Here is a 57,500-nt window from a genome sequence, read left to right on the forward strand (position 1 = left end):
TGTTCTGTTACTGTAACTAACGGTCATGTAATAAAGACATTAGCTTGTTCTGTTACTGTAACTAACTGGTCATGTAATAAAGACATTAGGTTGTTCTGTTACTGTAACTAACTGGTCATGTAATAAAGACATTAGCTTGTTCTGTACTGTAACTAACTGGTCATGTAATAAAGACATTAGCTTGTTCTGTTACTGTAACTAACTGGTCATGTAATAAAGACATTAGGTTGTTCTGTTACTGTAACTAACTGGTCAGTAATAAAGACATTAGGTTGTTCTGTTACTGTAACTAACTGGTCATGTAATAAAGACATTAGCTTGTTTCTGTTACTGTAACTTTCATGTATAGAACATTGCTTGTCTGTTCTTATACTGGTCATGTAATAAAGACATAGGTTGTTCTGTTACTGTAACTAACTGGTCATGTGAATAAAGACATGAGGTTGTTACGGTTACTGTAACTAACTGGTCGATGTAATATAAGGACGATTAGGTTATTCTGTTACTGTAACTAACTGGTCATGTAATAAAGACATTTAGCTTGTTCTGTTACTAGTAACTAACTGGTCATGTATAAAGACATTAGCTTGTTCTGTACTGTTAACTACACTGGTCATGTACTAAAGACATTTAGGTGTTCTGTTCCTTGTACTAACTGGTCATGTAATAAGACATGTGAGCTTGTTCTGTACTGTGACTACTGGTCATGTAATAAAGACATTAGGTTGTTCTGTTACTTGTAACTAACTGGTCATGTAATGAAAGTACATGAGGTTGTTCTGTTACTGTAAACTAACTGGTCATGTAATAAAGACATCAGGTTGTTCTGTTACTGTAACTAACTGGTGCATGGTAATAAAGACATTAGGTTGTTCTGTTACCTTGTAACTAAGCTGGTTCAGGTGTAAATAAAGACCTGAGCTTGTTCTTGTTACTGTCACTAACTGGTCATGTAATATAAGACATTAGCTTGTTCTGTTACTGTAACTAACTGGTCATGTAATAAAGGACATTAGCTTGTTCTGTTACTGTAACTAACTGGTCATGTAATAAAGACATGAGCTTGTTCTGTTACTGTAACTAACTGGTCATGTAATAAAGACATTAGGTTGTTCTGTTACTGTAACTAACTGGTCATGTAATAAAGACATTAGGTTGTTCTGTTACTGTAACTAACTGGTCATGTAATAAAGACATTAGCTTGTTCTGTTTACTGTAACTAACTGGTCATGTAATAAAGACATTAGCTTGTTCTGTTACTGTAACTAACTGGTCATGTAATAAAGACATGAGCTTGTTCTGTTACTGTAACTAACTGGTCATGTAATAAAGACATGAGCTTGTTCTGTTACTGTAACTAACTGGTCATGTAATAAAGACATTAGGTTGTTCTGTTACTGTAACTAACTGGTCATGTAATAAAGACATGAGCTTGTTCTGTTACTGTAACTAACTGGTCATGTAATAAAGACATTAGGTTGTTCTGTACTGTAACTAACTTGGTCATGTAATAAAGACATTAGCTGTTCTGTTACTGTAACTAACTGGTCATGTAATAAAGACATTAGCTTGTTCTGTTACTGTAACTAACTGGTCATGTAATAAAGACATTAGCTTGTTCTGTTACTGTAACTAACTGGTCATGTAATAAAGACATTAGCTTGTTCTGTTACTGTAACTAACTGGTCATGTAATAAAGACATTAGGTTGTTCTGTTACTGTAACTAACTGGTCATGTAATAAAGACATTAGGTTGTTCTGTTACTGTAACTAACTGGTCATGTAATAAAGACATTAGGCTTGTTCTGTTACTGTAACTAACTGGTCATGTAATAAAGACATTAGGTTGTTCTGTTACTGTAACTAACTGGTCATGTAATAAAGACATTAGCTTGTTCTGTTACTGTAACTAACTGGTCATGTAATAAAGACATTAGCTTGTTCTGTTACTGTAACTAACTGGTCATGTAATAAAGACATTAGCTTGTTCTGTTACTGTAACTAACTGGTCATGTAATAAAGACATTAGCTTGTTCTGTTACTGTAACTAACTGGTCATGTAATAAAGACATTAGCTTGTTCTGTTACTGTAACTAACTGGTCATGTAATAAAGACATTAGCTTGTTCTGTTACTGTAACTAACTGGTCATGTAATAAAGACATTAGGCTTGTTCTGTTACTGTAACTAACTGGTCATGTAATAAAGACATTAGGTTGTTCTGTTACTGTAACTAACTGGTCATGTAATAAAGACATTAGGTTGTTCTGTTACTGTAACTAACTGGTCATGTAATAAAGACATTAGGTTGTTCTGTTACTGTAACTAACTGGTCATGTAATAAAGACATTAGCTTGTTCTGTTACTGTAACTAACTGGTCATGTAATAAAGACATTAGCTTGTTCTGTTACTGTAACTAACTGGTCATGTAATAAAGACATTAGCTTGTTCTGTTACTGTAACTAACTGGTCATGTAATAAAGACATTAGGTTGTTCTGTTACTGTAACTAACTGGTCATGTAATAAAGACATTAGGTTGTTCTGTTACTGTAACTAACTGGTCATGTAATAAAGACATCAGGTTGTTCTGTTACTGTAACTAACTGGTCATGTAATAAAGACATTAGGTTGTTCTGTTACTGTAACTAACTGGTCATGTAATAAAGACATTAGCTTGTTCTGTTACTGTAACTAACTGGTCATGTAATAAAGACATTAGCTTGTTCTGTTACTGTAACTAACTGGTCATGTAATAAAGACATTAGCTTGTTCTGTTACTGTAACTAACTGGTCATGTAATAAAGACATTAGGTTGTTCTGTTACTGTAACTAACTGGTCATGTAATAAAGACATTAGGTTGTTCTGTTACTGTAACTAACTGGTCATGTAATAAAGACATTAGGTTGTTCTGTTACTGTAACTAACTGGTCATGTAATAAAGACATCAGGTTGTTCTGTTACTGTAACTAACTGGTCATGTAATAAAGACATTAGCTTGTTCTGTTACTGTAACTAACTGGTCATGTAATAAAGACATGAGCTTGTTCTGTTACTGTAACTAACTGGTCATGTAATAAAGACATTAGGTTGTACTGTAACTAACTGGTCATGTAAATAAAGACATTAGTTACTGTAACTAACTGGTCATGTAATAAAGACATTAGCTTGTTCTGTTACTGTAACTAACTGGTCATGTAATAAAGACATTAGCTTGTTCTGTTACTGTAACTAACTGGTCATGTAATAAAGACATTAGCTTGTTCTGTTACTGTAACTAACTGGTCATGTAATAAAGACATTAGCTTGTTCTGTTACTGTAACTAACTGGTCATGTAATAAAGACATTAGGTTGTTCTGTTACTGTAACTAACTGGTCATGTAATAAAGACATTAGGTTGTTCTGTTACTGTAACTAACTGGTCATGTAATAAAGACATTAGGTTGTTCTGTTACTGTAACTAACTGGTCATGTAATAAAGATATTAGCTTGTTCTGTTACTGTAACTAACTGGTCATGTAATAAAGACATTAGGTTGTTCTGTTACTGTAACTAACTGGTCATGTAATAAAGACATTAGCTTGTTCTGTTACTGTAACTAACTGGTCATGTAATAAAGACATTAGCTTGTTCTGTTACTGTAACTAACTGGTCATGTAATAAAGACATTAGCTTGTTCTGTTACTGTAACTAACTGGTCATGTAATAAAGACATTAGCTTGTTCTGTTACTGTAACTAACTGGTCATGTAATAAAGACATTAGCTTGTTCTGTTACTGTAACTAACTGGTCATGTAATAAAGACATTAGGTTGTTCTGTTACTGTAACTAACTGGTCATGTAATAAAGACATTAGCTTGTTCTGTTACTGTAACTAACTGGTCATGTAATAAAGACATGAGCTTGTTCTGTTACTGTAACTAACTGGTCATGTAATAAAGACATGAGCTTGTTCTGTTACTGTAACTAACTGGTCATGTAATAAAGACATTAGCTTGTTCTGTTACTGTAACTAACTGGTCATGTAATAAAGACATTAGCTTGTTCTGTTACTGTAACTAACTGGTCATGTAATAAAGACATTAGCTTGTTCTGTTACTGTAACTAACTGGTCATGTAATAAAGACATTAGCTTGTTCTGTTACTGTAACTAACTGGTCATGTAATAAAGACATTAGCTTGTTCTGTTACTGTAACTAACTGGTCATGTAATAAAGACATTAGGTTGTTCTGTTACTGTAACTAACTGGTCATGTAATAAAGACATTAGGTTGTTCTGTTACTGTAACTAACTGGTCATGTAATAAAGACATTAGGTTGTTCTGTTACTGTAACTAACTGGTCATGTAATAAAGACATTAGCTTGTTCTGTTACTGTAACTAACTGGTCATGTAATAAAGACATTAGGTTGTTCTGTTACTGTAACTAACTGGTCATGTAATAAAGACATTAGGTTGTTCTGTTACTGTAACTAACTGGTCATGTAATAAAGACATTAGCTTGTTCTGTTACTGTAACTAACTGGTCATGTAATAAAGACATTAGCTTGTTCTGTTACTGTAACTAACTGGTCATGTAATAAAGACATTAGGTTGTTCTGTTACTGTAACTAACTGGTCATGTAATAAAGACATTAGCTTGTTCTGTTACTGTAACTAACTGGTCATGTAATAAAGACATTAGCTTGTTCTGTTACTGTAACTAACTGGTCATGTAATAAAGACATTAGCTTGTTCTGTTACTGTAACTAACTGGTCATGTAATAAAGACATTAGCTTGTTCTGTTACTGTAACTAACTGGTCATGTAATAAAGACATTAGCTTGTTCTGTTACTGTAACTAACTGGTCATGTAATAAAGACATTAGCTTGTTCTGTTACTGTAACTAACTGGTCATGTAATAAAGACATTAGCTTGTTCTGTTACTGTAACTAACTGGTCATGTAATAAAGACATTAGCTTGTTCTGTTACTGTAACTAACTGGTCATGTAATAAAGACATTAGCTTGTTCTGTTACTGTAACTAACTGGTCATGTAATAAAGACATTAGCTTGTTCTGTTACTGTAACTAACTGGTCATGTAATAAAGACATTAGGTTGTTCTGTTACTGTAACTAACTGGTCATGTAATAAAGACATTAGCTGTACTAACTGGTCATGTAATAAGACATTAGCTGTTCTGTTACTGTAACTAACTGGTCATGTAATAAAGACATTAGGCTTGTTCTGTTACTGTAACTAACTGGTCATGTAATAAAGACATTAGCTTGTTCTGTTACTGTAACTAACTGGTCATGTAATAAAGACATTAGCTTGTTCTGTTACTGTAACTAACTGGTCATGTAATAAAGACATTAGCTTGTTCTGTTACTGTAACTAACTGGTCATGTAATAAAGACATTAGCTTGTTCTGTTACTGTAACTAACTGGTCATGTAATAAAGACATTAGCTTGTTCTGTTACTGTAACTAACTGGTCATGTAATAAAGACATGAGCTTGTTCTGTTACTGTAACTAACTGGTCATGTAATAAAGACATTAGCTTGTTCTGTTACTGTAACTAACTGGTCATGTAATAAAGACATGAGCTTGTTCTGTTACTGTAACTAACTGGTCATGTAATAAAGACATTAGCTTGTTCTGTTACTGTAACTAACTGGTCATGTAATAAAGACATGAGCTTGTTCTGTTACTGTAACTAACTGGTCATGTAATAAAGACATGAGCTTGTTCTGTTACTGTAACTAACTGGTCATGTAATAAAGACATGAGCTTGTTCTGTTACTGTAACTAACTGGTCATGTAATAAAGACATTAGCTTGTTCTGTTACTGTAACTAACTGGTCATGTAATAAAGACATTAGGTTGTTCTGTTACTGTAACTAACTGGTCATGTAATAAAGACATTAGCTTGTTCTGTTACTGTAACTAACTGGTCATGTAATAAAGACATTAGCTTGTTCTGTTACTGTAACTAACTGGTCATGTAATAAAGACATTAGCTTGTTCTGTTACTGTAACTAACTGGTCATGTAATAAAGACATTAGCTTGTTCTGTTACTGTAACTAACTGGTCATGTAATAAAGACATTAGGTTGTTCTGTTACTGTAACTAACTGGTCATGTAATAAAGACATTAGCTTGTTCTGTTACTGTAACTAACTGGTCATGTAATAAAGACATTAGCTTGTTCTGTTACTGTAACTAACTGGTCATGTAATAAAGACATTAGCTTGTTCTGTTACTGTAACTAACTGGTCATGTAATAAAGACATTAGCTTGTTCTGTTACTGTAACTAACTGGTCATGTAATAAAGACATTAGCTTGTTCTGTTACTGTAACTAACTGGTCATGTAATAAAGACATGAGCTTGTTCTGTTACTGTAACTAACTGGTCATGTAATAAAGACATTAGCTTGTTCTGTTACTGTAACTAACTGGTCATGTAATAAAGACATTAGGTTGTTCTGTTACTGTAACTAACTGGTCATGTAATAAAGACATTAGCTTGTTCTCAGAATGGTTAGAGGTTTGTAAAGGGTTGTAAAATACCGGTTACTTTCCCCAAATTCCCAGGTTTTCCAGAAATCCCGGTTGGATGTGTCCCTGAATCATAAGGGTATACGCAGGAAATCCCGGTTGGATGAGTCCCTGAATCATAAGGGTATACGCAGGAAATCCCGGTTGGATGTGTCCCTGAATCATAAGGGTATACGCAGGAAATCCCGGTTGGATGAGTCCCTGAATCATAAGGGTATACGCAGGAAATCCCGGTTGGATGTGTCCCTGAATCATAAGGGTATACGCAGGAAATCCCGGTTGGATGTGTCCCTGAATCATAAGGGTATACGCAGGAAATCCCGGTTGGATGTGTCCCTGAATCATAAGGGTATACGCAGGAAATCCCGGTTGGATGAGTCCCTGAATCATAAGGGTATACGCAGGAAATCCCGGTTGGATGTGTCCCTGAATCATAAGGGTATACGCAGGAAATCCCGGTTGGATGAGTCCCTGAATCATAAGGGAATACGCAGGAAATCCCGGTTGGATGAGTCCCTGAATCATAAGGGTATACGCAGGAAATCCCGGTTGGATGAGTCCCTGAATCATAAGGGTATACGCAGGAAATCCGGAATCCTCCAACCAGGATTTCTGGAAAACCTTGGAATTTCAGATAAGTTAATGGAGTTTTGCAAACCCTGTAAAGGGTTCAACCCCAGTTCCAGACACCAGTCAGTATTCCTCAATCCATTCCTAGGGGATCCTCAGGGGGTGCATGTTTTTGTTCTACCCCAACACTAGCACATTCAGGTGCTGAGCCAGAACAACACCCAAGTGACGCAGCAGGCGCTAACAAACCTGATTAGAATGAGGTTTATTAGTGTTGGGCTAGAACAAAAACCAGTACCTCCAGGAATGGCTTGAGCAACACTGTCACACACATCTAACCTTTAAGATTAATATGTGTCTCATCATCAAAACCACATGAGACATTTTCTAAAACAACAGGATGTATTCCTAGATATAGTGTATATAAAATACCGTTCAAAAGTTTGGGGTCACTTAGAAATGTCCTTGTTTTTGAAAGAAAAGCAAATTTTTTTGTCCATTAAAATAACATCAAATCGATCAGAAATGCAGTGTAGACATTGTTAATGTTGTAAATGACTATTGTGGCTGGAAACGGAAGATTTAAAAGATAAATGTAATATCTACATAGGGCAAAAGAACACAGACACTGGACAGAGGAACTCTGCCTAGAAGGCCAGGATCCCGATGTCGCCTCTTCACTGTTGATGTTGAGACTGGTGTTTTGCGGGTACTATTTAATGAAGCTGCCAATTGAGGACTTATGAGGCGTCTTTCTCAAACTAGACACTCTAATGTACTTGTCCTCTTGTTCAGTTGTGCACCGGGGCCTCCCACTCCTTTTTCTATTCTGGTTAGGGCCAGTTTGCACTGTTCTGTGAAGGGAGTAGTACACAGCGTTGTACGAGATCTTCAGTTTCTTGGCAATCTCTCGCATGGAATAGCCTTCATTTCTCAGAACAAGAATAGACTGACGAGTTTCAGAAGAAAGTTATTTGTTTCTGGCCATTTTGAGCCTGTAATCGAACCCACAAATGCTGATGCTCCAGATTCTCAACTAGTCTAAAGAAGGACAGTTTTATTGCTTCTTTAATCAGCACAACAGTTTTCAGCTGTGCTAACATAACTGCAAAAGGGTTTTCTAATGATCAATTAGCCTTTAAAAATGATAAACTTGGGTTAGCTAACACAACATGCCATTGGAACACAGGAGTGATAGTTGCTGGTAATGGGCCTCTAGACGCCTATGTAAAATATTCCATAAAAAATCTGCCGTTTTCAGCTACAATAGTCATTTACAACATTAACAATGTCTACACTGTATTTCTGATCATTTTGATGTTATTTTAATGGACAAAAAATATGCTTTTCTTTCAAAAACAAGGACATTTCTAAGTGACCCCAAACTTTTGAACGGTAGTGTACATTTGAACGGTAGTGTACACCTTCCACCAAGAACAGGTGGAAGGTGATTCAATACACAAAAGTGAAAAGATAAGTCATTCTGGAGTGTCATATTTTCAAATCGAGACAGAACAGGTTTTCAGTGATTACAGTGTGATACTAAGGCAGAAGCCATGATTTCATACAGCAACAATGGTGGATGCCTAACAAGGCCAGCCCAGTACAGCTTGGTCTGGATTGGCTCTGTTCGGCCCAGTAGTGTGAAAAGCCCTTTAGAGCCGCATAAATGAATGACAGGTGTAAGACAGACCCCCCCCACACCAGAAATAAGCTGCACCCCATTTTTTCTATTGAATATTGATAAAAATCCATCTTGTAAATATATACTTGAATAGGCAAGTTTGAGGTGAAACACAGCTGTCCTCAGTTTCAATGGGTATGACACCCCTCCCCTAATGCCCCCCCCCCGCACACTACACATACACACAGACAACTCTCCCTTAACAGGCACAATGTCACATCATCATACCACGTGTGGAATGTGTGTTAGTCACGAGCACGACTGTTCACAAAACTTGAGATTAGTTGGTTCAAAACTTTTTTCTGTGAAAACAGATACTGACATTAAACATTTAGTCTTATTTATCGTAAAAAATAGATGACATATTTTTCAGATACAGGAAGGGAACAGCTATACAGGAAGTTAATCTGTGTGTTCCTGTAATGGTGGTTTTCTTCTGTGTGATGAAGTTGTTGACAAATCAAAACTAGTGCTCCACTTCACGATGGCATGTCCCAAATGGCACTCTATTCCCTATATAGTGCACTACATTTGACCAGGGCCCATAACCCTATGACAGACACAGCAGTAGTTTAGTATTCTCTCTTCTCTCTTCTCTGTATCTAAACCCTTATTTAAGGACGATTGCACCCCAAAGTTAAATAGCTAAATATCTTTATCAAATTGCACTAGTGTCATCTTAATGCAGACACACTTGTCATTTGTCCCAATATGGCCACCATCCCTTACCACCCAATGAAAATACCCCCCTACCATCACCCCTACCTACACATCAATAGTCCTTCCCAACCTCACAACACAGTAGCTATAACCAGGGACAGGAGCTTTCCCTAACCATGTGACCGGATCAGTAAGAACTTAGGGCATAGACAACATTAATTAAAACCTGGAGTTTTTGTCCTGGGCAGATCACATGATCAGGGAAAATCTTCTGTCCTGCTTGCTACCAGGGGAATACTCCAGTCCGTAGCGAGGCATCTATTGAGAACCACTGATCTGGAATCAGCTCCAGGTCCTGCTCCAGTCTCTTGGCACAGTATGGTTGGTTGGCATTAAGATAATGGCGTTTCAGTCAGCTGACCCCAGAACAGATTGAGCCATGTTATGTGGCACAGAGTATGAATTATTCTAATGCTGGCCTCTAATACTGAGTCTCTGGCCTCTAATACTGAGGCTCTGGTCTCTAATACTGAGACTCTGGTCTCTAATACTGAGTCTGGCCTCTAATACTGAGTCTCTGGCCTCTAATACTGAATCTCTGGCCTCTAATACTGAGTCTCTTGCCTCTAATACTGAGACTCTGAGCTCTAATACTGAGTCTCTGGCCTCTAATGCTTTTCCACAGGGACACCGGTGTAAAGTCTGAGTCTTTAGGCCAAGCACCGGTGTAAAACCCTGTGGTGGAAATGTGACAGATCCAAATATGGTCTCTGCCTGCTTGGACAGTAGTTTCAACTCCTGAGTAGTTGCGGTTGGTGTCGGTTAGAGCTGATCTGGGAACATATTTAGCAGTAGGTAGGTAGCACCGTATGTTGAATGAATGGTTAGGAACGAGGAGGAGGTGTGGGTTCTGGCTCAGCAGATCCTGGATCAGATTCAGTAGCTCGTTGGTTGACTGTGATGTAGAGGGTAAAGTCTACTGACATGTAGCGCACCAAGCAAGCACAACCAGAGGGGAAAACACATGATAGAGGTAGAGATGAATAGAAAGACATGGATAGAGAAAGATGTGGATACAAAGAGGGGTGAGAAACACACAGATCAAGATAGACAAAGAAAAGAGAGAGAAACAAAAGAAGGGAATATACACTGAGTGTACATAGGGCTGTGGCGGTCATCACATTTTGTCAGCTGGTGATTGTCATGCAAATAACTGCCGATCTCACGGTAATTGACCGCTAATTAGCATAAACATGTTCAGCATCTCCGGCTTCAATGCATAGCCTACAAGCCACTTCAATGCATAGCCTACAAGCCACTTCAATGCATAGCCTACAAGCCACTTCAATGCATAGCCTACAAGCCACTTCAATGCATAGCCTACAAGCCACTTCAATGCATAGCCTACAAGCCACTTCAATGCATAGCCTACAAGCCACTTCAATGCATAACCTACAAGCCACTTCAATGCATAGCCTACAAGCCACTTCAATGCATAGCCTACAAGCCACTTCAATGCATAGCCTACAAGCCACTTCAATGCATAGCCTACAAGCCACTTCAATGCATAGCCTACAAGCCACTTCAATGCATAGCCTACAAGCCACTTCAATGCATAGCCTACAAGCCACTGATGCGGACCTTTTGGAACATCTACATTTTAACAAGTCTAATAAATCCATCACTATAAATCTATTATTCATTTTAGGCAGGTCTAAAGAAACATTTTGATATGAAGAAAATGTAGCCTAGTTCAGAAGAACAGAATAACTGAATAATTCTCTGAGTTGTCCTTATGATAAGGCCCTGATCTGGCTATGCCATATGGCTGTGGGCTACATTAGTTCATTTAGCAGACTGGATTAGCTTTTAATTCCCGTGGCATTATTTTATATTATTTTACATGAAGAACAATACAATTGAACACAGCTAAATAAAATAGAAAGGATATTTTTTCCAAATGATTTCTGAGGGAGTGCGCACATACGGCTATTCTGTGTTGAGCGGTTAACAAAGGAACATATATGCTTAATTTATTTATTTATGCAACTTTAGTTATTTATGCAACTTTAGTTGTGATACAAACGTTGGGCTATATGTTTAGATTTTTAATACATTCTAAGGCCGTATGATGCGACTAATGATGATTTGAAAAAAGTTGAATGAAAGACTTGCGCAGGCTGCACACACTTCATCAGTCTCTCATTCACAATTTGACAAGCGCTTGATAATATTCTCACCCATTAGACTATTCTCAATTTAATCTGGCCTTTACATATAACCTATTAATATATGTGTTAATAAACATAAAAAACATGTCATCCGTAGCCTTCACTCGAAAAGTGAATAGAGGTTTCGTGAGGTTATGTTTTTAAAATGCCAAGTAGGGTACACCATTTAAAAGCGGATTAATTAACTTAATTTTAAGAATTAAGCAATAAATATAGCAGTAAGAGAAAGCTGGGATCTTCTTTTAAATAGTGTCCAGTCAAAACTGTTTTCACACGCGATTGCACAATGATGGCTTATAAGAATAGGTTTCACTAGGCTCTGTAGGCTATGGGCACTACAACCATGTTCCAGGGGTCTTGGGCTTAGAGGCTACGTTTGGAGTTATTTGGCCACTTTAGTTGTGATTACAAACCTTATCAAAACATATAGGCCTATGGGCTAGACCACACGATGCATGCGACTATGATCTAATAAAAGTCCCCCAAAAAATGCATGTGCTGTTTCTTGCCTTAGATTGCACACACTGGGCATCATTCATAAGGGATAATATTGTCACCCATCAGACTATTCTCAATTTAATCTTGTCTTTACATATGCTAAATAATATTTGTGTGAGATTAGTTTTGGTTTAGAATGGGCCATTATCATGTACATGTCAGCCATATGCACTTGAATAGCGAACGGAAGGCACTTTTCCCGCGGTTCATTTTCATGCCAGCCAGGTAGGCTACTCCGATTGTAAAGCGAAGCAATATGCTTAATATTAGGAGAGTTGAGAAATAAATATAGTTAGCCTACAGATAGCTGATGGGATCCTCCTCTTTTTAATAGAGACAATCAAAAGTCTGAGTCTGCCAGGCGCACCGGTTTGCGTGTGTCAAGAACTGCATCGCTTCTGGGTTTTTCACGCTCAACAGTTTCCTGTGTGTATCAAGAATGGTCCACCACCCGAAGGACATCCAGTCAACTTGACACAACTATGGGAAGCATTTGGAGTCAACATGGGCCAGCATCCCTGTGGAACGCTTTCGACACCTTGTAGAATCCAGGTCCCCGACGAATTGAGGCTGTTCTGAGAGCAAAGGTGTTCTTAATGTTTTGTACACTGTGTACAGAGGAGTATAACCGTAAAGACAGAGAACAGAATGAGATGAATGAAGAAAAAGAAGGGTGTGAGTATGATAGTGAAGTGCTCCCTGAGTAGCGCACCCTAGCTGCAGGTCACATGGAGAGCGCCCGTGCCTTGGCGGCTGCCCCCTGTGCCCGCTGCACCGTGCCCTGGCACCCCTCTCTGCCCACCAGCTGGCCTCTCTCAAACAGACCCTCGTGGCTTGTCCCTCCTCTTCCTCCTCCTCTTCCTCCTCCCCCTCTTTCCGGACCTCCGTCAGCGAACGTCAGCATACCTGCAAAGGTCATGTTTAAGTTCAAGTTCAGGTTTATGTAATTACATATAATTATCCTCTTAAGGATCCGCCCCTTTTTTCCAATTTTTGCCTAAAATGACATACCCAAATCTAACTGCCGGTAGCTCAGGACCTGAAGCAAGGATATGAATATTCTTGATACCATTTGAATGGAAAAACTTGGAAGTTTGTGTAAATGTGAAATCAATGTAAGAGAATATAACACATTAGATCCAGTAAAAGATAATACAAAGAAAAAAACATGTGTTTTTTTGTATTTGTTTTGTACAATCATATTTGAAATGCAAGAGAAAGGCCATATTGTATTATTCCAGCCCAGGCGCAATTTAGATTATGGCCACTAGATGGCAGCAGTGTATTTTCAAAGTTTTAGACTGAATCAATGAACCATTGCATTTCTGTTCAAAATGTTGTAGATTAACAAGAATTTAAGCTTTCTGCCAATATCAGATATGTCTATGTCCTGGGAAATGTTCTTGTTACTTACAACCTCATGCTAATCGCATTAGCCTACGTTAGCTCCACCGATCCCGTAGAGGTTTTAAACCGGAACCTAACCTTACTGCTACACATTAAACCCCCCCTCTAAATATACAGAATCATTTAAAAAGACCCTGCTACAGATTCCTTTTACAAAGTGAGTTGTGTCATTTAACAGTGAGAGAGAGAGAATTAACTTGTTTAGTTCAAAGTTATAAGAGAAGTATAAAGAGAGTGTTGCTGAGATTCTACTGTTTACCGTATCCCTGCACACATCCACTCTTGAACTCTCCTTCGAACTTCATCCCGTCAAAACGACTGAAGACGCCTGCGCCTTGGAACTTCCCCTGAATGAACTCTCCTTCGTACCTGCAAGAGACACCCAGATGCACAAACAGTGGGGTGTGTTCATTAGGCACCAAACGGAAGAACACAGACGGAAACAGGGAGGAACTAACTGGGTTTGTCCAATAAGAAATGCTCAGGTCTGTGGACAATGCTGTCAACATTTACATTTTAGTCATTTAGCAGACCCTCTTATCGAGAGCGACTTAGGAGCAAGTCCCTTGCTCAAGGCCACATCGACAGATTTTTCACCTAGTCGGCTCAGGGAACCAGAGACCTTTTGGTTACTGGCCAAGCGATGTTAACCGCTAGGCTACCTCACAAAACATGGGTCTACGCTACATCATCAAACACCTGGATAACCCAAAGACATATGCAGTGATATTGTTTGTGGACTTTAGTTCAGCATTCAATAGCATCATCCCAGAACTGTTACAAGACATTCCCAGCTGAACATGTCCAGCTCCATCTGTGTGGGACACTGACTTCCTGTCCAACAACACGTGAAGCTGGGAAAACACCTTTCAGACTCTTTATCCCTCAGCCCTGGAGCGCCACAAGGATGTGTTCTCTCGCCTCTACTCACTCTAGACCAATGACTGCACCTCCAACAGCGCATCTGTCAAACTTCTCAAATTTGCAGATGACACAGCTCTGGTCGGTCTCATCATCGAAGGCGATGAGTCCATGTACCATGGAGAGGTCGACCGGCTAATGGCACGGTGCAGTCGTAATATCCTGGAACTCAACACAGACAAAACCGTGAAAATGGTGGTTGACTTTAGAAAACGCCCCCCACAATCTCTCCGCCTCTAGACTGATGGCTCAGCTGTTAGCACAGTTGAATCACTTAAATTCCTGGGCACCATCATCTCCCACAACCTCAAATGGGAGGACAGCATCACAGAGGTCGCCAAGAAGGCACAGCAGCAGATGTATGACTTGCGGCAGGTGAAAGAACTCCCAGTCAATCCTGAGCCGGTTTTATGCATTAATCGTCGAGTCCATCCTCACCTCTATCACCGTCTGGTTTGGGCCTGAATCTGCCCGCTGCAAGGGCAAACTGCAATGCATTGTCCGTTCTGCAGAGAGGGTCATCGGCTGCCACCTTCCCTCCATCGAGGTCCTGCTCGACTCCAGTGCAAGGAAGTGTGCAGGAAAGATCATTGCCGACTCCTCCCACCCGGTCACCCCCTCCTCCAAAACTGCCCCTCTGGCAGGCGGTTCAGGTCACTCATGACCAAAACTGCCCCTCTGGCAGGCGGTTCAGGTCACTCATGACCAAAACTGCCCCTCTGGCAGGCGGTTCAGGTCACTCATGACCAAAACTGCCCCTCTGGCAGGCGGTTCAGGTCACTCATGACCAAAAATGCCCCTCTGGCAGGCGGTTCAGGTCACTCATGACCAAAAATGCCCCTCTGGCAGGCGGTTCAGGTCACTCATGACCAAAACTGCCACCTGAAAAGTTTATTCCCCCGGGCTGTGGCCCTCAGCAACCAGCTACCTGGCCTATGGAGACTAAAGGACTATGGACTCGATGCTGCACACTGCATCAAGCCATCACTGAACTGTACTCTAAATAACTGCACTATACTGCATTGCACTCTGTTCATCTCTCTGAATATAGACATATTTATACTGATACTATACATTTGTACAACCACTGTGTATCAAACGTATACACACTGTGTATCAACCGTACATCCACTGTGTATCAATCGTTTACCCACTGTGTATTAACCGTTTACCCACTGTGTATTAACCGTTTACCCACTGTGTATCAACTGTAACCTTTGTTTTAACTCGGTTGTCTGTATTCTGTCTCTAAATGTTGTCTTTCACTAACAGCACCATATCACCAGGTAACATTCTGGCTATGTTGTCTTTCACTAGCAGCACCATATCACCAGGTAACATTCTGGCTATGTTGTCTTTCACTAGCAGCACCATATCACCAGGTAACATTCTGACTATATTGTCTTTCACTAGCAGCACCATATCACCAGGTAACATTCTGACTATGTTGTCTTTCACTAGCAGCACCATATCACCAGGTAACATTCTGACTATATTGTCTTTCACTAGCAGCACCATATCACCAAGTAACATTCTGACTATGTTGTCTTTCACTAGCAGCACCATATCACCAGGTAACATTCTGACTATATTGTCTTTCACTAGCAGCACCATATCACCAAGTAACATTCTGACTATGTTGTCTTTCACTAGCAGCACCATATCACCAGGTAACATTCTGACTATGTTGTCTTTCACTAGCAGCACCATATCACCGAGTAACATTCTGACTATATTGTCTTTCACTAGCAGCACCATATCACCAGGTAACATTCTGACTATGTTCACTTTCACTAGCAGCACCATATCACCAGGTAACATTCTGACTATGTTATCTTTCACTAGCAGCACCATATCACCAGGTAACATTCTGACTATGTTGTCTTTCACTAGCAGCACCATATCACCAGGTAACATTCTGACTATGTTGTCTTTCACTAGCAGCACCATATCACCAGGTAACATTCTGACTATGTTGTCTTTCACTAGCAGCACCATATCACCAGGTAACATTCTGACTATGTTCACTTTCACTAGCAGCACCATATCACCAGGTAACATTCTGACTATGTTGTCTTTCACTAACAGCATCATATCACCAGGTAACATTCTGACTATGTTGTCTTTCACTAGCAGCACCATATCACCAGGTAACATTCTGACTATGTTGTCTTTCACTAGCAGCACCATATCACCAGGTAACATTCTGACTATGTTGTCTTTCACTAGCAGCACCATATCACCAGGTAACATTCTAACTATGTTCACTTTCACTAGCAGCACCATATCACCAGGTAACATTCTGACTATGTTCACTTTCACTAGCAGCACCATATCACCAGGTAACATTCTGACTATGTTCACTTTCACTAGCAGCACCATATCACCAGGTAACATTCTGATATTAGTTTTCTGTAGCAAAGCATTTAAAAGTGTTTTTCATTGCGTACCATAATGAATAGGACCCCAATGTCAAGGAGTTTGTTTCTGCACACTGATTGTGTTAAGTTTGTTTTGAGTGGATTCTCAAAAATGTATTTGTTAGGCAGTATGTCTGGTGCATAACTGTTTAGTGAGCTATGCTGTCATATAATAGATATCATTCAGCTGAGAAATGTCACCAAGAGGTCTGGAACAAGAACAGAATGCTGTCAGAACACAGACAAATATAAGCAGAGAACCTTGACCTGAGGTGGGTGGGTGGAATCTTCACTGATGGACTGATCCATTCTCCTGTTCTCACAACCCAGGTCTGCTACGTGCTCTGTGACACGGAATACAATACATAGCAAAAAAAAGTCCATTTGTGCAGCGATTCGTTTAACTTCAGCCGCGCAGTGTGTGACGTTGCCGAGATCCTCGTTAAAGCTACTGACACTTCATTATCTCAGTCAAGCTTTGCTCTCAAGGTGAAGGAGGTTCGTTATAATCACGTTGCAAGCAACATAAATTGCGTCCCAGATGACTTTGTGTGACATCAGAGTAGAGTTGGATCTAGAGAAAAGCGTCGCCTGTTGCTTCTAAAATCACAACACTAAGAGAACATCTGTTTGCAAAATCACATGGACGTGGTCAGGAATTCAAGCCTTTTCCAGTTAGAAGTAACAGAAATGAAGAAAATGATCAGGGGAGATATCTAATGCAACACTTTGCCTTCGCCCTACAATTCAGGGCCTCGGTCAAAAGAAAGGTGCTATAAGGGGGAACAGGGTGTCATTTTAGACACAGCCAGCGTTTTAGACGTCAGACAGTTGTAATGTCATTAGCAGGGTCAAAGGTGAAATAGGAATGGTGAGACATTGTTACCTGGATCCATCAGGGAAGACCAGCATCCCACAGCCGTTGAAGAGTCCGTTCTCGAACTGACCCGTGTAACACGTCCCATCACTTAACGTCAGCTGGCCTAGACCATGTCTCAGACCTGGGGGACAGACAAACCAGTTAGTTACTGGCCTAGACCATGTCTCAGACCTGGGGGACAGACAACCCAGTTAGTTACTGGCCTAGACCATGTCTCAGACCTGGGGGACAGACAAACCAGTTAGTTACTGGCCTAGACCATGTCTCAGACCTGGGGGACAGACAAACCAGTTAGTTACTGGCCTAGACCATGTCTCAGACCTGGGGGACAGACAAACCAGTTAGTGACTGGCCTAGACCATATCTCAGACCTGGGGGACAGACAAACTAGTTAGTTACTGGCCTAGACCATGTCTCAGACCTGGGGGACAGACAAACCAGTTAGTTACTGGCCTAGACCATGTCTCAGACCTGGGGGACAGACAACCCAGTTAGTTACTGGCCTAGACCATGTCTCAGACCTGGGGGACAGACAAACCAGTTAGTTACTGGCCTAGACCATGTCTCAAACCTGGGGGACAGACAAACCAGTTAGTTACTGGCCTAGACCATGTCTCAGACCTGGGGGACAGACAAACCAGTTAGTTACTGGCCTAGACCATGTCTCAGACCTGGGGGACAGACAAACCAGTTAGTTACTGGCCTAGACCATGTCTCAGACCTGGGGGACAGACAACCCAGTTAGTTACTGGCCTAGACCATGTCTCAGACCTGGGGGACAGACAACCCAGTTAGTTACTGGCCTAGACCATGTCTCAGACCTGGGGGAGAGACAAACCAGTTAGTTACTGGCCTAGACCATGTCTCAGACCTGGGGGACAGACAAACCAGTTAGTTACTGGCCTAGACCATGTCTCAGACCTGGGGGACAGACAAACCCAGTTAGTTACTGGCCTAGACCATGTCTCAGACCTGGGGGACAGACAAACCAGTTAGTTACTGGCCTAGACCATGTCTCAGACCTGGGGGACAGACAAACTAGTTAGTTACTGGCCTAGAACATGTCTCAGACCTGGTGGACAGACAAACCAGTTAGTTACTGGCCTAGACCATGTCTCAGACCTGGGGGACAGACAAACCAGTTAGTTACTGGCCTAGACCATGTCTCAGACCTGGGGGACAGACAAACCAGTTAGTTACTGGCCTAGACCATGTCTCAGACCTGGGGGACAGACAACCCAGTTAGTTACTGGCCTAGACCATGTCTCAGACCTGGGGGAGAGACAAACCAGTTAGTTACTGGCCTAGACCATGTCTCAGACCTGGGGGAGAGACAACCCAGTTAGTTACTGGCCTAGACCATGTCTCAGACCTGGGGGACAGACAAACCAGTTAGTTACTGGCCTAGACCATGTCTCAGACCTGGGGGACAGACAAACCAGTTAGTTACTGGCCTAGACCATGTCTCAGACCTGGGGGACAGACAACCCAGTTAGTTACTGGCCTAGACCATGTCTCAGACCTGGGGGACAGACAAACCAGTTAGTTACTGGCCTAGACCATGTCTCAGACCTGGGGGACAGACAAACCAGTTAGTTACTGGCCTAGACCATGTCTCAGACCTGGGGGAGAGACAACCCAGTTAGTTACTGGCCTAGACCATGTCTCAGACCTGGGGGACAGACAAACCAGTTAGTTACTGGCCTAGACCATGTCTCAGACCTGGGGGACAGACAAACCAGTTAGTTACTGGCCTAGACCATGTCTCAGACCTGGGGGAGAGATAACCCAGTTAGTTACTGGCCTAGACCATGTCTCAGACCTGGGGGACAGACAAACCAGTTAGTTACTGGCCTAGACCATGTCTCAGACCTGGGGGACAGACAAACCAGTTAGTTACTGGCCTAGACCATGTCTCAGACCTGGGATAGAGACAAACCAGTTAGTTACTGGCCTAGACCATGTCTCAGACCTGGGGGACAGACAAACCAGTTAGTTACTGGCCTAGACCATGTCTCAGACCTGGGGGACAGACAAACCCAGTTAGTTACTGGCCTAGACCATGTCTCAGACCTGGGGGACAGACAAACCAGTTAGTTACTGGCTTAGACCATGTCTCAGACCTGGGGGACAGACAACCCAGTTAGTTACTGGCCTAGACCATGTCTCAGACCTGGGGGAGAGACAAACCAGTTAGTTACTGACCTAGACCATGTCTCAGACCTGGGGGAGAGACAACCCAGTTAGTTACTGGCCTAGACCATGTCTCAGACCTGGGGGACAGACAAACCAGTTAGTTACTGGCCTAGACCATGTCTCAGACCTGGGGGACAGACAACCCAGTTAGTTACTGGCCTAGACCATGTCTCAGACCTGGGGGACAGACAAACCAGTTAGTTACTGGCCTAGACCATGTCTCAGACCTGGGGGACAGACAAACCAGTTAGTTACTGGCCTAGACCATGTCTCAGACCTGGGGGACAGACAAACCAGTTAGTTACTGGCCTAGACCATGTCTCAGACCTGGGGGACAGACAAACCAGTTAGTTACTGGCCTAGACCATGTCTCAGACCTGGGGGAGAGACAACCCAGTTAGTTACTGGCCTAGACCATGTCTCAGACCTGGGGGACAGACAAACCAGTTAGTTACTGGCCTAGATCATGTCTCAGACCTGGGGGACAGACAAACCAGTTAGTTACTGGCCTAGACCATGTCTCAGACCTGGGGGACAGACAACCCAGTTAGTTACTGGCCTAGACCATGTCTCAGACCTGGGGGACAGACAAACCAGTTAGTTACTGGCCTAGACCATGTCTCAGACCTGGGGGACAGACAAACCAGTTAGTTACTGGCCTAGACCATGTCTCAGACCTGGGGGACAGACAAACCAGTTAGTTACTGGCCTAGACCATGTCTCAGACCTGGGATAGAGACAAACCAGTTAGTTACTGGCCTAGACCATGTCTCAGACCTGGGGGACAGACAACCCAGTTAGTTACTGGCCTAGACCATGTCTCAGACCTGGGGGACAGACAACCCAGTTAGTTACTGGCCTAGACCATGTCTCAGACCTGGGGGACAGACAACCCAGTTAGTTACTGGCCTAGACCATGTCTCAGACCTGGGGGACAGACAAACCAGTTAGTTACTGGCCTAGACCATGTCTCAGACCTGGGGGACAGACAAACCAGTTAGTTACTGGCCTAGACCATGTCTCAGACCTGGGGGACAGACAAACCAGTTAGTTACTGGCCTAGACCATGTCTCAGACCTGGGGGACAGACAAACCAGTTAGTTACTGGCCTAGACCATGTCTCAGACCTGGGGGAGAGACAACCCAGTTAGTTACTGGCCTAGACCATGTCTCAGACCTGGGGGACAGACAAACCAGTTAGTTACTGGCCTAGATCATGTCTCAGACCTGCGGGACAGACAAACCAGTTAGTTACTGGCCTAGACCATGTCTCAGACCTGGGGGACAGACAACCCAGTTAGTTACTGGCCTAGACCATGTCTCAGACCTGGGGGACAGACAAACCAGTTAGTTACTGGCCTAGACCATGTCTCAGACCTGGGGGACAGACAAACCAGTTAGTTACTGGCCTAGACCATGTCTCAGACCTGGGGGACAGACAAACCAGTTAGTTACTGGCCTAGACCATGTCTCAGACCTGGGATAGAGACAAACCAGTTAGTTACTGGCCTAGACCATGTCTCAGACCTGGGGGACAGACAACCCAGTTAGTTACTGGCCTAGACCATGTCTCAGACCTGGGGGACAGACAACCCAGTTAGTTACTGGCCTAGACCATGTCTCAGACCTGGGGGACAGACAACCCAGTTAGTTACTGGCCTAGACCATGTCTCAGACCTGGGGGACAGACAATACCAGTTTGTTAGTTAGTTACCAGTTAGTTAGTTACCAGTTAGTTATTTAGTTAGTTACCAGTTAGCCAGGCCATCATTGTAAATAAGAATTTGTTCTTAATTATTTAACCTTTATTGAATAAATAAAGGTTAAATAAAATACAAAAATAAGTCAGTTAGTTGTTAGTTAGTTAGATTCAAGTTTATTAGTTATCAGATAGTTAGTCACAAGTTAATTAGTTATGTTAGTTATCGGTTAGTTAACGAGTGAGCAAGTTAATGCAAAATAAAAATGCAATAGACTGACTGTCAAAAACTTTCTAAAATCCCAAACTGGACAAAAAAAAAAAAATTCAAAGTCACTCCAAAACGTGAATGAAAGACATCAAAAGACCACTTTATTTTTTATAATAATCGTTTATAAATCACCATGTGGATAAAGGATAAAGATGCCTCATGTGTAAGAGGTTAATACAAGGTGAAGAGCTTATTGGACCATATGAAACCATCAGCTCTATAGTATAGCTGCTATATAGACTCTCTGGGTTTCTGCCTGTACCTAGAACGTTAAAAAAGCCTGTCTGTCTCACCTTTATCCTTACAGACTATACAGTACATGAAGGCCTTTGTTGGTCAAATCTACATGGCTATTCTTCAGGTAGTTGGGTCGTGAAGTAATTGTGAAGTAATATTATTATAATAGGGCCAGAACACTCAATTGCTCCAAATACCTTACAACCGGAGTCAGGGTCTTTGTCAGTATTTAGAGCTTCAAAATAGTCAATCTAGCTGTCTGTCTAACTGTCTGTCTAACTGTCTATCTAGCTGTCTGTCTAACTATCTATCTAGCTGTCTGTCTAGCTGTCTGACTAGCTGTCTGACTATCTGTCTGTCTGTCTATCTGTCTGTCTAACTATCTATCTAGCTGTCTGTCTAGCTGTCTATCTAGCTGTCTGACTAGCTGTCTGTCTAACTATCTATCTAGCTGTCTGTCTAGCTGTCTGACTAGCTGTCTATCTAGCTGTCTGACTAGCTGTCTGTCTAACTATCTATCTAGCTGTCTGTCTAGCTGTCTAACTAGCTGTCTGTCTATCTGTCTGTCTGTCTGTCTATCTGTCTGTCTAACTATCTATCTAGCTGTCTGTCTAGCTGTCTGTCTAACTATCTATCTAGCTGTCTGTCTAGCTGTCTGACTAGCTGTCTATCTATCTGTCTGTCTAACTGTCTATCTAGCTGTCTGTCTAGCTGTCTGACTAACTATCTATCTAGCTGTCTGTCTAGCTGTCTGACTAGCTGTCTATCTACCTGTCTGTCTAACTGTCTATCTAGCTGTCTGTCTAGCTGTCTGACTAACTATCTATCTAGCTGTCTGTCTAGCTGTCTGACTAGCTGTCTATCTACCTGTCTGTCTAACTGTCTATCTAGCTGTCTCTCTAGCTGTCTGACTAACTATCTATCTAGCTGTCTATGTATCTGTCTAGCTGTCTATCTAGCTGTCTATATATCTGTCTGTCTGTCTGTCTGTCTGTCTGTCGGTCGGTCGGTCGGTCGGTCGGTCGGTCGGTCGGTCGGTCTGTCTGTCTGTCTGTCTGTCTGTCTGTCTGTCTGTCTGTCTGTCTGTCTGTCTGTCTGTCTGTCTGTCTGTCTGTCTGTCTGTCTGTCTGTCTGTCTGTCTGTCTGTCTGTCGTCTGTCTAGCTGTCTATCTCACTTTTGTCCTTGTTCTTTAGACTATACATGCAGCTTATTTAGAAGTTCCAGGCCTGTCTACTCAAACCCACATCACTTGTCATGGGGTGTTTGGGTCAGGAAAAAAATGTATTGCTTCAAATACAACTCTCAGGGCTTCCAAAGTTTCTTGGAAGTTGAAAAGAAGCTGCCTGTCTTTCCTTGGTCCTTGTTAACTTCTAGACTGTTGTTTCTTTGGGAGTTCTAGGCATGTTCTATTCAAACACACATCTCAGGGTCTCTGTAACATGTGTAGTGAAAGAAAATGACACTTTTCGTGGGCAGTTGGATCGAAAGTAATTTAACAGTGAGGTAGGACTAAAACATTTTCTTGCTCTAAGACATACCGATCTCAGGGTCTCTGAATGTACTTGGAACTTAACAAACAGGCTGCCTTGTCACTTCTAGCAAAGAATGTGAGTAAAAAAATGTAGCGAGTAAAAAAAAAAAAAAAGAATTATATTGTAGATGTTTTGTCCTGTCAGTCTACGGAGATTTAACAAATACCCTCTAGGAGGCATTCAAGCCAAGTCTCAACACACTGTATTTTACACCTGTGTGTATTGAAGGCTACAGCCTTCTCCCAGTTGTAGCCTACTGAATGAGGTCCACTGCATGGGGTCCACTGAATGAAGTCCACTGCATGGGGTCTACTGAATGAGGTCCACTGAATGAGGTCCACTGAATGAAGTCCACTGAATGAGGTCCACTGAATGAGGTCCACTGAATGAGGTCCACTGAATGAGGTCCACTGCATGGGGTCCACTGAATGAAGTCCACTGAATGAGGTCCACTGAATGAGGTCCACTGAATGAGGTCCACTGAATGAGGTCCACTGAATGAGGTCAGGTGAAATGTTCTGAGCTTCTCGTTGCTCCGTAGGTATTTGGGCAGCAATACGTTTGAACGTAAAGAAGCGGAGCACACAAGTGAACACAGTGGATTAGGATTTAGGAAGGGGGGGTGAGAGGAGTGGAGGGAGGAGGGGTGAGAGGAGTGGAGGGAGGAGGGGTGAGAGAGGGGTGAGGGAGGAGGGGTGAGAGGAGTGGAGGGAGGAGGGGTGAGAGGAGTGGAGGGAGGAGAGGTTGAGAGGAGTGGAGGGAGGAGGGGTGAGAGGAGTGGAGGGAGGAGGGGTGAGGGAGGAGGGGTGAGAGGAGTGGAGGGAGGAGGGGTGAGAGGAGTGGAGGGAGGAGGGGTGAGAGGAGTGGAGGGAGGAGAGGTTGAGAGGAGTGGAGTGAGGAGAGGTGAGAGGAGTGGAAGGAGGAGGGGTGAGAGGGGTGAGGGAGGAGGGGTGAGAGAAGGAGAGGAAAGGGTGAGGGAGGGAGGGGATGGGATGAAAGAGCACAGGGCTGCCAGCTAGTGGTGTAGATTGACTAAATTAGATGTGCCATCTGTCACTATGACTACGCAAACCTCCTCTCTCTAATCTCAGTTCAGTTTTTTTTTAAATGAGATTTGGACGGCGAGGTAAAACTAAACTGGCTGTTAGACGAAATTCAGTCAAGACCCTTCCGGAATCAAATCAAATTGTATTTGTCACATGCACCGAATACAACAGGTGTAGACCTTACAGTGATATGCTTACTTATAAGCCCTTAATGTGTATGTCTGTGTGTGTATCTGCACGTGCGTGTGTGTGTGTGTGTGTGAGGGCCGTACGGTGTTGTGTCCCCCAAATCTCAGTCTGGAAGCCAGCCAAGTAGAGTTAAGTGAGAGGCGGTCGCTGAGATTTCACAAGGCTTCCTTCCACTGACTGAGGTCCACTGAATGTTGGTTAGATATTAGGTTTTGTTGTGGAATTGTTAGATATTACCTGTTAGATACTGCCTCACTGTCGGATCTAGAAGCATAAGCATTTCGCTACACTCGCAATAACATCTGCTAACCATGTGTATGTGACCAATAACATCTGCTAACCATGTGTATGTGACCAATAACATCTGCTAACCATGTGTATGTGACCAATAACATCCGCTAACCATGTGTATGTGACCAATAACATCTGCTAACCACGTGCATGTGACCAATAACATCTGCTAACCACGTGTATGTGACCAATAACATCTGCTAACCACGTGTATGTGACCAATAACATCTGCTAACCATGTGTATGTGACCAATAACATCTGCTAACCATGTGTATGTGACCAATAACATCTGCTAACCATGTGTATGTGACCAATAACATCTGCTAACCATGTGTATGTGACCAATAACATCTGCTAACCATGTGTATGTGACCAATAACATCTGCTAACCATGTGTATGTGACCAATAACATCTGCTAACCATGTGTATGTGACCAATAACATCTGCTAACCATGTGTATGTGACCAATACATTTCCATTTGATTTGTCAAGCCAGGACGTTAGTCGTCTTACACAAGGCAAGGGGGTTGAAATGGCAACAATTTAAAACTTAAAGAACACGAGAAAGTGTATTTCTATCCTATGTTTCTCTAACACACATGATCAAGGTCAAATTCCTGAACTGTCAAAAACATTCTGAACGAAAATAATGTATGGGAAATGACTTGACAGTTTGACAGAACTATTATCAATGCCACAAGTTGTTTCCAAGCAAGATATGTACAACACACAAACATTTCCCCATAGCATTACAACTAACTCATTTCCCCCTAGTATTACAACTAATTCATTTCCCCCTAGTATTACAACTAATTCATTTCCCCCCAGTATTACAACTAATTCATTTCCCCCCAGCATTACAACTAATTCATTTCCCCCCAGTATTACAACTACTTCATTTCCCCCCAGTAATACAACTAATTCATTTCCCCCTAGTATTACAACTAATTCATTTCCCCATAGCATTACAACTAATTCATTTCCCCCCAGTATTACAACTAATTCATTTCCCCTAGCATTACAACTAATTCATTTCCCCCTAGTATTACAACTAATTAATTTCCCCTAGCATTACAACTAATTCATTTCCCCCTAGTATTACAACTAATTCATTTCCCCTAGCATTACAACTAATTCATTTCCCCCTAGTATTACAACTAATTCATTTCCCCCTACTATTACAACTAATTCATTTCCCCCTAGCATTACAACTAATTCATTTCCCCCTAGCATTACAACTAATTCATTTCCCCCTAGTATTACAACTAATTCCTTTCCCCCTAGTATTACAACTAATTCATTTCCCCCTAGCATTACAACTACTTAATTTCCCCCCAGTATTACAACTAATTCATTTCCCCCTAGTATTACAACTAATTCATTTCCCCTAGCATTACAACTACTTCATTTCCCCCCAGCATTACAACTAATTAATTTCCCCCTAGTATTACAACTAATTCATTTCCCCCTAGTATTACAACTAATTAATTTCCCCTATTGTACAGAGTAATTCGGATGGGGACACAGTGTCTCCTGACCCCTCCTGTCTCAGCCTCCACTATTTATGCTGCAGTAGTTTATGTGTCGGGGGGCTAGGGTCAGTTTGTTATATCTGGAGTACTTCTCCTGTCTTATCCGGTGCCCTGTGTGAATTTAAGTATGCTCTCTCTAATTCTCTCTTTCTTTCTCTCTCTCGGAGGACCTGAGCCCTAGGACCATGCCTCAGGACTACCTGGCATGATGACTCATTGCTGTCCCCATTCCACCTGGCCTTGCTGCTGCTCCAGTTTCAACTGTTCTGCCTGCGGCTATGGAACCCTGACCTGTTCACCGGACGTGCTACCTGTCCCAGACCTGCTGTTTTCAACTCTCTAGAGACCGCAGGAGCGGTAGAGATACTCTTAATGATCGGCTATGAAAAGCCAACTGACATTTACTCCTGAGGTGTTGACTTGCTGCACCCTCGACAACTACTGTGATTATTATTATTTGACCATGCTGGTCATTTATGAACATTTGAACATCTTGGCCATGTTCTGTTATAATCTCCACCCGGCACAGCCAGAAGAGGACTGGCCACCCCTCATAGCCTGGTTCCTCTCTAGGTTTCTTCCTAGGTTTTGGCCTTTCTAGGGAGTTTTTCCTAGCCACCGTGCTTCTACACCTACATTGCTTGCTGTTTGGGGTTTTAGGCTGGGTTTCTGTACAGCACTTTGAGATATCAGCTGATGTAAGAAGGGCTATATAAATACATTTGATTTGATTTGATTAGCCTTACTAGTTTAGCTAAAGCAGTAGTGCTACTGGATCAAATAAAATCCAATTAAAATTGTATTTAAAGTGCATTAAAAATAGCAACACACTTAACATTAAAACAATACATTGAAAATAATTAAAAGCAAACAAGAAGCCGTAAAATGTGGAAAATAAAAAGTACACAGTCTAAAACAATAAAAGCACTAATTAAAGGCCAAGCTTCTGACCAGCTAATAGATTGTGTACACTACTGTACTTACAAGCTGCCCGTCTCTCCTTTCGTCTAGTTTGATTCCAGAAATCACTTCAGAGTTTCATCTGGTGAACGGTTCTTAGCGTCGCGTCGTCGGGGCCAATCTTGTTGTTAGGTCACGGTTGCCACGGTTGCCATGCTAATTTAGCTTTAGCTGAATTTGTCGGCTTTTATATCAATCAATAGTCCTAGTGCACTGACCCCCCCCCCCACACACACACACACACAAACACACACACACACACACACACACACACAAACATCTCTCTCAAAGTTGTCTTTCTTAGCTAATAAAAGACTTGAACGGTGGATGATAAAAGATGCTAAAAGATATGCCATCAGTCAGCCTGTCTCCTGTGTGTCCCACTTCAACCTGTTAGCTATACCTGTCAATACAAACAGATCAATCACCCTTACAACAAGGGAACTAAACAACACACCAGACACACCAAATGACCTCTGACCTCTCTGAAGCCACCATATGTTATCAGTTAAACAGAACGGTTTTCTAAAATAGCTCCAAACTTGTTCTCTAGTTATTATGGCATCCTTTATCTCTGGGGTTACCATGACGTCTCGTGTTTTTGTCAAACTGCAAATACTGGTTAAAGTCAGTGTAGCGTTAATGTGGATATTACGCGGCTGTGTGTGTGTGTGTGTGTATTTGTTTGCTTGTGTATTTGTATGTGTGTTGTCACTATGACAGCAGATGGTATATAGTCTGTAGAGAATTGCCGGTGGATACGGATTCTGTTTTTGACCTAGAATTAGTACAGACGACACACCCTTAGGCTACAGCCTACCACTCCTCTCTGCTGTTTACTCAGAGGCAATAATCTGGACTGAGTTGAGACTTTTGATTCGTTTGAAACCTCCAGACACCTGAGGCTGCCACAGTGAGAAATACATCCAGAGGGGGAATGGAGCATGTAAAGTACCTGCTAACTTTACTTTCATGTCTGACGTGTATTGTTGGCGAACATAAATGTTGTATTTATACCGAGTAGAAGTAGAAACGCAACATGTAAAGTGTTCCATGTTTCATGAGCTGAAATAAAATATCCCAGAAATGTTCCATACGCACAAAAAGCTTATTTCTCTCAAAATGTGTTTTCGTCCCTGTTAGTGAGCATTTCTCCTCTGCCAAGATAATCCATCCGCCTGACAGGTGTGGCATATCAAGAAGCTGATTAAATCACATGATCATTACACAGGTGCTCCTTGTGCTGGGGACAATAAAAGGCCACTCTAAAATGTGCTGTTTTGTCACACAACACAACACCATAGAGGTCTCAGGTTTTGAGGGAGCGTGCAATTGGCATGCTGACTTCAGGAATGTCCACTAGAGCTATTGCCAGAGGATTTAATGTTAATCCTTTTAGAGAATTTGGCATTACGTGTAACCGTGTAACCACGCCAGCCCAGGACCCCCACACCGGCTTCTTCACCTGCAGGATTGTCTGAGACCAGCTATAAGGGATAGAGGGATGAGTAAAGTGATAAAGGGATAGAGGGATGAGTAAAGTGATAAAGGGATAGAGGGATGTGTAAAGTGATAGAGGGATACGCAGAGTGATAGACGGATGAGTAAAGTGATATAGGGATGAGTAAAGAGATAAAGGGATGGGTAAAGTGATAAAGGGTTAGAGGGATGAGTAAAGTGATAAAGGGATAGAGGGATGAGTAAAGTGATAAAGGGATGAGTAAACTGATAAAGGGATAGAGGGATGAGTAAAGTGATAAAAGGATGAGTAAAGTGAGAGAGGGATGAGTAAAGTGAGAGAGGGATAGAGGAATGAGTAAAGTGATAAAGGGATGAGTAAAGTGATAGAGCGATGAGTAAAGTGATAGAGGGATGAGTAAAGTGATAGAGGGATGAGTAAAGTGATAGAGGGATAGAGGGATTTGTAAAGTGATAGAGGGATTAGTAAAGTGATAGAGGGATGAGTAAAGTGATAAAGGGATAGAGGGATTAGTAAAGTGATAGAGGGATGAGTAAAGTGATAGAGGGATGAGTAAAGTGATAAAGGGATGAGTAAACTGATAGAGGGATGAGTAAAGTGATAAAGGGATGAGTAAATTGATAGAGGGATGAGTAAACTGATAGAGGGATGAGTAAACTGATAGAGGGATGAGTAAAGTGATAAATGGATGAGTAAAGTGATAGGGGGAAAGCGGGATGAGTAAAGTGATAAAGGGATGAGTAAACTGATAGAGGGATGAGTAAAGTGATAAAGGGATGAGTAAACTGATAGAGTGATGAGTAAAGTGATAAAGGGATGAGTAAAGTGATAGAGGGATAGAGGGATGAGTAAAGTGATAAAGGGATGAGTAAAGTGATAAAGGGATGAGTAAAGTGATAAAGGGATGAGTAAAGTGATAAAGGGATGAGTAAACTGATAGAGGGATAGAGGGATGAGTAAAGTGATAAAGGGATGAGTAAACTGATAGAGGGATAGAGGAATGAGTAAAGTGATAAAGGGATGAGTAAACTGATAGAGGGATGAGTAAAGTGATAAAGGGATGAGTAAACTGATAGAGTGATGAGTAAAGTGATAAAGGGATGAGTAAAGTGATAGAGGGATAGAGGGATGAGTAAAGTGATAAAGGGATGAGTAAAGTGATAAAGGGATGAGTAAAGTGATAAAGGGATGAGTAAAGTGATAAAGGGATGAGTAAAGTGATAAAGGGATGAGTAAACTGATAGAGGGATGAGTAAAGTGATAAAGGGATGAGTAAACTGATAGAGTGATGAGTAAAGTGATAAAGGGATGAGTAAAGTGATAGAGGGATGAGTACAGTGATAAAGGGATGAGTAAAGTGATAGAGGGATAGAGGGATGAGTAAACTGATAAAGGGATGAGTAAAGTGATAAAGGGATGAGTAAAGTGATAAAGGGATGAGAAAAGTGATAGAGGGATTAGTAAAGTGATAAAGTGATAAAGGGATAGAGGGATCTTGCCTTCCCTCCACTCCCCATGGTACTCTTCACCGTTGGAATAGGTGAAGGATCCTCTTGTCAGGGTCATATCACACAGGTCCTGTTGCACACACACACACACACACACACACACACACACACACACACACACACACACACACACACACACACACACACACACACACACACACACACACACACACACACACACACACACACACACACAATTATTATTGTGTTATGATACTATATACCATGATGGGTCATGATACTATATAACATAGTGCCATGATGGGTTATGATACTATATACCATGGTGGGTTATGATACTATATACCATGATGGGTTATGATACTATATACCATAGTACCATGATGGGTTATGATACTATATACCATGATGGGTTATGATACTACATACCATGATGGGTTATAATACTATATACCATGGTGGGTCATGATACTATATACCATGGTGGGTTATGATACTATATACCATGATGGGTTATGATACTATATACCATGATGGGTTATGATACTATATACCATGGTGGGTTATGATACTACATACTATGATGGGTTATGATACTATATACCATGATGGGTTATGATACTATATACCATGATGGGTTATGATACTATATACCATGATGGGTTATGATACTATATACCATGATGGGTTATGATACTATATACCATGATGGGTTATGATACTATATACCATGATGGGTCATGATACTACATACCATGATGGGTTATGATACTATATACCATGATGGGTTATGATACTATATACCATGATGGGTTATGATACTATATACCATGATGGGTCATGATACTACATACCATGATGGGTTATGATACTATATACCATGGTGGGTTATGATACTATATACCATGGTGGGTTATGATACTATATACCATGGTGGGTTATGATACTATATACCATAGTACCATGATGGGTTATGATACTATATACCATGATGGGTTATGATACTATATACCATGGTGGGTTATGATACTATATACCATGATGGGTTATGATACTATATACCATGATGGGTTATGATACTATATACCACGGTACCATGATGGGTTATGATACTATATACCATGATGGGTTATGATACTATATACCATAATGGGTTATGATACTATATACCATGGTGGGTTATGATACTATATACCATGGTGGGTTATGATACTATATACCATGATGGGTTATGATACTATATACCATGATGGGTTATGATACTACATACCATGATGGGTTATGATACTACATACCATGGTGGGTTATGATACTATATACCATGATGGGTTATGATACTATATACCATGATGGGTTATGATACTACATACCATGATGGGTAATGATACTACATACCATGATGGGTTATGATACTACATACCATGATGGGTTATGATACTACATACCATGATGGGTTATGATACTATATACCATGATGGGTTATGATACTATATACCATGATGGGTTATGATACTATATACCATGATGGGTTATGATACTATAAACCTCCATCCCAAAGTACTTCGTGCCCCTCTAAATTAATAGGTGCGTGACTCTTCTGCAAACACCCACAGAGCGCTAACCTGATTGAGACACATTTTGACGCACAGTTTGGAGCGCTCGCCCAGACAACCCGTGGATTAACTCACACAGAGAGCTGATCTCGGCATTGTTTTTCGGTAGGCTACAGTACAGAGACCGTAAAATATTCATATGAGCGCCATGACGTTAGGCTTTTTAATGATGTGGTCTTTATTCTATTTGCAACTAATGAAAATGAATTATCAGGCTATAGACTACTGAACGAACGAATGGCCTACCCAAACTATAGCTGTGATGGCAGGTCAGGGCGGAATAATATTATCAAGAACACAGTTAAGAATGGAAAGTCCATCGAGATATTCCATTGCTCATTGTTGTAAACTCGGCTGCGTCTCTGACACAGGGACGTTTGAAGGATTCTCCTATTCTTTATTTCTCCTCTAGATATGATGATGTTACATCAGTACATTTGAATAAAACCAAAACACTTTTATATATTTAACAATAAGAAAAGGAATTCATGTATTAATAGATATTGTTATTCTCTTAACGCAGCCTATGAATCAATACAAAAGAGCGTGTAATATGCCCAGTCTAAAATGTTGCCACAGTAACGGTGCGATTTTCCCTTTCACGTAGCCGGCGGGTAGCATTGAGAAAATCATCATTGCCACGGCGATTAAACAAACAAATAATTTACCTGGTAGGTATTTTACACCAAGAGAATCCACCTTCCCTACATCACTGACAGAAAACGGGTTGGTGGATGATTCTACACCTTCCAGTGAAAATTAGCTTTCCGTAGCCTCGCATCTCCTGGCAAGAGGCTTCAGCATTATTCCAAGGTGGCGCGGTCCTATTGAGCATCTTTCACTTGACCTTGATTCAAACACTCATCCGATTGGCTGTCTGCTCCTCGTCCAGTGAATCTATGGAAGACATTTTTGTGAAGGGCAACCCCTCATTCAACAGAGTTCGCCGATATAATTAGCCGGAGTGCTCCTTGTTAAACCGTTTGCCCTTGCCTTTTATGTGCCGTCCACGTCTCTGAAGAGATATAAACCACCGTTGAGGCTGCTTTTTAATGATATTATGTAACTTTGGTGTATCAATTTGGTGATTATACTTTGGTGGCGGGTTTCATTGAAAACTCTGATTTATTTGACCCTATATCGCAAAAGAACAGCTGCGAGGGATGGCGAGGGGTTTGTCCCCAAGCAGATGATATCTAACCCAATATGGCAAAGTAGAGGGGACATTCTTTTATTCCTGAAAAATACCACATGGCAAACAGGAAGTCATAAAGATCGCAATTAAATTAATGTGATTAAGTTGCAGGAAACCTGATGAAAAAAACCCACTGATGTGAAAATTAACCCGTCTTTGTAAAGAAGCTGTAACAGACGGGTTTTGATAAACTCCTTCTGGGTTTTGAACTTAGAACCCCCCTTTCTTTCCCTTTTGACCGAGGTCGAATAGTATTAGAGTAATATAGAATTAGAAATTATATAATAAAATAATAGAATAGATTGGAATCAAATATAATTGAATAGAATGTTAAAGAATTGGAATAGATTAGAATAGGATTGAAAGAACAGAATAGAACCAAGCCAAGCAGTCTCCCAAATATCAGTATGAACAGTGTAATTGCGATTCAGTATAAAGTTGATTATACTTATCATACAACAACACACACAGCCAGAAATATGAATAATAATCTCTGTTCATACAAAGGTCCCTTCCCTGTATATCCCTTGTAAATGTTAATGCTGAATTATCATTATCTCCTGTTTACCTGTATTAAATATATGCTAATCATTGACCTTTCTTTCATTATGACGGTTCTATGGAAAAACATTTGCTATACATTATCTATCTAAATACCACTGCAATGTATAGGCTATCCACTGCGCATTATTAAAACTCATAACGCACTGATGTCCTTTGACACAGATTTGACACATTTAGACCATAGCCTGCACACTGTAAATTCAATCTATACATTTCTTTATTGATCCATATGCTTTTGTTGCGGGTTTAAATTCCATCACTGACGTTCATTCTCTCAACAGAACTGAGATGTTGGGGGGTGGGTGGTGGTGGTGGGTGGGTCCGTGAGCGGATGCTGCAGCTATAAGTCCCCCCTACATTTTGTACTCCACCCATAACCCTCAAAAAGTATTGGTGACGTATGCGCACAAGCACCTAGCAGAATGTGCGCGTCCGCGGGAGGGCCCGGTAGAAAATGGCGAGTCTGTGCAAAAGGCAGCAATGCACGATCGAGAGGCGCGGCTTTCGGCAGGAACTTGACTCGTGGCGACACAAACTCATTCACTGTGTAGGTAAGCTCGTTTCGCCTTGCATGGAGGTTCGGCTGGAGAGCCAGGGTGCGCATGGTTTGGGGAGAAAACACTTAAATGGCTTGGCTGTTGTGTCCTGGGGAAAAACTGACGCTGCTGCTGCCGTCCGCAAGCCAGGGTGCTGAGCGGAGCGAGCTGTCATTTTTTTGTTGCCTCGAGTCTCAACACCGTCCGCCTCCTCCGACCTGCACAAATATATAGTTAAAGTTTTTTAAAGCTTTGGATCTTATTGCCATGTGTTTCAGCGATATAGACGTTATGTTGTTATTGTATGTGGATGTGATAAGGGTGTTTTTCTCGGGTATTAGGGATTTGAAAGTGAGGAAACAATTTTTGTCATTTTTTTGTCTGTTTATTTATTGTAAGCAGGGCGTGTCACGTGTACAGATGGAATTGTAGCTCGGCAAATGAGAAAGGGTTTTCTGTGCCTGTGTGCGCGCTGCTCATTTTATTGTAGGCCTACTATATTATTGTTGGGGGAGGGCAGTGCGCGTTCCACCTTCAGAATTGAAGCCGGGATTGGTGTTGCGCGTTACCTTGTTGCCCTGGACGTCGGCACCAGGGAACGCGCATTGCTGCATTGGGGAAATGTCACAGAAAATAATTTTAGTATTTTAGGGAAGGTGGGGGATGACAAAGAAAATGACACTGCGTTTCATCTCGCTGGCCACGGTTGAAAACACGGACTGTTCTTGTTGCTGTAGTACTTGTTGAAATCATTTGTTACAATGTAACTGATGCTGTACAACTCTGCAGTTTACATTTTGTTTTGTAGCAGTTTACAGCAAACGATTGTTTAGGGAAAATGTTTTTCTCATTAGGTATAGCTTGTTGTAATGTAAACCGATGCAGTGGACATTCCGTTGTTTTGGAAAGCTGCGTTATCCCACTCAATGCAATGTATTCTATTTTAATCTTTGATAATCGGTCCAACGTTTCTTCAATAGACTAACATTAATAGGCAACAGCATAATGACAGTATTTTAATATCAATATGGATCTTTTGGATTTCCCAATTTCCCCTCCCCCAATATTCTCTCGTTTCATTAGCTTTGTTTAATCCGGTTAAATCGGTAGATCCGGTGTTATTGTGAGATTATGATCAACTTCGTTCTGATCTTTAAAACTATAGGTTTCCTCGCTTTCAAAACCCAGTTTGTAGTCTCCCTTTTATCAGTAGCATATATCTATATATCTATATATATATCTATCTATATCCTCTGCAACACTCCTGCCCTTGGCTGTATACTGTATCAGGTGTTAGGCTATAGACCTACCTACAGCTTCATCTTGTTCTGTGTGAAAATCTTCCTGGCCCCTGCCCCGCTGCCTGGCTAACTGGACTGACCCGCACCTTGACGACCATTTAACTGGACTGACCCGCACCTTGATGACCGTTTAACTGGACTGACCCGCGCCTTGACGACTGTTTAACTGGACTGACCCGCGCCTTGACGACCGTTTCACTGGACTGACCCGCGCCTTGACGACCGTTTAACTGGACTGACCCGCGCCTTGACGACCGTTTAACTGGACTGACCCGCGCCTTGACGACCGTTTAACTGGACTGACCCGCGCCTTGACGACCGTTTAACTGGACTGACCCGCGCCTTGACGACCGTTTAACTGGACTGACCCGCGCCTCGACGACCGTTTAACTGGACTGACCCGCGCCTCGACGACCGTTTAACTGGACTGACCCGCGCCTCGACGACCGTTTCACTGGACTGACCCGCGCCTTGACGACCGTTTAACTGGACTGACCCGCGCCTTGACAACCGTTTAACTGGACTGACCCGCGCCTTGACGACCGTTTCACTGGACCGACCCGCGCCTTGACGACCGTTTAACTGGACTGACCCGCGCCTTGACAACCGTTTAACTGGACTGACCCGCGCCTTGACGACCGTTTAACTGGACTGACCCGCGCCTTGACGACCGTTTAACTGTTCTGACCCGCGCCTTGACGACCGTTTAACTGGACTGACCCGCGCCTTGACGACCGTTTAACTGGACTGACCCGCGCCTTGACGACCGTTTAACTGGACTGACCCGCGCCTTGACGACCGTTTCATCTCCATTTAGGATCTTTTTCCCAAAATAGTAATAGAGCCAGTAGGTTCCATCAAAAGCCAAATCTAGAGACATTTTCTCTTGCCGGCTCACTTGAGAAACAAGAACAATCATTTATTTTCAACTTCAGAGTTGAGCCTAAGTGTTTTATTATCTCCTTTCCAAACAATAGTTTAACATTTCAACGTGGACATTTAACCACGTCTGCTTCTGTCACAGCAGACATGTTCTTCAGGGATGTCCGTCAGCGTACCTATTGAGGCTTTCTATCGTGTTGTTGCATGTCAATAAACTCACTGGACTGTTTTTAGGAGGTTGGATTGGGTGTAGTGATCTTTATCCCACATAGCCCTGTATGTAATGTAGGTTTCATGCAGTATGTTCAATATCAGCCTCCCACCACGTTTCCATGGTGAATCTAACTGTATGCATATTCGCCTTAGGGCTTATTGATGTCAGTGAACAGCATAGGCCTTCTGTATCCTAGAGCACAAAGGTTGATGTTATTAGCTGCTGTGCCTTTTTTCTGCCCCACTGTAATTGATTTGGCACATATGTAATAGTGTCTATATAACTGCTTGGCTGAGAAAGGGAGAGACTTGGAGACTTAAAGACTTCATAGATAATGGGGATTTTTGTACAGTTGGTCAGAGGAACACATTTTGTCTCTAACACTTTAAAATCCATCTCTGTCTCTCTCTCTCTCTTTCCCTTTCCATCCCTCAGTGTTTCTCTCCCTCCATCCCTCTCTCTAGTTTCCAGATATCTGGTCATTCAGTATCACAGATGGGTTCCCCAGAGATTTGCCTCCTACTTTCTCATCTAGTTAATTCTCTCGTGGGGGTTTTGAAAAACATGTGTTGTCATTTATCAGGTGTACCTCGCCCTGCAGTCTGCCTCCACTAACCCTAACACACACACACACACACACACACACACACACACACACACACACACACACACACACACACACACACACACACACACACACACACACACACACACACACACACACAGAAGGGTTATATACATGCAGGGTTAAGTTGAGAACAGACTGTACAGAGTTTAGATGTAGGGATTTAAAGGACTATAGACACACACACACACACACACACACAGACTGCTGAGATCGATAAGCACAATGTGTGTGTGTCTGAGGTGCCATGTGTAGCTACTAGCTAAAACCTGCCCTTTGACTGCACTGACTAGTAATCCCCTGTCCTTTCTGCAGAGACACTGAGCCTCTTCGCCCATCTGTGCCACACACACACACACACACACACACACACACACACACACACACACACACACACACACACACACTCACACTCACACTCACACTCACACACTCACACACTGCCTTAAACAAGAGCAAATCACATTTTAAATGTAATTTTTACTCACTTTTTAAAAACTTTAGACACTATTTAGGAAGATATTTTCCAAAGTTCTATTTGGAGAGTTGAGGTGCTGAAATGCTGTGCTGCTGTTAAGGTGTGTTCGCTCAGTAAAGCAGTACTAAAGGCTTTGACAAATATCATGTCATCAATGTGTTTGAACTTTGGGTTAAAAATGCCAGTCTTCCTCTCCTCCCTGTTTCAGATCAAAGTCCTTTAAATCTCTAAATCTAAGCTACACTGTACAGTCTACTCAACTTAACCCTACCTTTATATAACCCTTCTCTCTGTGTGGTGTGGGTCAAGATAACAGCCTTACATAAGAAGCAGCCATTAAACAATCTGGTTGGGTAGGTTACAAGAGATCAGTATATGGGCCCATGTCGGTCTGTGCTTTCTTAATGTTAAAGAGAATTTGAACACAGACACGTTATGAGGATTGATGCAGCCGCACATGCCACTCATTTTTCTCTGGAAAAGAATGTTGACTTTTACACAGCTAGAAAAAATATTCAAATTCCACAAAGTTATTCAGTCAATTTGTAGTTTTGTGTGAAAGGTGACATTTGAGCAAAAATGTAGTTTGTGTGTGTTTGACTAGCAGCGAAGAAGAGAGGGAATGGTTTTGGTTTGTTGTTTGACTAGCAGCGAAGAAGAGAGGGAATGGTTTTGGTTTGTAGTTTGACTAGCAGCGAAGAAGAGAGGGAACAGTTTTGGTTTGGTGTGTTTGACAAGCAGCGAGGAAGAGAGGGAATGGTTTTGGTTTGGTGTGTGTTTAGTTGTGGAATTAATATTTGAGTGTGTGTTTGAAGGAATGCTTTTGTGTTTGTGTATTTGAAGGAATGCTTTTGTGTGTGTCTAGCTGTGTATTAGATCAATATTGTAAACCTCAAAAAGGGCTACCAAGGGATGCATAAATCTGTAGTTTATTGGAGCGTGCTGTTCACCTACCCCTACCGCTCCCGCCTTTCATTGTAGAAAGCCCCTGTATGATTCTCAGACCAAAACAGCACATTACAGCACCACAGTCGGGGAACTAAACACCAGATACAAAACCATGACCAGATCTTAAAGTGTGTGTGTAACTTTTTCAAATGTCCAAAATCAACGGCTGTTTCTAGTAGAGGTTGGCCGATTATGGTTTTTCAACACCGATACCGATTATTGGAGGACCAAAATAAGCCGATACCGATTAATCGGCCGATTTTGCTATATATATTTGTAATAATGAGAATTACAACAATACTGAATGAACACTTTTATTTTAATTTAATATAATACATAAATAGAATATTTCGTCTCAAATAAATAATGAAACATGTTCAATTTGGTTTAAATAATGCAAAACCACAGAAAGTAAAAGTGCAATATGTGCCATGTAAAAAAGCTAACGTTTAGATTCCTTGCTCAGAACCTATGGAAGCTGGTGGTTCAATATTCCCAGTTCTTCAATATTCCCAGTTAAGAACTTTTAGGTTATAGTTATTATAGGAATTATGACACGTTGACTATTTCTCTCTATACCATTTGTATTTCATATACCTTTGACTATTGGATGTTCTAATAGGCACTTTAGTATTGCCAGCCTAATCTCAGGAGTTGATAGGCTTTAAGTCATAAACAGCGATGTGATTCAAGTATTGCTAAGAGCTGCTGGCAAATGCAGTAAAGTTTGAATGAATGCTTACGAGCCTGCTGCTGCCTACCTCCGCTCAATCAAATATTAAATCATAGACTTATATTATAATTAATAAACACAGAAATACGAGTCTTTGGTCATTATATGGTCAAATCCGGAAACTATCATTTCGAAAACAAAACGTTTATTCTTTCAGTGAAATAAGGGAACCGTTCTGTATTTTATCGAACGGGTGGCATCCCTAAGTCTAACTATTGCTGTTACATTGCACAACCTTCAATGTTATGTCAGAATTATGTACAATTCTGGCAAATTAGTTCGCAACGAGCCAGGCTGCCCATACTGTTGCATATCCCCTGACTCTGTGCAATGAACGCACGAGAAGTGACACAATTTCCCTAGTTAATATTGCCTGCTAACATTAATTTCTTTTAACTAAATATGCAGGTTTAAAAATATATACTTTTGTGTATTGATTTTAAGAAAGGCATTGAAGCTTATGTACATTCGTGCAACGATTGTGCTTTTGTTAAATCATCCCCCGTTTGGCGAAGTAGTGATTCAATGATAAATTAACAGGCACCACATTGATTATATGCAACGCAGGACAAGCTAGTTAACCTAGTAATATTATCAACCATGTGTAGTTAACTAGTGATTATGTTAAGATTGATTGTTTTTTTATAAGATAAGTTTAATGCTAGCTAGCAACTTACCTTGGCTCCTTGCTGCACTCGAGTAACAGGTGGTCAGCCTGCCACGCAGTTTCGGTCGACCTCTACTTTCTAGTGACCGAGGCTGATTGTGTGAGTGTGTACCGTGTGTGTGTCTAACACTTGGTCCGTGCGTGCGTATGATTCATCTTCCTCACTACACCGATCTAATAGGTCTATATGATGGGATTAGAATACACAGAGGACCGCTCTCTTTCTTTGTTTCATATAGTCATTATTATCTGTGGGACAACTGCTACAGTATACAGGACACTGCTCATCTTCAGCCTATGGGTACTGTGGTGTTCAATGAAGCTGATTGAATGAACGATTGAGCGAAGACGCCCTCTCTGCTTGAGAAGAGATGGGCAGTGTTGATGGGTCTTTTGATGGCTTTCATAGCAGCTCAAGGTCATGAAGACTTGGCCATTCAGCAAACAAAGACCAACCCAGAGACTAGGCTACTGTGTGTTAATTAGCCCATGACTACATCTTAAGTGTGCTATAAGATAAATGAACGTATGGCTGAATGAAGACAGACAGCACTCGTGAGTTTCACTTCTTTTGATGCGTTTCAAAGCCATGTTCTCAGGGACGTGTTTCAGTCCATAAACCCGGTCTGAACACAAAGAGCTCCCAAATACTTTTATTTTCCTTCTGAGACACCACTAGATCTTTGTAAAGTGTATTAGTGTGATTCTTTGTGAGTTCAACATCTGTTCAGAGCTGAAGGGACCAGATGATGTTATTCATGGTCAGCTGATAGAAACATGTTCTTCATGTATTCACTCTGGCTGGACAATGGAAGTTTTTAATCTTTATATCTTTATTTTTCAATCTTTATTTGGACTTATTAACATCAACACATGTCTGGATCTGGCCTTTATTGGAGAGTTTGAGGCAAGCTGAACACGCTGCCAGAAACACTCTCGCTCTCACTCTCTCTCTCCACCTCCCTCCCCCTGCTACCGGGCCGGTTCTCTCTCCACCTCCCTCCCCCTGCTACCGGGCCGGTTCTCTCTCCATCTCCCTCCCCCTGCTACCGGGCCGGTTCTCTCTCCACCTCCCTCCCCTGCTACCGGGCCGGTTCTCTCTCCACCTCCCTCTCCTGCTACCGGGCCGGTTCTCTCTCCACCTCCCTCTCCTGCTACCGGGCCGGTTCTCTCGCTCTCTCTCCACCTCCCTCCTCCTGCTACCGGGCCGGTTCTCTCGCTCTCTCTCCACCTCCCTCCCCCTGCTACCGGGCCGGTTCTCTCGCTCTCTCTCCACCTCCCTCCCCCTGCTACCGGGCCGGTTCTCTCTCCACCTCCCTTCCCCTGCTACCGGGCCGGTTCTCTCTCCACCTCCCTTCCCCTGCTACCGGGCCGGTTCTCTCTCTCTCCACCTCCCTCCCCCTGCTACCGGGCCGGTTCTCTCTCCACCTCCCTCCCCCTGCTACCGGGCCGGTTCTCTCTCCACCTCCCTCCCCTGCTACCGGGCCGGTTCTCTCTCTCTCCACCTCCCTCCCCCTGCTACCGGGCCGGTTCTCTCTCTCTCCACCTCCCTCCCGCTGCTACCAGGCCGGTTCTCTCTCTCTCCACCTCCCTCCCGCTGCTACCAGGCCAGTTCTCTCTCTCTCCACCTCCCTCCCGCTGCTACCGGGCCGGTTCTCTCTCTCTCTCTCTCTCCACCTCCCTCCCGCTGCTACCGGGCCGGTTCTCTCTCTCTCTCTCTCCACCTCCCTCCCCCTGCTACCGGGCCGGTTCTCTCTCTCTCTCTCTCTCCACCTCCCTCCCCCTGCTACCGGGCCGGTTCTCTCTCTCTCCACCTCCCTCCCCCGGGCTACCGGGCCGGTTCTCTCTGTGTCTCCCTCCCCCTGCTACCGGGCCGGTTCTCTCTCTCTCTCTCCACCTCCCTCCCCCGGCTACCGGGCCGGTTCTCTCTGTGTCTCCCTCCCCCTGCTACCGGGCCGGTTCTCTCTCTCTCTCTCCACCTCCCTCCCCCGGCTACCGGTCCGGTTCTCTCTGTGTCTCCCTCCCCCTGCTACCGGGCCGGTTCTCTCTCTCTCTCTCCACCGGCTACCGGGCCGGTTCTCTCTGTGTCTCCCTCCCCCTGCTACCGGGCCGGTTCTCTCTCTCTCTCTCCACCTCCCTCCCCCGGCTACCGGGCCGGTTCTCTCTCTCTCTCTCCACCTCCCTCCCCCGGCTACCGGGCCGGTTCTCTCTGTGTCTCCCTCCCCCTGCTACCGGGCCGGTTCTCTCTCTCTCTCTCCACCTCCCTCCCCCGGCTACCGGGCCGGTTCTCTCTGTGTCTCCCTCCCCCTGCTACCGGGCCGGTTCTCTCTCTCTCTCTCCACCTCCCTCCCCCGGCTACCGGGCCGGTTCTCTCTGTGTCTCCCTCCCCCTGCTACCGGGCCGGTAGGGTGTTGTGTATGAGCGATCAGAGAATGGGGGTTAATGTGAGTGTGTTTGTTTAAGCATGCTGTGCCCACTAGGCATGGCATAGCACCAGCCAGGGCTTATTGCCCACTGGAGCATGCTGGGTAATGTAGTCTGGCAGAGAGAGTTCTGCTGTTCACTCCAAATGTACAGTGAGAGAAGATGGAGAGACGGTGAGAGGCAGGGAGGAGTAAAAGGGAGACAGAGGGAGGGGGGTAAAATAGAGAGGGTTGGAGAGAGAGAGAGGCAGTTTATGGATACAATTTTTACAATTTATTTTATTTCACCTTTTATTTAACCAGGTAGGCTAGTTGAGAACAAGTTCTCATTTACAACTGCGACCTGGCCAAGATAAAGCAAAGCAGTGCGACACAAACAACAACACAGAGTTACACATGGAATAAACAAACATACAGTCAATAATACAATAGAAAATTTAAAAAAAAGTATATTTACAGTGTCTGCAAATGAGGTAGGATAAGGGAGGTAAGGCAATAAATAGGCCATAGTGGTGAAATAATTACAATATAGCAATTAAACACTGGAGTGATAGATGTGCAGAAGATGAGTGTGCAAGTAGAGATACTGGGGTGCAAAGGAACAAAATAAATAACGGTATAAGGATGAGGTAGTTGGATGGGCTATTTACAGATGGGCTATGTACAGGTGCAGTGATCTGTGAGCTGCTCTGACAGCTGGTGCTTAAAGTTGGTGAGGGAGATATAAGACTCCAGCTTCAGTGATTTTTGCAGTTCGTTCCAGTCATTGGCAGCTGAGAACTGTAAGGAAAGGTGGCCAAAGGAGTAATTGGCTTTGGGGGTGACCAGTGAAATATACCTGCTGGAGCGTGTGCTACGGGTGGGTGCTGCTATGGTGACCAGTGAGCTGAGATAAGGCGGGGCTTTACCTAGCAAATACTTATAGATGACCTGGAGCCAGTGGGTTTGGCAACAAATATGAAGCTAGGGCCAGCCAACGAGAGCATACAGGTCGCAGTGGTGGGTAGTATATGGGGCTTTGGTGACAAAACGGATGGCACTGTGATAGACTGCATCCAGTTTGCTGAGTAGAGTATTGGAAGATATTTTGTAGATGACATCGCCGAAGTCGAGGATCGGTGGGATAGTCAGTTTTACGAGGGTATGTTTGGCGGCGTGAGTGAAGGAGGCTTTGTTGCAAAATAGAAAACCGATTCTAGATTTAATTTTGGATTGGAGATGCTTACTGTGAGTCTGGAAGGAGAGTTTACAGTATAACCAGACTCCTAAGTATTTGTAGTTGTTCACATATCAGAACCAAGTCAGAACCGTCCAGAGTAGTGATGCTGGACAGGCGGGCAGGTGTGGGCAGCGATCGGTTGAAGAGCATGCATTTAGTTTTACTTGCATTTAAGAGCAGTTGGAGGCCACGGAAGGAGACTTGTATGGCATTGAAGCTTGTCTGGAGGTTAGTTAGCACAGTGTCCAAAGAAGGGCCAGAAGTATACAGAATGGTGTCGTCTGCGTAGAGGTGGATCAGAGAATCACCAGCAGCAAGAGCGACATCATTGATGTATACAGAGAAAAGAGTTGGCCCGAGAATTGAACCCTGTGGCACCCCCATAGAGACTGCCAGAGGTCCGGACAACAGGCCCTCCGATGTCACACACTGAACTCTGTCTGAGAAGTAGTTGGTGAACCAGGTGAGGCAATCATTTGAGAAACCAAGGCTGTCGAGTCTGCCGATAAGAATGTGGTGATTGACAGAGTCGAAAGCCTTGGTCAGGTCAATGAATACAGCTGCACAGTATTGTCTCTTATCGGTTATGATATCGTTTAGGACCTTGAGCGTGGCTGAGGTCCACCCATGACCAGCTCGGAGAAGGTACGGTGGGATTCGAAATGGTATGTTTGTTAACTTGGCTTTCGAAGACCTTAGAAAGGCAGGGTAGGATAGATATAGGTCTGTAGCAATTTGGGTCTAGAGTGTCTTCCCCTTTGAAGAGGGGGATGACCGCGGCAGCTTTCCAATCTTTGGGGATCTCAGACGATACGAAAGAGTCGTTGAACAGGCTAGTAATAGGGGTTGCAACAATTTCAGCACCTACTTTTAGAAAGAGAGGGTCCAGATTGTCTAACCTGGCTGATTTGTAGGGGTCCAGATTTTGCAGCTCTTTCAGAACATCGGCTATCTGGATTTGGGTGAAGGAGAAATGGGGAAGGCTTGAGTAAGTTGCTGTGGGGGGTGCAGGGCTGTTGACCGGGGTAGGGGCAGCCAGCTGGAAAGCATGGCCAGCTGTAGAAAAATGCTTATTGAAATTCTCAATTATCGGTGTAGACAGTGTTTCCTAGACTCAGTGCAGTGGGCAGCTGGGAGGAGGTGCTCTTATCGACTGTATGGTGGAGATCAGCAGCGTAGATTGACATTCCTCACAATATCCATTGAGTCTGTGTTGTACTTTGTCACGCCTGTGGATCTTCTCTACAAATGGCATGAATACGGTTTGGATGGAATACACAATATGGTCTGAAAGCACAGCTCCCCTCTTACATGTACTGGAGATGTGGGTTTAAATGCATGTATTGTTTGAGTTGGTATTTCTCTATTAGTGGTTGGCCAAGGCCAGTAAACAAGAACCTTGTATTTGTCTCTGTTGCAAAATTGATTTGTCCATTACCAGTGTTTAAAAAAAAAAAAATAACATTTTTTAAAGCAATGTTTTGGATGTTCATATTACTTGGCACTCGATGGTGCAGCCTTAGAATAAAATATGCTATCTAGAACCTTAAAGGGTTTTTCTGCTGTCCCCATAGCAGAAGCCTTTGAAGAACCCTTTTTGTTTCTTCAAAGCGGGTTCTACATGGAACCCAAAAAGCTTCTACCTGGAACTAAAAGGTGTTCTCCTAGGGGGACAGCCAAAGAACTGGAACAGTCCACCCAAAATACTCTAATGTCAAAGTGGAATAACATATTTTTAACATTTTGTAAAAAAAAACCTATAAATGAAATAAGTAAAATATAGTCGTTGCATAAGTATTCAGCTCCTTGAATCAATACTTTAGAAACACCTTTGACAGCGATTACAACTGTGAATCTTCTTGGGCGAGACTCTAAGAGCTTTCCACACCTGGATTGTGCAATATTAGCCCATTATTATTTTCATAATTCTTCAAGCTCTGTCAAGATGTTGGGGACCACGGCTGGGCAGCAATTTTCAAGTGTATTGCTTTTCCGTGTTTGCCTTTTAAAAAAAACTTTAGGGCCTTGTTGAAATACAAAATGGTTGTTTTTAAATATTTGTGTTCTGTATATTTGTATTGTTCTTGTCATTTAAATCATTATTGTGGAGTCATTACAATGTTGTTGATCCACTCTCACTCTTCGTCCATCACAGCCTTTGAACTCTGTAACTGTTTTAAAATCACCAATGGCCTCATGGTGACATCCCTGAGCAGTTTCCTTCATGTCCTGCAGCTCAGTTCAGAAGGACGACTCTATCTTTGATGTGTCTGGGTGGTTAAATACATCATCCACAGCATAATTATTAACTTGATCGTGCTTAAAGATATATTCAATGTCTGATTTGTTATTGTTACCCATCCACCAATCACTGGCCTTCTTGATGAGGCTTTCTCAAAGCTCCCTGGTCTTTGTAGTTGTGAATCTGTGCTTGAAATTCAATAGTTGACTCAGGGACCTTACAGATGTTGATTGTATGTGGGACAGAGGAAGGGGTAGTCATAAGAAAATCACTCCATATCATTCATGTCTTTTGTTAAGCCAAATGTGACCCCTGAACTCATTTAAGCCTGAACAGAGGCTGAATACTTCTGCAACCACTGTATTTTAGTTATCACACTTTTATTAATAAAAAAAACATCTTCCACTTTGATATTACAGAGTATTTTGACTAGATTGTTGACAAACAAAACAAAACCATTTTTTAATCCCACTTAAAACAAAATGGTGAAGAAATCCAAGGGGATGAAATACAGTGCCTTGCAAAAGTAATGTCCGCAGCTGCCCCTGCCTACCATCAGCTACACGCACAAACAGTCCGTGCCACAGTAAGTAAAGCCGACAGGCCCAGCCAGGGCCAGGGCTTTCAGCTGTAGTGTTGTGTGTACAGCTACTGTGTACTGCTTTGTCATCCCATGTTAGGTGTCAAATGCAGGAGGCTGCGCATTCGAATGAACCTGAAGGTCAACCAACCCTGCTGCTGCCACACACACACACGCCGCTGCGACCACAACCATGAGGAAAAAATGTCACATACGTTTAATCCTCTGTCGTCCTCCGAGTACCCCTCCCTCCCTCCTCTTCCTCCTCTGGTTGTCTCTATGCCATGTCATCTTCCTCCTGATGATCTTCTGACTTTGTTATTAAATATTCTGCTGAGTTTTTATAGGGTGACTCACGTTGGTGAAAAAGAACGACATTTGAAGACTCTGTGGGTGATTATTTGATTCAACAAAATGTTACTGCTTTCTCCAGTTTTAACCACATGATTTCTGTACAGCTTGTACATTTTGAGTCCTACTTTTTTGTGGGCCTGGTGGCGGGATACTTTGGTATCCTGCGGCCATGGTCAGAACTACTTCTAACACCCACCCCAGCAGTGATGAGGTCTGTCTCTGTCTGTCTGTCTCTGTCTGTCTGTCTCTGTCTGTCTCTGTCTGTCTGTGTCTCTGTCTGGACACTCCTTCCACAGTCTTAATTGATACTTAGGTTGACAGGGAGGCACTCTGCTTTATAATTGTATCAGTTAGATTCTGACTGGTGTGTCTGACCGGTGTTAGATTCTGACTGGTGTGTCTGACCGGTCTTAGATTCTGACTGGTGTGTCTGACCGGTCTTAGATTCTGACTGGTGTGTCTGACCGGTGTTAGATTCTGACTGGTGTGTCTGACCGGTGTTAGATTCTGACTGGTGTGTCTGACCGGTGTTAGATTCTGACTGGTGTGTCTGACCGGTGTTAGATTCTGACTGGTGTGTCTGACCGGTGTTAGATTCTGACTGGTGTGTCTGACCGGTGTTAGATTCTGACTGGTGTGTCTGACCGGTGTTAGATTCTGACTGGTGTGTCTGACCGGTGTTAGATTCTGACTGGTGTGTCTGACCGGTGTTAGATTCTGACTGGTGTGTCTGACCGGTGTTAGATTCTGACTGGTGTGTCTGACTGGTGTTCGATTTTTATTATACAGTAATACCACTGTGTTATTACGCAAATATTGTTTGCCATAACAGGAAGTGTGTGTGTGTGAAGAAACAGCTGTAAGGTAAAACAGTTGATTATTTTGCTAAAGGTAGCTGTTAACCATATCAATCTGCTTGGCACCTCTCAGACACACACTCACCTCTCAGACACACACTCACCTCTCAGACACACACACTCACCTCTCAGACACACACACTCACCTCTCAGACACACACACTCACCTCTCAGACACACACACTCACCTCTCAGACACACACACTCACCTCTCAGACACACACACTCACCTCTCAGACACACACTCACCTCTCAGACACACACACTCACCTCTCAGACACACACACTCACCTCTCAGACACACACACTCACCTTTGGACTGTAGGAATGATTCAGTTAAATTAGGCTGGATGGGGTTTTAGGGAATGATTCAAGGGCAAGTGTTACTGTATATAAGTCCTGATGTTTTTAATGGAGGACACTTACAGACCTTATAGCCCCCCCCCCCCCCCCCCCCCCCCCAACAGCACCCACATAGATCTCCTTACTGTGCTCTCCTCTCTTCTCATCCACATAGATCTCCTTACTGTGCTCCCCTCTCTTCTCACCCACAAAGATCTCCTTACTGGGCTCCCCCCTCTTCTCACCCACAAAGATCTCCTTACTGTGCTCCCCTCTCTTCTCACCCACATAGATCTCCTTACTGTGCTCCCCCCTCTTCTCACCCACAAAGATCTCCTTACTGTGCTCCCCTCTCTTCTCATCCACAAAGATCTCCTTACTGTGCTCCCCTCTCTTCTCATCCACAAAGATCTCCTTACTGTGCTCCCCCCTCTTCTCATCCACAAAGATCTCCTTACTGTGCTCCCCCCTCTTCTCACCCACAAAGATCTCCTTACTGTGCTCCCCTCTCTTCTCACCCACAAAGATCTCCTTACTGTGCTCCCCTCTCTTCTCACCCACAAAGATCTCCATACTGTGCTCCCCTCTCTTCTCATCCACATAGATCTCCTTACTGTGCTCCCCCCTCTTCTCATCCACATAGATCTCCTTACTGTGCTCCCCTCTCTTCTCACCCACAAAGATCTCCTTACTGTGCTCCCCTCTCTTCTCACCCACAAAGATCTCCTTACTGTGCTCCCCTCTCTTCTCATCCACAAAGATCTCCTTACTGTGCTCCCCTCTCTTCTCATCCACAAAGATCTCCTTACTGTGCTCCCCTCTCTTCTCACCCACAAAGATCTCCTTACTGTGCTCCTCTCTCTTCTCATCCACAAAGATCTCCTTACTGTGCTCCCCTCTCTTCTCATCCACAAAGATCTCCTTACTGTGCTCCCCCCTCTTCTCACCCACTGTTGCTGCTTGACTGTGTCTCACCCTGGCTGTGTCTCACCCTGGCTGTGTCTCACCCTGACTGTGTCTCACCCTGACTGTGTCTCACCCTGGCTGTGTCTCACCCTGGCTGTGTCTCACCCTGGCTGTGTCTCACCCTGGCTGTGTCTCACTCTGGCTGTGTCTCACTCTGGCTGTGTCTCACCCTGGCTGTGTCTCACTCTGGCTGTGTCTCACCCTGGCTGTGTCTCACCCTGGCTGTGTCTCACTCTGGCTGTGTCTCACTCTGGCTGTGTCTCACTCTGGCTGTGTCTCACTCTGGCTGTGTCTCACTCTGACTGTGTCTCACTCTGACTGTGTCTCACTCTGGCTGTGTCTCACTCTGGCTGTGTCTCACCCTGGCTGTGTCTCACCCTGGCTGTGTCTCACTCTAACAGCCAACTAGCTGTCCCCGAACCCACAGCCTTGTCGTTTCCAGCACCACGCTCCAACCCACGGAGACCCCCTAGTACTACTGTTGTATCTCCAGACAGATAGCAAGGTATTTCTGCCTATCACAGCTAATATTGTCTCGTGTTCATGACATTCCCAAAACCATCTGCTGCACTGGATCAGTGTGAACAGTCTATACTAGATGTTAGTTAGAGGGTTCCTTCTACAGTCTCTCTCTCTTTCCCCCCACGGTCTCGCTTTCTCTCCCCCCACGGTCTCTCTTTCTCTCCCTCCACGGTCTCTCTTTCTCTCCCTCCACGGTCTCTCTTTCTCTCCCCCCACGGTCTCTCTTTCTCTCCCCCCACGGTCTCTCTTTCTCTCCCCCCACGGTCTCTCTTTCTCTCCCCCCACGGTCTCTCTTTCTCTCCCCCCCACGGTCTCTCTTTCTCTCCCCCCACGGTCTCTCTTTCTCTCCCCCCCACGGTCTCTCTTTCTCTCCCCCCCACGGTCTCTCTTTCTCTCCCCCCCACGGTCTCTCTTTCTCTCCCCCCACGGTCTCTCTTTCTCTCCCCCCACGGTCTCTCTTTCTCTCCCCCCACGGTCTCTCTTTCTCTCCCCCCACGGTCTCTCTTTCTCTCCCCCCACGGTCTCTCTTTCTCTCCCTCCACGGTCTCTTTCTCTCCCCCCACGGTCTCTCTTTCTCTCCCCCCACGGTCTCTCTTTCTCTCCCTCCACGGTCTCTTTCTCTCCCTCCACGGTCTCTTTCTCTCCCCCCACGGTCTCTCTTTCTCTCCCTCCACGGTCTCTTTCTCTCCCTCCACGGTCTCTCTTTCTCTCCCTCCACGGTCTCTCTTTCTCTCCCTCCACGGTCTCTCTTTCTCTCCCTCCACGGTCTCTCTTTCTCTCCCTCCACGGTCTCTCTTTCTCTCCCCCCACGGTCTCTCTTTCTCTCCCCCCACGGTCTCTTTCTCTCCCCCCACGGTCTCTCTTTCTCTCCCCCCACGGTCTCTTTCTCTCCCCCCACGGTCTCTCTCTCTCTCCACATTACCAAGCGGAAGACTATAACAACCTTTGATTTGTGAAAGTGAAATAGAGATGGCGTCTTGTGTAACTTCTGCCAGGGCACACACACACACACACACACACACACACACACACACACACACACACACCGTGGGTTTTCAGAATGTCAGAGTTAAAAGTAGCCATACGTTTTCATCTGTTTATACTGGTGTGTGTGTGTGTGTGTGTGTGTGTGTGTGTGTGTGCCTTGGCCCCCACACTCAGCTAGCTGCTCCAAAATGGGTTCAGCTGATGTGCTCATCACGGGGTTTTCCTTAAAGCTGCGGGGCCTTTCACCCTCTTATTTCAAACAGGGATTTGGGGATTTTTTTCTCTCCACCTTAATACACTCCAATGTTTTCGAGGAATGTATTTGTCCGTTTTGTAAAGCAGCCGGTCTGCTCCGCCTGGCTTCTGGCATTAAGAGTGTTGTTTGTGTGTGTTAGGGATGGGGGTTATTTCATCATGCACTATTCCAGTAGTATACGGATGTTCAACATACATTGTTAAAAAAAAACAGGAGCATGGTTTTGTTGTTGTTGGTTTAAACCTGAGCACTGCTTTGTGAGAAGAGAGGCTGGCGCTCTATTGCAGCATTGGAGAGGTCGGTGTGTGTGGGATGGGAGCAATCTGAGCAGACAGAGGGGGAGAGAGGCTGGCGCTCTATTGCAGCATTGGGGGGTCAGTGTGTGTGGGATGGGAGCAATCTGAGCAGACAGGGGGAGAGAGGCTGGCGCTCTACTGCAGCATTGGGGGGTCAGTGTGTGTGGGATGGGAGCAATCTGAGCAGACAGAGGGGGAGAGAGGCTGGCGCTCTATTGCAGCATTGGGGGGTCAGTGTGTGTGGGATGGGAGCAATCTGAGCAGACAGAGGGGGAGAGAGGCTGGCGCTCTATTGCAGCTTTGGAGAGGTCAGTGTGTGTGGGATGGGAGCAATCTGAGCAGACAGAGGGGGAGAGAGGCTGGTGCTCTATTGCAGCATTGGGGGGTCAGTGTGTGTGGGATGGGAGCAATCTGAGCAGACAGAGGGGGAGAGAGGCTGGCGCTCTATTGCAGCATTGGGGGGTCAGTGTGTGTGGGATGGGAGCAATCTGAGCAGACAGAGGGGGAGAGAGGCTGGCGCTCTACTGCAGCTTTGGAGAGGTCAGTGTGTGTGGGATGGGAGCAATCTGAGCAGACAGAGGGGGAGAGAGAGACAGAACGACAAAGTAACGTTAGCCAAGGCAACACGGCTACAATTTAAGACTTGCTAACTTGTGGCAGCAACAATGTTATTTAGCATCCCATATAACAGTGCCTGTCTTGACTGGAGTAGCCTAGACCAGTGGTTCCCAACCCGGGGGCACTAGGACCCCTGGGGGTACCTGGCCTATCCACAGGGGGTACTTGAGAAGATTCATGAGACCACAGGCCTGCTGGTAAAATGTACATGAGCGGTAGTCCGGGCAGAGCAACATTCAGTTGGTGGTACAGTAACCAAAAAGGTTAGGAACGACTGGCCTAGAGAAGCTAGCTAGATAATTGAGGCCACACGCTGCACTTTCTCCCCAGCCCCATTCAGATAAAACTACCGTCTACCTGTTGGTTGCTCGTTGTCGCCTACTCCTTCTCATTTCACTAACTTTTAATTCCTTCATTTTATTCCATCTTGCATTGCATTAGTGAACTCTCACTCCACTTGCTACACGTTGAGCCTCTCTGACGCGTTGATTGGCCAACGTTAACAACACACTACACACGTGAAGGCTGCCAGGCGGCTGCCGGTATTTTTATGGGGCGTTCATCTCTAAAACGAACATTTGTTGTTTTATTAAATGAATCATTTGAAATGTCATGGTGCCTTCCGAAAGTATTCATACCCCTGGACTTATTCCACATTTTGTTGTTACAGCCTGAATTCAACATGGATTGAATAGATTTGTTTCTCTCTACTCATCTACACACAATGCCCCATAATGGAATGTTTTTAGAATTTTTTTGCAAATATATTGAAAATGAAAAATGAAAACAGAAATCGTATTTACACAAGTATTAACACCCCTGAGTCAATACAGTACACGCTAGAATCACCTTTGGTGGCAATTACAGCTGTAATTTCATTTGAAATGAATTTGTAAACATTTCTAAAAACATAATTCCACTTTGTCATTATGGGGTGTTGTGTGTTGGCCGATGACACAAAATGTAAATGAAATCCATTTTAAAGTCAGACTGTAACACAACAACATGTAAATGAAATCCAGTTTAAAGTCAGACTGTAACACAACAACATGTAAATGAAATCCAGTTTAAAGTCAGACTGTAACACAACATGTAAATGAAATCCAGTTTAAAGTCAGACTGTAACACAACATGTAAATGAAATCCAGTTTAAAGTCAGACTGTAACACAACATGTAAATGAAATCCAGTTTAAAGTCAGACTGTAACACAACATGTAAATGAAATCCAGTTTAAAGTCAGACTGTAACACAACAACATGTAAATGAAGTCAAGGAGTGTGAATACTTTCTGAAGGCTCTGTATATCCTTGTATGTAACAATGTCACGTGTATATCTTCATTTAATTCAGAACAATTCTATCCGGTGTTAAAATAGTTATTTTTTTCTTGCAGAAATCAATACTCACACAAGTATTTAAAAACAAACATCTGTTTGGATATTTGAATAGCCATGCATCCCTAGTGTGGTGTGTGTGTGTGTGTGTGTGTGTGTGTGTGTGTAAAGTGATGTTGCTCAGCCTTAGACTGCATACTACCCTAGCTGACTCTGTAGTAAAATAGTGTTCATTGTTCTTTCTCACAAGTCATAGGATGTTCTGGGAGTTGGGTTCCACCTGTGAAATACAATAACAAATGTCCAAATGATGGATATATGGATGAAACATGTTGTTGTTTATGTGTGAGGCCAACACTCACACACAAACACGCCCGCACACACACAGTGTTTGGTTCTGTCTGTGTGCTGACGGTGACTGGCAGAGAGAGGCATCTCAAGTCCCATGCTGAATCAGTGTTTGGTTCTGTCTGTGTGCTGACGGTGACTGGCAGAGAGAGGCATCTCAAGTCCCATGCTGAATCAGTGTTTGGTTCTGTCTGTGTGCTGACGGTGACTGGCAGAGAGAGGCATCTCAAGTCCCATGCTGAATCCCTGAAGAGGCCTAGTAAACACTCTTTCAGATCACACGCTTTTTTACTTAAGGCCTGTATGCTAATGATGAGTCTTAATCCCAGTCAGACGTGAATTGGTTGTTGTCGTATTTAAATAAACGGCATCTATATCTTTGTATATCATATCCCCACCCGATGCACACACCTCCCTCACTGGAGTTTGGGAATTTTTTTCTGGCTAGCATTGTCTTCTCACTCACTCACTCACTCACTCACTCACTCACTCACTCACTCACTCACTCACTCACTCACTCACTCACTCACTCACTCACTCACTCACTCACTCACTCACTCACTCATTCTCATTTTCCTTCTCTCTCCATCACTCTCTCTCCTTCTCTCTCCTTCACTCTCTCTCCTTCACTCTCCCTCTCTCTCCTTCACTCTCTCTCCTTCACTCTCTCTCCTTCACTCTCCCTCTCTCTCCTTCACTCTCCCTCTCTCTCCTTCACCCTCCCTCTCTCTCCTTCACCCTCCCTCTCTCTCCTTCACCCTCACTCTCTCTCCTTCACCCTCCCTCTCTCTCCTTCACCCTCACTCTCTCTCCTTCACCCTCACTCTCTCTCCTTCACCCTCACACTCTCTCTCTCTCTCTCTTCCTCTCTCTCCTTCACTCTCTCTCCCTCTCTGGATCAGGTTGAAAGGCTTTACTGTCTTTACTGAACCTTTCTAGTTGAGACCTGGCCTCTCCAGTCTTCTGGTAAAACCCAGGGTTTCTTCTAGCAGGGGAACTAGATGGTTTAATACAGCTATTATTCCTGTGTGACTAAAAGCCTCCGACCTCTCAAAACACGTAATGACCCCTCACTGTAACGGCCTCTTTGGCCAAATTGGAGGTACATTATCTAACTTAGGGTTCTCTCTTTGCGTGTGTGTGTGTTTATGTGTGTTTATAGCTGTGTGTTTGTAATTGCTAGAGTGACTCTGTGATTAGATTTTTTTTTTTTTTTTATGTTGTTCAGAGTTAAGGGTCGACTATTATGTTATACTTCTGAAGTAGTTTGTGTTTATAATTTTGTGAAAGAGAGAAAGTAGAGAAACAGTAGAGATTGAAAGAGGGGGATTTCGGTCCTCTTAGCAGCTGTAGCACAGAACAATGAGCCAGATGTTTCACCGGATGTACACATCTGAAGCATCCGGTTGGCGTTTCCACTCACTACCAAATATGGTGATGAGAGGAAGTCCAGCGGCCGGCAGTGGGAGAAGGCGCAAAATCGATTTTGGCAGAAATAGATTTTTTCTCATCGATGAAACATTTGATCTCCATACAATTTTCTGTTTCCAAATTACAGACTCTGGTCTATCGTGGGTTAGTTATACAAATATTCGGCTGTAGTGTGTTAGTTTCCCTGTCTGCCAATTTGCCTGTCTGCCTGTCTAAGGAGCTCCCTGCCTGGGAATGATGTCTTCGTCTGGCTAATGACAATGATCAACTTCATGTGAAACCATATGATAAGAGGAGAGAAGAGCAGAGACACATACAGAAGTGATAAAGCATACAGTATGTGTGTCTGTGTGACGGTTTGTCGCGGCTTCCTTTGTTCTGGGAGGCGGAGAATGTCAGCACATTTCTATGTCCAAACTGGCACGGTGTGTGTGTGTGTGTGTGTGTGTGTGTGTGTGTGTGTGTGTGTGTGTGTGTGTGTGTGTGTGTGTGTGTGTGTGTGTGTGTGTGTAGAAGGTTAATGGTGATGATTCTGCTCATCTCTCCATATTTCTCAAGACGATGTGAAACCTAAAAGCTGAATCACGTGATCATTGGATGGAATGAATGTCTCCTTTCTCTCTCAATTTACATTTACATTTAAGTCATTTAGCAGACGCTCTTATCCAGAGCGACTTACAAATATAGTGAAAACATTATCACCTAGCATTGTACCTTTAGCCATAAGCAAGCTAGTGAAAACATTATCACCTAGCATTGTACCTTTAGCCATAAGCAAGCTAGAGAAAACATTATCCTCTAACATTGTACCTTTAGCCACAAGCAAGCTAGAGAAAACATTATCCTCTAACATTGTACCTTTAGCCACAAGCAAGCTAGAGAAAACATTATCCTCTAACATTGTACCTTTAGCCACAAGCAAGCTAGAGAAAACATTATCCTCTAACACTGCACTGTTGATGAATTGAAACATTTTCTATCTCCCAGTGTAACTGACAATAATAACACGGTATCCTATAGAAACCTTACATTCAAAAAGAGATATTCAACTCTATCTTTTTTTAAGTTGTAAAAGGGGAGAGCTCATGGCTGTGTCCCAAACGTATGTAGAACACTACGTTACATACTAGCCCTATGGACCCTGGTCAAGTGTAGAGCACTACATAGGGAATGGGGTGCCATTTGTGATGCGCCCATGAACTCTACACCTTTGCAGCTGTAAAAAATAATATCTATATTTGTGTGGCTTTCTGTCGGTTCGGCTCACCATTGTGTCAAGGAGCTCGATTGCTGCCTTTTTCGCAATTTTCCTGTTCTGTTATCTGTTTCAGAGGTGGTCTCCATTATATCCTGTTCCGTTATGTCTCAGAGGTGGTCTCCATTATATCCTGTTCCGTTATGTCTCAGAGGTGGTCTCCATTATATTCTGTTCCGTTATGTCTCAGAGGTGGTCTCCATTATATCCTGTTCCGTTATGTCTCAGAGGTGGTCTCCATTATATTCTGTTCCGTTATGTCTCAGAGGTGGTCTCCATTATATTCTGTTCCGTTATGTCTCAGAGGTGGTCTCCATTATATTCTGTTCCGTTATCTGTCTCAGAGGTGGTCTCCATTATATCCTGTTCCGTTATGTCTCAGAGGTGGTCTCCATTATATCCTGTTCCGTTATGTCTCAGAGGTGGTCTCCATTATATTCTGTTCTGTTATCTGTCTCAGAGGTGGTCTCCATTATATTATGTTCCGTTATCTGTCTCAGAGGTGGTCTCCATTATATTATGTTCCGTTATCTGTTTCAGAGGTGGTCTCCATTATATTCTGTTCCGTTATCTGTTTCAGAGGTGGTCTCCATTATATTCTGTTCCATTATCTGTCTCAGAGGTGGTCTCCATTATATCCTGTTCCGTTATCTGTTTCAGAGGTGGTCTCCATTATATTCTTTTCCGTTATCTGTTTCAGAGGTGGTCTCCATTATATTCTGTTCGTTGTCTGAATTGTGATATTTGGCTGTTGTGTTCGGTTTCATATACCAGTGAAAAATCTACAGATGTAGATTCTTAATTTTATTTAGTTTGCTACAGCAGGAAAATAATCCTGCAGCAACATGAAATGTTCATTATTATGTGGATTATAATTAATGGACATTTCTTGTAGGGGTTGATACATTTTACGTTAGGGCAAATCAAGTCTAAAGTTTGCAATTTCCACTTTAAAATGTCAGAGGCCTTTTTAAACCACGAATACGCTACAAGTT

The 57,500-nt window shown here is 43.2% G+C and overlaps 1 protein-coding gene across 1 annotated transcript; it reads right to left on the reverse strand.

Annotated features, from left to right (window-relative positions):
• Positions 1 to 12,910: 12,910 nt before the first annotated feature.
• LOC120041318 (MORN repeat-containing protein 4-like) lies at positions 12,911 to 30,816 on the reverse strand. Its single transcript, XM_038986258.1, has 5 exons — positions 30,750 to 30,816; positions 17,821 to 17,935; positions 13,853 to 13,962; positions 13,069 to 13,092; positions 12,911 to 13,035 (listed from the first exon to the last, which is right to left on the reverse strand). Exons 1-5 carry the CDS (start codon positions 30,814 to 30,816, stop codon positions 12,911 to 12,913), a joined length of 441 nt encoding a protein of 146 aa, XP_038842186.1.
• Between the last annotated feature and the right edge of the window lie 26,684 nt (positions 30,817 to 57,500).

Source organism: Salvelinus namaycush, unplaced genomic scaffold (assembly GCF_016432855.1).
Source record: "Salvelinus namaycush isolate Seneca unplaced genomic scaffold, SaNama_1.0 Scaffold438, whole genome shotgun sequence".
NCBI classification, from domain to species: Eukaryota; Metazoa; Chordata; class Actinopteri; order Salmoniformes; family Salmonidae; genus Salvelinus; species Salvelinus namaycush.

Coding starts and splice junctions, on each gene's coding strand:
- LOC120041318 (XM_038986258.1), bottom strand. CDS start 30,816: ATGACCCTGACAAGAGGATCCTTCACCTATTCCAACGGTGAAGAGTAC. Junction 17,936..30,749: donor CCATGGGGAGTGGAGGGAAG/GCAAGATCCCTC, acceptor TCTGTCCCCCAG/GTCTGAGACATGGTCTAGGC. Junction 13,036..13,068: donor GCTGACGTTCGCTGACGGAG/GTCCGGAAAGAG, acceptor GAAGAGGAGGAG/GAAGAGGAGGGACAAGCCAC.